General features: G+C 33.5%; 5 protein-coding genes and 2 long non-coding RNA genes across 7 annotated transcripts; 2 read left to right on the forward strand and 5 right to left on the reverse strand.

The window, feature by feature from the left end:
* Positions 1-22264: 22264 nt before the first annotated feature.
* Positions 22265-26297, reverse strand: LOC112008328 (stachyose synthase-like). The gene is made up of 4 exons (XM_065763961.1): positions 24201-26297; positions 23934-24111; positions 23484-23851; positions 22265-23090 (listed from the first exon to the last, which is right to left on the reverse strand). Exons 1-4 carry the CDS (start codon positions 25674-25676, stop codon positions 22512-22514), a joined length of 2601 nt encoding a protein of 866 aa, XP_065620033.1. The 5' UTR covers positions 25677-26297; the 3' UTR covers positions 22265-22511.
* An 11526-nt stretch (positions 26298-37823) lies between these two features.
* LOC112008330 (uncharacterized) lies at positions 37824-40610 on the reverse strand. Its single transcript, XR_002882549.2, has 4 exons — positions 40486-40610; positions 38446-38546; positions 38279-38335; positions 37824-38161 (listed from the first exon to the last, which is right to left on the reverse strand). It is a non-coding gene; the product is annotated as an uncharacterized LOC112008330 (long non-coding RNA).
* A 948-nt stretch (positions 40611-41558) lies between these two features.
* On the forward strand, positions 41559-44498 carry LOC112008339 (probable pectinesterase 29). The gene is given in 6 exon segments (XM_065763938.1): positions 41559-41790; positions 42072-42232; positions 43107-43196; positions 43198-43314; positions 43405-43616; positions 44330-44498. Coding segments are annotated over 6 exon segments (981 nt in total).
* Positions 44499-46185: 1687 nt separating this feature from the next.
* Positions 46186-48489, reverse strand: LOC112008348 (uncharacterized). Its single transcript, XR_002882551.2, has 3 exons — positions 48202-48489; positions 47378-47566; positions 46186-46712 (listed from the first exon to the last, which is right to left on the reverse strand). It is a non-coding gene; the product is annotated as an uncharacterized LOC112008348 (long non-coding RNA).
* A 15444-nt stretch (positions 48490-63933) lies between these two features.
* Positions 63934-66128, forward strand: LOC112008338 (probable pectinesterase 66). Its single transcript, XM_065763939.1, has 5 exons — positions 63934-64169; positions 64359-64518; positions 64714-64884; positions 65031-65203; positions 65960-66128. Exons 1-5 carry the CDS (start codon positions 63934-63936, stop codon positions 66126-66128), a joined length of 909 nt encoding a protein of 302 aa, XP_065620011.1.
* A 2131-nt stretch (positions 66129-68259) lies between these two features.
* Positions 68260-70427, reverse strand: LOC112008337 (glycine-rich cell wall structural protein). Its single transcript, XM_065763940.1, has 2 exons — positions 69884-70427; positions 68260-68585 (listed from the first exon to the last, which is right to left on the reverse strand). Exons 1-2 carry the CDS (start codon positions 70425-70427, stop codon positions 68260-68262), a joined length of 870 nt encoding a protein of 289 aa, XP_065620012.1.
* A 691-nt stretch (positions 70428-71118) lies between these two features.
* LOC136063487 (glycine-rich cell wall structural protein-like) lies at positions 71119-71469 on the reverse strand. Its single transcript, XM_065763941.1, has one exon. It carries the CDS (start codon positions 71467-71469, stop codon positions 71119-71121), a length of 351 nt encoding a protein of 116 aa, XP_065620013.1.
* Between the last annotated feature and the right edge of the window lie 620 nt (positions 71470-72089).

A 72089-nucleotide genomic window follows, 5' to 3' on the forward strand; every position in this document is an offset into this window, starting at 1 on the left:
AAAAGATGCTAATTGAACTATAAGACTCTAAGGCTTTTCCCATACTTCCTTAACCAAACCATTAGTAGAGAGTAGTTAAATCCAAGAATAGTAGACCTAAAGAGAAAATTCTCACAAAAGTGAATGAAAAAACACATACATGATATTGAGAAAGCATCCGTTTGAAATGAGTTCTCACTATTTTTTAAATGAAATATAGATGATCTTATCCTGGTTTAACGGTAGCTTGTGCTAAATATTTTATGAAAAAAATTTCATTATACTTAACTAGGTGGCAAAAGGGAGTTTTAACTTATGGTGTTCGCTCCTGCCAAATCTCTTATACAACTTTCTGAGACTTTACCAGCTGAGATAATTAGAACCCACAGATAGCTCTACCATCATTAATAATAATATTAATTTCTAGCTAAGATTATAATTTATAAACCAAGTCTCGTGTGCAAACGGACCATACCATGTGCCGAAGAATGAAGAAGCAGAGAGGAAGCCCTAATGAATAGTTGTGGGCCTAAGTGGCCCATAATGGTTACACACACGATTCACACTACTTTCCTTTACGTTTTCCTAGAGTCAAGGAGTGAGCCATGTTCTCCATGTGCCTGGAAATACTAATTTTAATTAGGAAACGTTTTTAGGTTTTAAATGGCTAATTTTTTTTTTTGGCTAAACAGGTTTTAAATGGCTAATTTTGTCAATGAGTTTTGTTATAAATGTTATTTTGCAGGGTGCTTTAGGAATCAATGGGGGAGGTGGCCGGTTACTACTGGTGGCAGCCAATCAGCCATCGTGGCAGATAGAAAGTATGTTTTCATGTCCACATGTACATGTGCTTGATTACGTCGTCACATGCACTTCATAAATTCTCATCCACAATCCACAATACTATCATCATTCCCTCCTTTTTCATTTCTCTTTTTTCTTTTTAGTTAATCCCTTAACATTCTTTTTTATTTTTCTTTTCACATAATCAGATTAATATCTATAATTATATATATATATATATATTAAAACTATATTAAAACTATAATTTTAATTCTTGATTTAGTTTTAATTTAATCTTTGTTGGGAATTTACACAAATTTCCAAGTATGAGAGAGGCCAAAAATAGAAAGAATGGGCCCGTTTTGTACATATGTTTAAAAACTGAAAATTTTTGTTTAAAAACATTTGTGAAAATACGTGTGGGTTGGGTGAAAAAGTGTGTGAAAATCCGTATAATATTATTTAAAAACTGAAAATGGTTATTTGAAAGCACAAACCAAATACACCCTAAATTCTTAGCCATGTGGGAAATGAAAAATAGAAAGAAAATTAACACATGCAAAGGCAATCCTACGACATAAAAAATTACTTAGATTGGCAATTTGCCTACTTTCACGGAGTTGCTAAGAATTAGTTTTCATGTTCAAATGCATCTTTGTATTATTGGGATGCATTGTATAAGGAGTATTATGAACTTCCTCTATAATCTACCTCCTTAACTTTTCAATTGCAGTAATTTCACTATTTTCAGAAAAAATATACAAGGAGTGGAGAACAATTTTTCTCTCTAAAAAACATGACAAACCCCAATATGAAGTTGCAATATTCGTATTTTACATAACAGATTCATAATGGGCTAAAAAACGCAACGTAGAAAATCAAGCCTCATAAAATATTGCATTAAAAATCGTAATGTATTCAAGTTGAATTATAATTCAAATTAAATACAAACTAGGTTTCACCTACTTAGCCTCTTTACTTTTGAAGTCTTGTTCTATGTTTACCTCTAGTTTATACCGTGTCTTTCAAACTTTTTAGTCTCATATTATTAATTTACAAAGCAATTTCCTAAAATCAATGATGGTATTGAGACATTTGCAAACCTTCATAAGTTAAATTGACACAAAATAAATGGAATTATCATTAAAGCCCTTTCATTGTGATGCAGCTTTTGCTCCATTGTCCCCATCAGCCATAATAAGAGGCCCAACAAGCCCAAAAGAAATCAAGCCAAACGTAACTAGCTAGGGCTCCGTACAAAAGGCTTCATAAGAAGAATCTCTCTCTCTTTCTCTCAAATCTCAAAGTCTATATATCTCTCTCTCTGTGTACATAGATACAGTACAGATGCACTTGCACTTGCACAAGAAGAGTCATATTTCAGGTTTGTGTGTGAATCTAATATCCGCATCCAATGACAAAAGCACCAAAACCCTTCTTTCTCATTGGATGCTGTTAGATTCACGCACAAACTCGTAATCTGTCTTTTCAATTTTTTTTCCTGTACAAAGCTATAACTGTATTCAGTTACAACAAGGCCTAGTAAAAACCACCTGAGGATTCTCTGTTCCGGTACACACTACAATACCTTAAGCCTCCTCCTCTTTTTTATTTTTTATTTTATTTTTAATAAATAATTTATTTCGTTTTACTTTCTTTTGTAGCTAATATTTATTTTAAAGTCTTACTCAAATTTGTTTTGGTTGTTGAAATTTGGCACATGATTTCTTGCTAATTAAACTAATAAATCTAAATGGTAATATATTCTTCCTATTTGCTAAAATAGATGGTGCAATTGCTCCAAGATTGTAAGTTCAAATTTTTTTGCTTAAAATTTGTATATGGTAAATCTGAAAACAATTATCAATGGACAATATGATAGTGATCTAATTATGGAAAGTTTGCTATACATGATCAAAAGAAGTGAATGATTTAATCAAATTATATCCAAAAGGCAAAGATGAAAAAGTACAAGAATAGTAATTTATTATTGTTTGTGTATGTAAGCAATTTTTTTGTGTTTGTAATATTAACCCTTTAAGAACAGGGTTTTAATATTAAATAAGTGAATGATCCCACTGTCATTTCCTTCAAGATCAAGCATTAATTTCAATGATTCATATATATTTTTTTAATCCAAAAAATTTAAAATGTGCATCTAGGCGTGCTTTTGTGCTTCTTCAAAAAGCACTTAGGGGCTTTGAGCTTTATTAATACTATTCTTACTAATTAAGAACAATAAGTCTACTTGTATACTTTTTTCCCAAAAAAAAAAAAAAAAAATCTGCAATTGTTGAGGTGGCAAGTTCTCAGTATTAGATAGTAAAGTGGTGGTGTCAACAATTTGCTATGTCAACCTTTGTGAAAACAAAATGCTCAGAACAGAATCAGAGAGCAATCAGTTACACATAGCAGAATCATAGCGAACACTATTTATTATTATTATTATTATTGGTAAGTTACACACGCACCCACTGAGTCTTGAACCCAAGACCTCATCCTCCCCTAGAACTTATAAGGGGTGGAAGTGTTAGTTGAAGAGCTCATTAGCGCAGAATTAGAGCAATACTTTATTTTTGATTAGTAAGTTACAAAAGCACCCAGTGTGTTTTGAACCCACGACTTTTCCCTTCCCATAAAACTTATTAGGTGGAGGAGATGTGGGTTGAGCTAGAGCTCATTGTCTTAGAATCAGAGCAATCATATAGTTGATAACTAAACAAGTGAATGAGCTCAATTTCAAATGGCACTTTTCCCATAAGAATGGGACTGAAGGAGAGGCTGTAGGTTTAAGATCCACAAACTAGATGGTGGATAGGTGTGTCAGTGTGTGTAAGTTCTATGTTATTTCAAAAGAAAAAACTATAAATCATTGCTAATGATCAAGCACAATTAGATGGTACGTGAGACTCACTGAACCTTTAGACAAACAATGTAGTGTGGCTTTAAAGTTGCATTATATATATATATTTGCTTACAATAAGTGGGGAGGGGATTTATTTATCAAAAAAAAAAATAAGTGGGGAGGGGATTCAAACTCAAAATCCTCCCTATTTGAAGAATCAGCTGAATTACAAGATTCATAGTCATAGAATTTCTAATATTGTTAAATACAACTTAGGTTTAGAAAGTCTTTTAGGTGTGTGGCATGCTTGTGACGTAGAATGTGCTCTTTGTCCATTATGGTTTCTTTAAGTCAATGAAATGTAGCTGAAATAGCATCTCCTCTTCTTATGGGAACAAGGTAGAGGGGTGAGGTGGGTTTTTGAATCCATTGAGTATAATACTATAATTGGCAAGAAAAAAAAAATGATGGGTTCTCGAAAATAGCCTAGATGAATAAGATTTGAAAATAGAATGGTAAAGTCATAATCAAATGTTTACAGACTTAAAAGTGAGTAAAATAGGAAATACTCTAGTATTAAAGCAAACTAGTGGATCCCAATTATCTCAATTGATGTGATAAAGAATAATATTCATGGAATGGATGACATGGGTTCAAATCCTATTCCTATGGCATCTGAAAAAAGAAAAAGACAGAAGAAGCAAACTAAACTAAACCACCAAAGTCTGAATTTTATGAATCTAGTATTTTCAGTTTACTCCAGAGTCCAGATCTTCGATATAGTCCCTTCACTTTCCTCCTCCAGAAGCTCCTCTTCCTTCAATGTCTGTTCATATTGTTGCTGATTATAATGATGTCAACAATAAGTTTCATTCTCTTCAAATGCCCTCACAAGCTTGAAGAATAACTGGTTTGTAGCTTTACTGTCGCCCATCTGAGCTTTATAGTATAACAGAATTGGATGAGCATTTGTTCTTAAATATCCTTCCACAAAAACTTTGAAATCTATAGGCGGGTCCCTAAGCATGAAAAGCATGGCCTTGCACATTTGCATTAAAACCTCCTTGTTATAACACCTACCGAAATAAGGTTTGCTATTGAAAACCAAATCTCGGATTGAAACAAGTACCTGTATTATAATGGATTGTTTTGGTTTCCACCTTTGTTCTTTATGTTCGTACCATTGATGCCAATACTTCAACAGGTTGAGGTTAACCTTCCCATTCCATTTAAGGTTTGAATTCACATCAAGGCCATAAGAATGGTAGAAGAGCTTAGGAGGCTGAGCTTGGAAACTGTATGTCAAAGAAGAACAAGACATGGGAATAAGAAGTACCTTTAGGACCTACTATCACGGCTCTCATTAGATCCTGCCTTGACTTGTAAGCTCTAACGTAAATTGAATCAGGAAGATTTGCCTCCAATGTTTTCCATTCTTTGTTGATGAAAATGTTTTCATCTGGGTAGAACTGATTGTGGAAGAACTGATGATCAGGAGGGGATTTGGAAATATTGCAAAGTTGTTGAACTTCTAAAACATCGTCTCAACCTTGTCTATTTCTTCTGCAATATCTCCATATTGCCTTGTTGATTTAAATTATTGGTCTTCCATGTGAAATTCTTTGACAGATTTTTTGGGTTTTAACAGACTGGTGCTTATGACTTTCATATAAGTGGCTACTACTTGAATACTTATGTCATTAGAGAATTTGTAGAAAAGGATTTACTTAGTATTAGAATTTGTGTAGTGTTGAGTTTCTTATCCAAAAAGATAATAGATGTAGATAACAATTTAAAGGGTTGTATTAGGAATTGCAATATTAGTGCAACTCTTCTATTTCTACTTCAGTTTGATTTAACAAGCTAGAGTTAGTAGTCATATAAAATACCTTTTATCTTTGGTCACAGGCTGGCGATGAATGAGAACAAAGACGCTAAATTCATGGGTCGAAAACTTGCATTCAGCCCGATTTTAGAGTCAGTTAGCTGTCATTATAGTTTGGCCCAAGATATTCTTGCTTAAAGGGCAAAAATGGCCAAATATTACCTTTGGCTAAAATTTTTAGCAATTTACTACTATTTTGGAAATATTTAGAGACGTACTACTTTTTTGAAACTCGAGTTCCATTAAAATAATCACCGCGTGGCACTTGCTGAGGTAAATTTTTTAATAAAAAAAGGACCACATGAAACTCGAGGGTAGTGATGAATGAGAACAAAAAACTCGAGCTCTTAAAGCACCTGTTATTTAAAAATTTGAATGTAGAATTGTAAATTTTTATTCATAATCGAGTTTGTAAAACTCAATTACTGTGTATAAGAGCATTCGCATCAGTGTATGTATAATCTTGTATAATAGAAAAAGTCCTCATTTTTACACATTTTACTTCAAAAATGCTCCACATCAGTTCTTCTATAAACGTGCAAAAATGTGTAAAATTATTCACATACTATAGTAACCGTGTATATTTACACAGTTACTGTGCTTTTCTATTTATTATTTTAATAATTTATTCTCTCTCATTGTCTCTTGGTCATACGCATCTCACGATTCTCACCTCACTCTCCCTTTCTTCATTTGATCAAATCATCCTCCATTGCTGCCGATCATCTGTTACTTGCCGTAAAAAAAAAAAAAAAAATCTGCAATTGTTGAGGTGGCAAGTTCTCAGTATTAGATAGTAAAGTGGTGGTGTCAACAATTTGCTATGTCAACCTTTGTGAAAACAAAATGCTCAGAACAGAATCAGAGAGCGATCAGTTACACATAGCAGAATCATAGCGAACACTATTTATTATTATTATTATTATTGGTAAGTTACACACGCACCCACTGAGTCTTGAACCCAAGACCTCATCCTCCCCTAGAACTTATAAGGGGTGGAAGTGTTAGTTGAAGAGCTCATTAGCGCAGAATTAGAGCAATACTTTATTTTTGATTAGTAAGTTACAAAAGCACCCAGTGTGTTTTGAACCCACGACCTTTCCCTTCCCATAAAACTTATTAGGTGGAGGAGATGTGGGTTGAGCTAGAGCTCATTGTCTTAGAATCAGAGCAATCATATAGTTGATAACTAAACAAGTGAATGAGCTCAATTTCAAATGGCACTTTTCCCATAAGAATGGGACTGAAGGAGAGGCTGTAGGTTTAAGATCCACAAACTAGATGGTGGATAGGTGTGTCAGTGTGTGTAAGTTCTATGTTATTTCAAAAGAAAAAACTATAAATCATTGCTAATGATCAAGCACAATTAGATGGTACGTGAGACTCACTGAACCTTTAGACAAACAATGTAGTGTGGCTTTAAAGTTGCATTATATATATATATTTGCTTACAATAAGTGGGGAGGGGATTTATTTATCAAAAAAAAAAATAAGTGGGGAGGGGATTCAAACTCAAAATCCTCCCTATTTGAAGAATCAGCTGAATTACAAGATTCATAGTCATAGAATTTCTAATATTGTTAAATACAACTTAGGTTTAGAAAGTCCTTTAGGTGTGTGGCATGCTTGTGACGTAGAATGTGCTCTTTGTCCATTATGGTTTCTTTAAGTCAATGAAATGTAGCTGAAATAGCATCTCCTCTTCTTATGGGAACAAGGTAGAGGGGTGAGGTGGGTTTTTGAATCCATTGAGTATAATACTATAATTGGCAAGAAAAAAAAAATGATGGGTTCTCGAAAATAGCCTAGATGAATAAGATTTGAAAATAGAATGGTAAAGTCATAATCAAATGTTTACAGACTTAAAAGTGAGTAAAATAGGAAATACTCTAGTATTAAAGCAAACTAGTGGATCCCAATTATCTCAATTGATGTGATAAAGAATAATATTCATGGAATGGATGACATGGGTTCAAATCCTATTCCTATGGCATCTGAAAATGGAAAAAGAAAGAAGAAGCAAACTAAACTAAACCACCAAAGTCTGAATTTTATGAATCTAGTATTTTCAGTTTACTCCAGAGTCCAGATCTTCGATATAGTCCCTTCACTTTCCTCCTCCAGAAGCTCCTCTTCCTTCAATGTCTGTTCATATTGTTGCTGATTATAATGATGTCAACAATAAGTTTCATTCTCTTCAAATGCCCTCACAAGCTTGAAGAATAACTGGTTTGTAGCTTTACTGTCGCCCATCTGAGCTTTATAGTATAACAGAATTGGATGAGCATTTGTTCTTAAATATCCTTCCACAAAAACTTTGAAATCTATAGGCGGGTCCCTAAGCATGAAAAGCATGGCCTTGCACATTTGCATTAAAACCTCCTTGTTATAACACCTACCGAAATAAGGTTTGCTATTGAAAACCAAATCTCGGATTGAAACAAGTACCTGTATTATAATGGATTGTTTTGGTTTCCACCTTTGTTCTTTATGTTCGTACCATTGATGCCAATACTTCAACAGGTTGAGGTTAACCTTCCCATTCCATTTAAGGTTTGAATTCACATCAAGGCCATAAGAATGGTAGAAGAGCTTAGGAGGCTGAGCTTGGAAACTGTATGTCAAAGAAGAACAAGACATGGGAATAAGAAGTACCTTTAGGACCTACTATCACGGCTCTCATTAGATCCTGCCTTGACTTGTAAGCTCTAACGTAAATTGAATCAGGAAGATTTGCCTCCAATGTTTTCCATTCTTTGTTGATGAAAATGTTTTCATCTGGGTAGAACTGATTGTGGAAGAACTGATGATCAGGAGGGGATTTGGAAATATTGCAAAGTTGTTGAACTTCTAAAACATCGTCTCAACCTTGTCTATTTCTTCTGCAATATCTCCATATTGCCTTGTTGATTTAAATTATTGGTCTTCCATGTGAAATTCTTTGACAGATTTTTTGGGTTTTAACAGACTGGTGCTTATGACTTTCATATAAGTGGCTACTACTTGAATACTTATGTCATTAGAGAATTTGTAGAAAAGGATTTACTTAGTATTAGAATTTGTGTAGTGTTGAGTTTCTTATCCAAAAAGATAATAGATGTAGATAACAATTTAAAGGGTTGTATTAGGAATTGCAATATTAGTGCAACTCTTCTATTTCTACTTCAGTTTGATTTAACAAGCTAGAGTTAGTAGTCATATAAAATACCTTTTATCTTTGGTCACAGGCTGGCGATGAATGAGAACAAAGACGCTAAATTCATGGGTCGAAAACTTGCATTCAGCCCGATTTTAGAGTCAGTTAGCTGTCATTATAGTTTGGCCCAAGATATTCTTGCTTAAAGGGCAAAAATGGCCAAATATTACCTTTGGCTAAAATTTTTAGCAATTTACTACTATTTTGGAAATATTTAGAGACGTACTACTTTTTTGAAACTCGAGTTCCATTAAAATAATCACCGCGTGGCACTTGCTGAGGTAAATTTTTTAATAAAAAAAGGACCACATGAAACTCGAGGGTAGTGATGAATGAGAACAAAAAACTCGAGCTCTTAAAGCACCTGTTATTTAAAAATTTGAATATAGAATTGTAAATTTTTATTCATAATCGAGTTTGTAAAACTCAATTACTGTGTATAAGAGCATTCGCATCAGTGTATGTATAATCTTGTATAATAGAAAAAGTCCTCATTTTTACACATTTTACTTCAAAAATGCTCCACATCAGTTCTTCTATAAACGTGCAAAAATGTGTAAAATTATTCACATACTATAGTAACCGTGTATATTTACACGGTTACTGTGCTTTTCTATTTATTATTTTAATAATTTATTCTCTCTCATTGTCTCTTGGTCATACGCATCTCACGATTCTCACCTCACTCTCCCTTTCTTCATTTGATCAAATCATCCTCCATTGCTGCCGATCATCTGTTACTTGCCGCCGATAAATCATCAAGCCACGCGATCGCCGATCATCAAACCACGCTAATCATCCATTGCCGCCATTCATCGAACCACGTCGATCATCAAACCACGCCGATCAAATCATCAAACGAAGGCCTCTCCGATCATCAAACCATGCCAATCAAATCATCAAATCGTTAGTGGGTTTCGGGTTAGGTGGGTGATCATCAAGCCACGCGATCGCCGATCATCAAACCACGCTGATCATCCATTGCCGCCATTCATCGAACCACGCCGATCACCAACCACGCCGATCAAATCATCAAATCGTCAGTGGGTTTTGTGGATTGTGTGGATTCCGGTGGGTTGTGTGGGTTTCTGCCGGTGGGTTTTGTGGGTTGTGTGGATTGTGTGGGTTTTGTTTTTTTGGGTTTCTGTTGGTGGGTTTTGTGGATTGTGTGGATTTTGTTTTTCTGGTTTTCTGCCGGTGGGTTGTGTGGATTCCGGTGTGATACCGGTGTGGATCATGGGTGTGGGTCGGTGGCTATGTGCCAAAGAAATTAATATTTTATTTGAATAAATGTGTATAATAGACAAACTGGTGTGGGTGTCTTATAAAAATAAATGTGTAAAATAGAAAAAATAGGTTTTGAATGTGTAAAATGGAAAAATTTATAAATGAGCTGATGCGAATGCTTTAACATGTTCTCTCAATAGCAATCTCATACTTTTGTAAGTCTTGTAAGGTGCAATTATAAACAATAATTGGTGAGGTTGGTGAATACTTTCCGTACGAGAATGAGTTTGTTCTAACAACTTTCTGTCCTCTCAGATTGGTTGATTGAAGCATCAAATACAAATTTCACTATAGCTATAGGTCATTAATAAATGGTTTAAGATGCTTTTGAAGCTTTTTGAGGGATCTATTTAGTGTGTAAATTCAAATACATATTTTCAGTTTTTAAATAATATTATATAATTTTTACATATTTTTTTACTCACACATATTTTTTAAAAAATTGAAAACTATTGTTTAAATACACATACCAAACAACTCCAAATGTGTTGAGATTCAATTGAAACATTTTTTCAAGCAAATGTACTATGTATGACGGTGCATGATATTTTACTTTTATAAATTGTTTACAAGGAACTCGAGTTCAACTTTTTATAATTAAAAAAATCTAACTCAACGAATGTAACGGTGGCTATTTTTATGGAGCCCGAGTTGCTAAAACTCGAGTTTACTTGAACTCGACTTTTAAAAAAGTGGTATATTGTCAATTATTTTGTAAAAAATGATAAATTGCTAATTTTATTTTACAAATACTGTATTTCGCCAATTTGACCTTCCTTAAAGGCTATATTTTATTCGGCAAAGTTAAGGGGCAAGAGAATCATAATAATAGCTATTATGCGTGTGATATGGGAAATCAAATCATAATCACTACTTGTGTGATGTATTTACTTAGCTTTGATTTTTAGGAAATTTGCATATTTCTTTAAGTGCAACGAAATGGCTCTAAATTTTACTATAATTTTGGATATAAGAATGATGGAGAAAATTTTATAATTTGGATGTATAGATCGAATAGTGGAGAAGAAGAATAAATTTGGTTACTTCTTACTCCAAATTTTTAGGGTTAGAATTTTGTTATTGGATGGACTCTATCTTAGAGAAGTCCTATAGGTAAAATTTTCTTTTGACCTACTATGTTCGCTTCTAATGATTATACTCTTTATCAAAAGACCTAGACACTAGTTGACTTTTGGTGTTCAATCTCAAAAAAAGAAAAAAAAAGTTGACTTTTGGTGTAGGCGGGTAGATCTCTTATTCAAAAAAAAAAAAAAAAAAAATCATCAGAGATTTTACTAGTTAAGCTAATTGGAACCCACAATTTTATATGTAATTTGATTTCATGTGTAATTTTTAATGTTTTGTTTTAGAAATTTAGGGTTCAAATTTCATCTTTCCAAGTATCAAATTTTCAACCAAAAAAAGGCTTTGTTTTTATGGTAAATTAATTCTTATATGATCATTGGCCAATTCTTTTACTATCATAAATTATAATAAAGGTATAAACATATTATAGAAACAATATAATATCTAATTTTCATTCTTTTTTCTTAGTATACAAGTTAAGTTAACTCGTTAAAATTCTCAATTTCGTATGTCAATTTTATATTGAGATTTATACAATTTTATATGAAAGGATGATATTCAATCAAAAGTTTTAATGTTAAAATACTTTGTATGATGTTAGTTTTCTCCTTCCTCAAATAGCGCGCACACACGCATATGTAAACATTTCGAAAAGTGATTAATTTTCTTTTATTTCATTGTCATCTTTAAAATGAGCTAAAAAAATAATTTATATTTATTGACTCACATGAAAAATTATAAAATATTTTTTTAATTCTAACTAATTATAATAACATAAACTTACATTCATGAAAATAAACCCCAAATAGGATTTTTTTTTTTTTTTTTTGGGGGGCTACTTAGAAGCTTTAAATGGTTTTCACAAAAGAAAAAGAGATGCTTTAAATGGGAAAATAGACCACTAATTTGGAAGATGTTTAAAATAAAAAAATAAAAAAAAAAGAGTGAAAATACAATTGGTTTGAGTAAAAACAACCATTGGAAAAAGTCAAAGTTCAATCAATAGCTAGTCGACGATCGGTTTGTGAATATGGGCGAAGAGAGAGAAGTTACCATTAGAAGAGTCTTTTTTTTTTTTGGTGGCCTGGAGTTTATTTGTGGTGATTTGTTGACTATGTGATAGTTCATAAAATAATTTACGCTTTTAAAAAGAATAATTTTTTTTTTCAAATTGTTTTGTTTGTTTTTTTACTGACCACATAAAATATAAATGTTTTTAGTTGAATATAAAAGAAGAAAAGGTTTTTGTCAACTTGAATTTTTCATCATACTAGACAACTGAAAAATGTGAAAAAAAAGGTTTGTGAATTGAATACTTTCAAACAGTTAGGATTGTGCATCAAACTCACAAACCCGATGAAAATGACTCAGCCCAACCCAACTTGAGATCTCAAGTTGGTTTTCGTGGATTGGTATCTTGGGTTGGAATTTTATTTTGAGCCTTGGGTCAGATCAACTTTGGGTTGAAAGTTTTTTCAATTCATCTAACCCAACTAATCCACCATATATATAAGTTTATTTTATTACCTTTACTTATTATAATTATTATTATTATTTTTTTTTAGTTTGATGAATTTTGGTATTTTGAGAATTAGTTTTAATAAATGTGGAATATAATTTAAGTATATTATATAAATTTTAATAATTTATTAAAAATATTTAAATAACTTATAAAAGTCTTTTTTTTTTTAATAAATCATAAAAAATGTATGTACAATCCACTTATCCAAACCATATCTCCAATCTGACTCATGCGGGTTTGGTTAGGTTGAGTTTTACATGTAATGGGTTGGTAACTTCTCAACATGACAAGGTAGGGTTGGGTTAAGCAAACCCTCCTGCCCATGAACAATCAAGTAATCATGACATTATTTTCATTAACCCAAAAAAAAAAAAAAAACCATGAAATTAGCAAATATAAAAGCTTGATGGGCCACAAGGCCTTTTCTAAAGCAAATAGAGTGGAAAAATTTGTGAAGGCGTGGTTGGGCCAGTTTAGGTGCCCTAATGACTAATAAAGTAATGGATCACAAGCGTTTTTTTTTGCCTTGTCCTTGCGGCGAAAGAAAGAGTAATGGCAAGGGGCCCTACCCTACGAAAGCATGCATGCTTGCGTTCATCCATGTATGTGAAATGCCTACATATGTTTAATCTATGTATGCTACACGTATCATGTCATATATCTGAATGACTTGACTTAGATGCATCTCAAAGATAATAATAGAGTCAAAAGTGCAAGGACATTCATGTTTAAAGTCTTTAATTGGGGTAGTTAAGTTAGTTTAGTTTAGTTTACCATTACAGTTGGTGGTTTAAAACATGGCCCACGTTAAATAAATAAAATTATCTTTTGCATTTTTGACCTGGTCGGTGGGAGTGAAGTGAATGTTGTTTCATTGGACCGACAAGAAGAGAAAATGGATAATGCTATAGAAATATGGTTATTGCTTAAACGCGTCTTAACAAGCAATTGACCTCACTTTCTTTGGTTTCAAATGTTGATTTAACTCATTACTTTTTGGGTAAGCCACAACTTTTTGTTTGTTTTGAAGGGTTGAAAATTAACCACATCGATTCATTTAGATTTTAAAATCCTTTAACAGTATGAAAATCCATGTCTTTTTCTGACGAAACCCAAGTGTATATTACATTTGGTTTTGTGATTGTTTGATTGTGATTGATTGTTGATTGATGATTGTTACTTCTAATTTTGGTCATTATTAAAAATTTTCAGAATTTAAAGACTTTGAGTTTGAAGTCTTCAACTTTCATAAATAGTTCATTTGAGCTCTTTCTCGACGTAAGATAATCTCATCAAGCATCATTTACAGCTGTTTCTATATATTTCCCACGGGGAAACAAGTGGCGCCACTTATGCCTTGTAAGACACTGACAAATGGCAAGAAAATACATGAATGTGTGCTGACTGTATTTTCCAAAGGTTGAATGTTAGAGGTCTTTTCTACCAAAAAAAAAAGTTAGAGATCTTGCCTAATTCTTCATTTTCACATATTTTTATGATAAGTTTTAATTAGTGCAATCTTACTTTTATATCGTTTTGTGATTTTTTTTTTTTTAATATTTAGATTTATTGTATTTCATTTCCCCCTCTCATCCGGGAGATTAAGCTCATTTTTTTTTTTTAATTTATTTTAATTTTTTCATTACAATAATTGTACTTGTAAGGGTGTGCTTCTGGTTCCTGAGTCCAAAGAATAGAAGAATTTATGCCCAAATAGCTTAACACAATAAATTTATAGAGAGTGGGCTTAAAAGTTAGGCCTTAATGGATCAGGCCATGTGCACAATAGATCAAAAGATATTAAGAAAACAAAGAAGACAAGTTTAAAGCGAGGAAATCCTTACTCGGCGAGGTCCGAGGAGAATATTCTTGTATATCATTCTTTTGGACTTGGATACAATTTCAGTTCTTGTTGCTATAGTGTGTTTTCTACAGATTTTCCAATCCTTTCTTCCTGGAGGGTCTCTTACATTATATAGCTCCCTTTAGATGATCCTGGCTCTCCATTTGTTGATCGTCCAGGCCACTACTTGAGTACTTGTCTCATCAAACACATTCTCAAGCCTCTTGTAAGTCGGGGCAGCCAAGGCAGTACTGTTCAGAAATCATCTTTACATAAATACAACCAAGAGGTTTGATGGGATGCATTAAATATGGTGGTATTCACCATCCCTTCAGTCATGTCAGGGCTAACCTCCTTCTCGAATCTTTTTCTCTATAGTATGACCTCCTTTGATAACGTGCCACTGGCGTGGCCTTATTGTCTGAGCATGTGGCCTCCTTTGCGTTGAAGAATGAAGGCCTTATAGGCTACCATCTTTTATTTATTCTAGTGGGACTTTTAGAAGCAATTGAACAACTTTGAAAATGATCCAGTTACTTTATACCACTTTCTTTTAACTTATTTTTATAATCTAAGGTTCAAACTCCCACTTTTTAAAAAAACATAAAAATTAAAAGAATTTTAGGCCCATCTTTCAAGACGAAAACAATAAAGAGAAAAGTGGAGAGAGAGTGAGTTTGATGTGAAATTACTCATTTACCCTCCCTTTATTTAATTTTACGTTTGTTGGCTCTTTTTCTTTCGTTCTTTTTATTTTTCATATCAAACGTAAATTTTTTATTTATTTTATTTTTAGTTTTTTTTACTAGATATTTTATTAGTTGTGTTAGTTTGTAAGTTTGTAGTAATTAAAAAAAATTAATTTTTATAAACTATTAAAAAAATTGTTTTTTATGTACTAGGGGCATGAGATTAAATTTATACAAACTACATTTTCTATTCTCCCACTTCTACTCAACAAACAAAAGAGTTTTTCATTTCTCAACTTTTTTGTGTCAATGGGCACTTCATTAAAAAAAAAAAAAGATGAATACAAACATAACCCGAACGAGAACTATTGAGAAGTAATAGAAGAAAAAGACCAAAAAAAAAAAAGAAAAAAAAAAAAGAAGGAAAGAATATGTGAAACACAAACCAAAGAAAAACAGTCATTGCACGGACAAAGCTGTCCAAAACATAAGACTTTTTGTCTCACTCGTTTTCACCATATTTTGGGGGATTCATTTCGGTGGGTTTGGGAAAAAACACCTGTACTCACCTGTTTTTATTTTATTTTGTTTTTGTTTTTTCATATTTTCATCTCTAATTAACACACAAAAATATCATTGGGCTTTAGTGTACATAAGATTGATTAACTTGTAAAGATATGCATATTTTTTTTAATGTCTTCATTCTAGAGTGAACAAAGAAATTACCCGGTTGGTCTTTTTTTGGTGCGGAAGTAGAGACAATTGGTGAAGTCAAAAGGTCCATTAAAAAATATTTTCTCATTAAAAAATGTTAATTAAAGATAAAAAAATAACCATTTTAATAATATTTAATTATACTTAGACTATTAGGTGAGACCGCAAGAGGCATTCATTAAAAAAAAAAAACCGCATGAGGTCTATTTTTTTATTTGTAATTAGTCCTAAAAGGCTTNAAAAGAGTTTTTCATTTCTCAACTTTTCCACTCTCTCAACCGAACATACGGAGGAAAACTATTTTTTTTTTTACCCACCCACTTTTCTACTTCCTCTCCATTTTCTATCATCCAATTTTTCCATCCTTCCAACCAAACAGATTCACTTTATTTTTATCTTTAATTGAGGTTGATATTTTGTTATGTTTTCTTCACCATGATTTTTGATCCAAGCACAATAATTCTCTGCCATTTTGTGGCATGTTTTTATGAGTACTATGTGTATTCCATACAATGTAACAGTCCGCAATTCTTGGGGATGAAAAATAGGAGAATAGAAAATAGAGTGGCAATAGAAAAGTGGGAGGATAGAAGAGATTTTATTTTTTTCTCACGGTATTTGTTGAGACTTGAGAGGGTTAAAACGTGAAGAAATGGAAATTTTTTTTGTTTGGTTGAAAAGAAAAATAAGAAGATAGAAAATGTAGATTGCATAAATTTATTTTCATGCTTCTATTAGTTAGATATATGTTTGTGTGTGTCTATATATATATAACACATTATTTTTTATTAAAAAAATTTGTGTCAATGGGCACTTCAATTGACAGTAGCCTCCGACCCCGTGTTCTGTTGGGAACTTGATCATCAAATGAATATGTCGAAGTTGCACGCTTCCACGCATTGAGGGGGGTCGTCCCCGAGGATAGCGTTGTAGGCGGACGAATGGTCAACTACGAGGAACGTCCCGTCCTTTGTGATTTGCTGTGGATAGTCGCCGGCTGTCACCGGTCAACGTAACCGCGCCCAGCGGAACACCTTTGCACCTCCAAACCAACAAGTGGGGCGTTTGTTGGAATCAGCTGTTCCCTGCTGATTTTCATCTGCTGGTATGCTGGGTAGTACAAGATGTCTGCCGAGCTACCATTGTCGACCAATACTCGATGCAAGTTGTAGTCCCCTACCCGTAAGCTGACACAACAAGCGCGTCGTCGTCGGCGGGTGACGTAGGCGTCGCGCGTCTTCTTCTGAGAACTCGATGACGGGGCTTTCCCTTCGAGCCACATTTTGCGCTGGACCCGTCAGCTGAACGTTTTGGACCATCCGAAGGTACGTCTTCCGAGCCTTTTTGGACGGCTGGTAGCGATCCCTCCTACGATCATTCGTATGTCACCAACGGGGGGTTTTGGTCGGTCGTTGTCTCGTCGGGGAGGATGTTCTGGAGGTACTGGATCCGCTCTTTCTTTGCTTACGTACTTCTGCAATTTCCCTTGGCCTTATAAGTGCCTCAATTTGCTGCTTCAAATCGTAACAGTCGGCTGTATCATGGCCGTGGTCTCGGTGAAAAGCGGCAGTACTTGTCTCTGGGGCGCCTGTTGGGATCCCCCTTCAGCTTTCCAGGGAAGGTCAGCGCCCCCTCGTCCTTTGATTTTGCATTAGGACTTGATCTATTGGGGTGGTCAGCGGGGTGAAGCTTGTGAATCTTCCTCCCGGAGGCTTGGAACGCTTTTCATCTCTTCGGTCTCCTGCTCTGGGCCTCTTTCTCCCTTGGTCTGGTCGCGCGCCTCCTCCTGCCTCTCTCTTTTCCTTGGCTTCTCTTCTCGGGCCTGCAATGCGTCCTCCGCATTCATAATACTTAGTAGCCCTGTAGAGTACTTCCGACATGGTCTTTGGGGTCGTTCTTGTATAGAGAGAAAAAACTTGCCCTTCCGCAAACCCATTGGTGAAGGCTGCTACAAGTATTGGTCGTCGGCTTCGTCAACCGATAGCGCTTCCTTATTAAAACGCGTTATGTAGGATCGTAATGTCTCGTCCTCTTTTTGCTGATACTCATTAAGCATGCCGTGGACTTCTTATACCTATGTCCGCCAATGAAGTGTGTAGTAAATTGAGCGCTTAGCTCCTTAAAGGTGCTGATAGAGTTGGGCGTCAGTCGGCTGAACCATATCCTTGCGGGGCCTTTGAGTGTTGTGGGGAAAGCCCTGCACATAATCTCATCTGCCACCCTTGAAGATGCATCAGGGTTTTGAAAGTCTCCAGGTGATCCAAAGGATCCTTCACCCCGTCATAGCTTTCTATATTCGGCAATGCGAAACTTGTGGGGCAGGGGGAAAGAGTTCACGGCCATAGTGAAGGGTGAATCGGTACGGTTGACTAGATCGTCAAGATCGCTAGAGACTCTCCCTTTGAGGGCGTTCATCATGACCTCCATCTGTTCCCTCATTCTTGCATTTCGGCGGCAATATGAGGTGGAGTCGCATCCATGAGGGATGGCATGCTCACATGCTGCCTTTCCGGCCTGCTTGCTAAAACTTACCTACTAAGTATTTTTGTTTCTGAAATGTCAAGTTAGCATCTTAGATTTCTAAAATTTAAAAGATAAGCACTATTAGTCATTTTGCTAATTTTAATTGGGAAGATCGTTATGAACAATACTTTTTTTTTTTTGATTAGACAACTAAAAAGATTTATAGAAGAAAAGAAAGAAGGAATACATCAATAAGGGTGGGGATGCTGTTGGGGTATAATATCAGAAAACTCAGCAAGAGCAGCACCAAGGGCAAAACAACCTCCAAATTTATTACATTTAGAGCAAGTAGCCAAAAAATGAGCTGCTCTATTTTCTTCTTAAGGGTACTAGCTGAACTGGATACGGGGAATATGGGATGCCAATCTGAGAGTGTTTGAAGTTAGGACTGATATTCTCCAAGGCATTGGATCGTAAGGAGAAATTTATCGGAGAATTCCTTACTTTCCATACAATACATGATCAACTACCACAAACACAAAAATGAGAAATTTATCTCTATCTTTCCAGTCCACAAAACTATGATTTAAAGGAGAAGTCACCAAATCAACTAACTAACTAGCTGACTTTAGTGGTAATTTGCTCGGCTTAAAACTCCAGTCATTATTGAACTAGCTATAAGGCTTTGACCAAATAAATAATGAAGATCCATAATGGGCACACCGGATTAAAACTTGGAGTGAACCTAGCTAGCTAGCTAGCTAGAGATTTTGCCTTTATTTAATTTGGAGAATGATCCATATATTGCATCATTTTTTGTCTTTCATGAAATTAAGAGCTATATATATATATATATATATATGCATTAATGCATGTTTAGATGAAGAGAGACAGATTTTTAACTCAATGATTTGGAGTTTTTGACTAGAACCAGTGATCCTTAATTTCCGTACCTCTACTCCTAACTAGAATTTTTCAATTTTGAATTAAGGAGAAGTGATGGAAGGTAGAGTAGAATAGAGTAAATTTAACATAAAATTAACTTATTTTTAACCAATACTACTTTACTCTTCTTCACTCTTCCTTCTTCTCCTCTCCATCTAAACAAGCCATAATTATGACAATTTAACTTTAATTATTGTGTTCCAATTTATTCCATTTAAGGAGAAATTTATCGGAGAATTCCTTACTTTCCATACAATACATGATCAACTACCACAAACACAAAAATGAGAAATTTATCTCTATCTTTCCAGTCCACAAAACTATGATTTAAAGGAGAAGTCACCAAATCAACTAACTAACTAGCTGACTTTAGTGGTAATTTGCTCGGCTTAAAACTCCAGTCATTATTGAACTAGCTATAAGGCTTTGACCAAATAAATAATGAAGATCCATAATGGGCACACCGGATTAAAACTTGGAGTGAACCTAGCTAGCTAGCTAGCTAGAGATTTTGCCTTTATTTAATTTGGAGAATGATCCATATATTGCATCATTTTTTGTCTTTCATGAAATTAAGAGCTATATATATATATATATATATATGCATTAATGCATGTTTAGATGAAGAGAGACAGATTTTTAACTCAATGATTTGGAGTTTTTGACTAGAACCAGTGATCCTTAATTTCCGTACCTCTACTCCTAACTAGAATTTTTCAATTTTGAATTAAGGAGAAGTGATGGAAGGTAGAGTAGAATAGAGTAAATTTAACATAAAATTAACTTATTTTTAACCAATACTACTTTACTCTTCTTCACTCTTCCTTCTTCTCCTCTCCATCTAAACAAGCCATAATTATGACAATTTAACTTTAATTATTGTGTTCCAATTTATTCCATTGATTCTTTATGAAGATTGTGGAATTAGTTTGACTTTGAAATTAGGCATATCTGCAGACTGGAATCCAAGAATCCTCCCATACATTTTGAAACTTTAAAAGAAGCAATTAAAAACTTTAGCAGGTAAGTTTTAACAATCATCAGTATATTCCCTTTAAATTTGTGTACGTGTTTCTGTCACTTTTGTAAATAAATAAATGCCACCGAAGCATTGCAAATGCAAACAGTGCAAGTGGTTGGCGGGGAGAGCTTCTAGGCTCTGGGCTTTAGCTCTAACAAAAGTGGCATCATTATTCATTTTGCCGCATGAAGCTTCCACGTGTAATACCTATTACTTTTCCTCAAAAAGCGGTGATATATTATATGAACCGTCCTATAAATCTACTACTTATCCAAATTTTAATACTGTATGAAGAATGAATACTGACATTTAGTTTTATCTATTCACTTTTTTAAATATATTCTTTGATAGATTTTTTTATTTTATTTTTATCTTATTTAAATATTATTTATTCTTTCATTGTTTATTCATTTTTTAACAACTATATTTTTTAATGAGAAGTGTTATGTTCACAATATTTTACGCAATACTTTCACAACAAAATTTATGTAGAAAGTTGTTATTAGTTTTAATTTGAACTCACCACTAAAATTATTTTTTTACTCACTAATATTAACTAATAACAATTTATTATTTAAAATTTATTATAAAAATATTATGGTAGCATTTCTTAATTGCCATTTTTTTATTTATTTTTTCTTTCTTAATTAAATCCATGTGTTTCTTTTTTTTTTTCTTGGTTTTTTCTCCACCACACACATATCCCACTTATCTCTATTTACTTTTCTTTTTCTTTTTCTAGTTCATTCTGGATCTCACTATCTCCAGCTCTCTCGCACTCTTTCTTTCTCAAGCTCTCTCTTTTTTTACTTTTTCTATTTCTATTTGATTCTAGATCACTCTCTAGCATGATCTTTTGACTTCTATTTTCTTTCCTCTTCAGCACACTTCCTCTTCAGCACACTTCACACACACACACACAGCCGACATGGCCTTCGTCTATCTTTTTTTTCCTTTTTTTTTTTTTTTTTTCTTGTTCTAATTCACTTTGTTGTTACAACTTCTTCATATTTTTTTTTTTTAGATTTGATTGGTGTAATTAAGTTTCTCTTATTTGTTTGTATTAATATTATATTAAGAAGGATATGATATTGTTAGTTTTATTAACACTGACTCGGCTAAGAGCAATTGGTACAAGGAAAAAAAGAAAGAGTTTCTTTTTGAGTTTTTACGAAGTATTTGGTAGTTTCTTAAACAGCTTTCATGTAATCATGTGGCATGAGCTCAACAAATGGCTTGAACTACTAATTAACCTCCCATTGACTGAGATGTGCACTGATTTCTTCTCACTGTCTGTCTTAATTTCAGAGTATTCTTGAAGTTTTATATAATTAAGCTCTATTTAGATGAACTTTTTATATATAAAAATAAAATAAAATAACTATATATAAAATAATAAATAAATAAAGAAGTTAGAAGGCAAGCACTTAGAACTATTTTGTATAAAGTGCTATTAAGTATTTTATTTTATTTCATAAATATTTGTTTTCATAATTGAATTCAAAAAAATTAATTAATGGCCAATAATAAAATATAATAATTTTTTTTATTTAAGCTACTTATTTGTCTTTTAACAAGTTTAGAGATACAAATTTTACATTTTTTTTCATAAATAATAGTAATAATAAAGGTGTGATGTATAATTAGTTTTAATAAAAAAAATATTCATAATAAATTATATGAAAATTATATATTATCATATTAAATTAAAACAGTAAAGAAAAGTATTNGCTCATGCCACATGATTACATGAAAGCTGTTTAAGAAACTACCAAATACTTCGTAAAAACTCAAAAAGAAACTCTTTCCTTTTTTTCCTTGTACCAATTGCTCTTAGCCGAGTCAGTGTTAATAAAACTAACAATATCATATCCTTCTTAATATAATATTAATACCAAACAAATAAGAGAAACTTAATTACACCAATCAAATCTAAAAAAAAAAAAATATGAAGAAGAAGAAGAAGAAGAAGAAGAAGAAAAAAAAAAGAAAAAGAAAAAAAGAAATTACACCAATCAAATCTCAATACACTTCATATTTTTGGTTCTCAATACACTTACATTAATAAAGGGATGTGAATATACATAATTCTTCCCAATGCAAACTACTAGTCCAACGTTAAATGGACAAACTTCCCAACCCAAAATAATAATAATAATAATAATAATAATAATTTATTAAATTAAATCAAATTCCAGCCACGGCACTCACCCTGATAAATTACACCCTAAAACAAATAAATTAAGATTAGCTTCAAAAGACAAAAGCGACATCAGATGTGCCACCAGTCTCTTCATCCCAAGGAAGATTCAAGCTCAGTTTTCCACTATCCACCAACCACTCAAACTCTACCTCAGCCCCATTCAAGTAGGATTTCTTTGGAGACACACTTGAGTATGCCAAGAAATCACCATCACCCTTAACTTTGATTTTAACCCTCTTCTCAGCTCCAGATTTGATGTATTCTAATTCTTGAATGGTACCACCACTGTTAAACATGTTTGTTAGCCCAATTGGAGCGAATTTGATGGTAGGGTCGACCTTCTCAACTGGCACAAAGCTGAATAGCTCAAATGAAGATGGTTGAATAGTGACTTGAATTGCATCCGATTTGGGGGTCATTAAGACCAATTCTTCAGTCTGATTGAGGTAGACTATGTACTCTTCAGACTTACCCATTTGAGCAGCTTCTATCTTCTGGTCCCATTCGATGTCAAAGACATGCACTGTACCAGACATTGGCTTGTAGCACTGAGAGTGGCCCTTTATCCTTTGCTCCTTGGGGTCCCAACCAGCCCCTTGGCAGTTGAATGCTCCAATTACTCCTCCAAACTGTATAACATAACACATTAAGTATGTTTGCCTTCGAAAAAAAAAATGATAAATATGAAACAATAAATGTAAAGACACTAACATTTTTTTCACAATTTAATTTATTGTGATTGATGTATAATAAAAGTGATTACAATAATGAACCTATCTGAAAGCGACGTTATTTCAAGTTATGTCTGAAAAATGTCACAATGAGACTTGAGTGGTTGCCAAAAACAGTTGAGATTAAGTGTCAGTGACAAGACTATTAGCTCAACATTATCCAAGCACAGGAAAAATGAAACTGACCTCTCAACTAACATATCCAAAAATATTCTTATTATTGATTAAAGATGAAATTTTCTGTACAAGTATAGATTGATCAAAGAGTACATCTCAAAGAGAAATTGATACCTTGTTGAAGTTCCAAATTTTGAGAATGGTTTTCTGATCAAATAGAGGGTTCTTGAAGAGGCAGTCTCTAGTTGGGAGAGCAAAATGTTGACACTTGGGAATGGTACCATCAGGATACACAAGCTTCTTGATTAGATCAAAGTCGTGGCCGCCTAGTGAATCACTCACATAGACAGGACCACCACAAATGGCCCTTGATCCTGCATGGAATTTGGCACACAAATGGTCTGACTGGAACATATCCCAATCGGGTTGTATGAACTGGGACATCCACATGCTGTTATAGGCACAATGAATCATATGCACCCCTTGTAGCCAATAGACTCCCATTGGATCCCCATTTGGATCTTGGAACCAGAAATCATCACCTGTAACATAAAAAAAATAGCAAAATCAACCTCCATATCATATTAAGATTTTTATATGGTTTAGTTAGTTGGACTTTCTTACCAACTCTTCCCATGGAAATTTGATTTGTCCCGAGAAAGAAGAAGTCATTGCATTGTTGCATGCTAGAGATTAGTCCATTTCCTTTGAAGTTTTTGGCAAGAGAACTTGTCAGTCCCTTAAAATAAGCCTTTGCAAGCTCCACCCGACCTCCATATTCTTCGGAAACATACTCGAGGGTCTGTATTGAAAATTAATTGATGGACTATTCAAACACATAAAAGGTTAACTAATAGAAAATAGAAAACTGGGGTTGTGTAGAAGACCTACATGAATTACATCAACTTTCACTCCTGTTATTCCAACTTCAGCAAGATAGGAATGCATCGAGTCATAGAAATCCACAGCTTGATCTGGATGAACAAGCCCAATCCCGCCTTCAACGATTTTCACCACGGCAAGATCCTCCATGGTCCCATCAAGCCCAGGAGAGAGTTTGCAGGGAGTAACCTTTGTACTGAGATGCGTTGAACCTGGCCTAACACCACCCCAAGCACCACAAAGAGCATGCCACACATAAATATCATCCAAACCTTTGAACTTTGTTCTCAAGTCCCTTATGAAAGCCTTCATTCCATAGTTTTCAGCCTTACAAGAACAGCTCCCACAACCTGGGCTCGAAACACTGCTTTCTTCTGCACCAAACATCTCATTCAACTCTTCTTTAAACTTGACAATTTTCCTTTCAAATTCAGACAAATCAGTGACTCCAGATTGAGCCGCCTTGTCACGATCTTTCTCCGCATGCTCTAGCTCTATTGCCTTTGAGATCAGCATCTTTGGCCTCTTTGGATCAAATGAAGGAGCATCAGGACCCAACAAGGAACCACCTTCGTATTTTCTAAACTTTTCACATTCATCAAGCCGGTGAAGCCTGGCAGTCATTTGAGTCCCGCCAAGAACAAGATTTTTGGTATCCTCATTCGGGTTCTCACCATCCATATTGATGCTTTGCCAGCCATCATCAATGATGACAAACCGCGGTGAGACACCACCCTCGACGAAATCATTCACTCCATGCCAAACACCAAGAGGTTCAACGGTTAAGTAGAAGGCATCCCAAGTGCACCAACCAAATTTGTCAACAAGATTAGGGACTGTTTTCTCTTCTAAGAGCCTAAATGTATTGAGATGGACCCTAATAGCACTATAGGCCTCTTTCATCAAGTTGTAGGGATTATCACACACATGCACGTAAGCAATTGCATCAAAATTAGATGCTTTCACTTGGCTAGAACCACTCTCAGCACAAATCATGACTTGTCCATCAGACCCAGGATGGAGAGCAGACCTAAAAGAGCCTTCAATTATAGGTATAACAATGACATAAGACCTTATTTCAGGGACATCTAAGAGCGCCCATTGGGTCTCCATTTGTAAATTTGACCCAGAATTTCCCACCCACATGGTAGACCACCATGTTTTGAACCTAAAGATGCTTAGAAAATCTCTACCACTAAGCCTACCCAAGGAGTTCATCAACCTATCAGATGGCTCATCCTTATTGAATCCAAGAAACCCACCCCTATGATCAAGCTTGAGGACACGCTGAAGCAAGGGAACTGGAGCATCGGAGGATTGGCAGACTGAAGTAAAGGGACTAAAAGAGACATTGGTTGGAACTTCAGTGAGCAAAGGCACACCTTTGACACTAAACTTCCCATTTGACAAATCAAAATACTTGTCCAATCTCTCCCCTTGAAGGACACTTAATTTTGAAGCAACAGGGTCGTTAGGGGGTGCCATGATTGAAGAATTTCAGAGGAAAACAGAGAAAACAGAGGAAGACAAAAACAGAGAATCCTTTGAAGAAAACTCAAAAAACACAAAGCCCAGAGAAAATTTTGGTTTTAACGTGGATGATAAGGAGCCCTAACTTGATTTATATGGGAGTAAGAGATCACCAAGTTGTTAATAAAATATAACCAACTTTGATTTTTTTTTTTTTTTTTTTGGGGTAAGTACTTAATGACTTTGATCTCCTACTATATTTCTGCACATAAAACTTGAATGAGCAAACTTTGATACGCTTTGTAGTTATGGAAAACTAGAAGAGAATCTCAAGGTAGACTTCCTAATATGTCTATACACCACAGTTGGAATATACAAATCTTTGATACACTAAACAAATAAGGAAACTTTGAAAGAGAGATTACTTAGAAGATTGCTTGGTAGAGAATGAATGCAAATTACAAGAATATAGGATGATTTGGTTTGACAAAGAGCTCAAGAAGTTGTTTGGTTGCACAGAAAAAAGTGGGAGAGCTATGCATGTATATATAGGCAGAGAAGCTGAAGTAGGTGATTGGGAAAAATGAATAAACAATAGAATCAAGGAAGCTGCTAGTGCTAAGATAAGAACTTTGGGCGGTTGTTGCGTTGTTGGTACTTGGTAATGGTTGGTCTTTTCACTCTTTTGGGCTTTTAAGTTCTTTATGTTTTATTCTCTTTTAGTGACATGAGGAACCTCCTTACAGTGACTGCATATTATCCCTCTCCTTTTTCTAATAAAAAGGAAAAAACATTAGACATTAGACATTAGTTGAAAGTTGAAACCTCCATGGTGTGCACATGCATGCCACCTTGCTATCCATGCATGCCAATTGCATGTATGTATAGAAGGATAAAAACTAGTTCACACACGTTATTATTACTACAAAACCAACTATTAAAGAGTTATATATATTTATATATATATATATATTGTTTTGGTAAAAATGATATTTGGTTTTACTTTTGAATTTATTTAAGTATTAAACAATTTAAATAAAAAAATTAGTGGCTGATATGCATGTCATGGGGTTTCTCTAAAACGTTGTAAAGAAGCGGAAAAAACATGATATTCAACGTCGCTCCTTTGGAATTGAATTTTTTTTTTATTTCCTTTTCATAAGCCACAATAATAATTATATTCCAAAATTTAGAGCATGAAAAAATCAAGTGCAGAAAATATGAGGCAATTTTCATAATCCAATTTGAAAAATATTTTATCAACTAAGGTTGATTCAAACTTATGTTAAATAAAGTTGTTTCACATCAGGACATAGTTATATTAGCATATTTGACATGATACTCACCTCTTGAAGATTTTTTTTTTTTTTGGTTGAGAAAAACCTCTTCAAGAGTTGAGTTCCAAAAAGTGGCTATTTTCTAATATAAATTTATAAAACAATGTTATTTTGTCATATAATTCAAACTTAGAAATTATTGAGAAAAATTATTTGATGACAAAGAATTTAAAATCAAAATATATTTCAAGGGCACATCCACCACGGCCACAGGCCCACAATTAATATAATGGCATTGGCTTGAACTTTTTCTTCTCTTTTTTCGACACATTGTATTTTTCTCTTTCATCCTTTAAGAGAGAGAGAGTGAGAGAGAGGATCTTTCCCTTATTTGATTTGATTGGGTGAAAAAGCTGTCACATGATGTTCTCTATGAAGTCATCACTTTTTAAGCCCCCAGTTTGAGAAGAAATGAATGGGTGAAGAGGGAGAAAATTATGTTTAATATGGATTTTCACTCGTAGAATTCTCTTTCTATCTAATTTGGAAATTTTTTTCTTGAGTAAAATGTTCTAGGGAACTTTCATTAATTTTTTCCTTTCCTATTCAAGTAAAAGCTAAGGACCGCTAAAGTTCACAGCATTCCTAAATTTCACAACTTGATAAAGGCCTTGGTAGCTGTAGGGGCCTTTTTTGTGTACTGTACGTTGGGTTGGGCTACCTTTCTATGTAATGGGCCCGAGTATTTTGAGTAAGAGAGTTGAGACCAATCCAACTATAACTCAATTTGGGCCGGCTTGTGTACAAATTAGGTCTCGTTTGCCAGGAGTGTACTTATGGCAGACAGAGCTGTTTCAAATGAGTTATAATAGACAGATATAATAACAACAAAAAAACAGAGTACACTGACTTTTTTAATGGAAAATGACCAAGTAATCCCTATTTATGATAATCATAGTGATAACAATGGCTTTTACAAAAGAAATAAAAGAGTAAGTGATAATATGAGTTAATCAAGAATAAATATCAAGTCAAGTTTGGTCTGTAGAGGCAAAGACCAAAGAGGAATAATGCCTCCTCTCAATGCAACTAATTTCCCAGGAAAAGATCTTGCCGTGGAAATTAATAATTTTGAGGGAATCAGACCTAAATGGTTAGTGCCCAAAGGAATCATTTTTTCATTACTTTTCTCTAAGAGAGTATGATTTTGAGAGGGAGAGAAGGAAATCAACCTACTAGTGCATGCCCACCGTATTAACTCTCTTTGTTTTCTGTTTTCTCTCTTATCTTTTTCTTTCCCTTGTTCTTTTCTTTCTTTCTATTCTATTTCATGATCCTCTCCTATTTTCGATCCCCTGTTCTGGGCATGGCAAGGGTCTTCTTATAGTGCCTGCTGTGACCAGATTTTACTACTTTGCCCCTTAAACGCCTTTGTTTGGTCTAGGCGTACTTGTCGACCACCAAAGTGTTTGTCTATGTGCCACTCACCCTTGCCAGACAAAGGCAGGTTTGTTTCATTCGTCAGTCTGCTGTGGCACCCTTTCCTGCCACGATGTAAGTGCTTTCCCTCTCTATCTCTCATGGCATGCACCTAACGGTTCCTTCCTCAACCTTGCTTCTTTTTGGTGGTCTGTCATCCCAGTAAGACGTACCCCCCAAAAGAGCCTTGGCAGGAGCCGCAGAATATGTCTTTTCCCTTCTCCCCACTACCGAACCATACCCCCTTACCTCTGACCCATGACCCCACCATATCCCATATTGGTTGGGTACAGGCTGGTGGTTTCTGGGCCTTACGCGTGCTTCCCTTTCATGTATGTCCAAAATTTGCCTGTTGCTCATGCGTTTGTTGTGGTTTGGAGCTTTGTTTGCACAGTATGCTGCTCTTCTTCGTCCTTTAATGTGGGCCGTTTTATAATTTACTATTCCCCTTAGGGGCTGGGCTTCATTTGACACTAGGTTTCACATTTCTTCCAGCTTATTTCTTAATTGCCATCATGTCCTGCCATATTACTTTGTCATTTCTGCTTGTATTGACTTGATCCTGCTAGGCCCTTTTTAGGCCTGCCGTGTGTTCTTTCCCATGACTATGAGTTTTCTTACTTATGGGCTCCTGTGTCTCTTTTGTTTTCCCTTGGACATCCTTGGCCCATTTGCTTGTCATGGGCTTCCTCGGCCATTTTCCCTAACTTTATGTTCCATGGGCTTTTACTAACTTCATTGGGCTTCCATAGCCCAATTACTTCATTCTTATCTTTGGGGTTTGTGGGCTTGCCATCAATCTCCTACGCTCTTTGTTTACGTTGCTTTGGGCCTACCGCGGCCGATCCTTACTTTTCCACATCGTATACTGCCCATGGGTTTGCTATTCGCTATTTCTCTCTTTCTAGGCTCTTTGAGCCCTTTTACTTTCTCAAGGCCCATTTATTTATTTTATGGACTTGTGATCCATTATTCCTGCTGTTTGGACTTAATGGTTCTTTTTTTCTATCTTTTTGCCAACTTCTTTTTGGTCTGTATTATTGGGCTTCTTTCTTTCTTTATGATTCTTCAAAAATGGCCCTCAACATTAGCTAACTAAGAATATATAAAGGGAAAGAAAGAAAGAAAGAGAAAAACGAAGTAGGTGTGCTTTGAAAATGACCAAAACTTAGATATAATACTTTATATCATGTGTCTTAGGTTTCCTTCTTAGAATTTATCCATGTGGCCGCTTAATATAAACATTAAACGGACGTTAAAACACTAAGAAAAAGACACTATGAAAATCCAACTCCTTTCTCTTACACTCCCATTGAACTTAGTGGTGGCAGCGATTTTCTTGGCGGCTGTTTTTGTGAAAAAAAATTCCCTCACCTTTGTATGATTTCCTTCACATTCTTTCTCAAAAAATTCTCTCACGTTCTCATACTTTCCTATCTAACCCACATAAAATTTTCCCTCAAAGAAAGTGGTTTTCCTTACCACATGAACATACATATTCACTTCTAATCTCTCTTTGTTCTCCGAAGCTTCATTATTTATTTCGTTAATATGTAAAATAGCTTTTGAAGCCCATCCTCCAATTGCAAAATTCACTTCTACCTCCACCAAGACTATTGAAATGGAAGCATGAAATCACTGCCGCTGTCTCTACTAGGTTCAATAGGAGCGAAAGAGACAAGTTTTTAGGTTATATCATGGGAAAATAGAGGTTTTTAACATTTGTTTTTGTTAAATAGTCAGGTGGCTAAAAGTTAAAAGAAGAACCTAAAATACACGATTTAAGATATTGTATCTATATTTTGCCCTTACATTGAATAGTTTGCGTATTTAAGTAAACTCAAAATCCCCCTTTTTGGGGAAGGAGATTCAGAAATTTAGAATTATACATAATAATTCTTTATAGGATATTGATCTTTTGCTTGATGAACAAACTTTAAAACTCTCTCTCTCTCTCTCTCAAATTTTATTGAGATCCAAAAGTCAACACAATGAGAGAAAATCCATTTTTAATCCTTGGATCTTTGCACTCCATAATAGACTCCTCCATTAAGCATGTTTTTTAGAAAGAATTTTTTTTTTTTATCTATATTTTGCCCTTACATTGAATAGTTTGCGTATTTAAGTAAACTCAAAATCCCCCTTTTTGGGGAAGGAGATTCAGAAATTTAGAATTGTACATAATAATTCTTTATAGGATATTGATCTTTTGCTTGATGAACAAACTTTAAAACTCTCTCTCTCTCTCTCTCAAATTTTATTGAGATCCAAAAGTCAACACAATGAGAGAAAATCCATTTTTAATCCTTGGATCTTTGCACTCCATAATAGACTCCTCCATTAAGCATGTTTTTTAGAAAGAATTTTTTTTTTTTGAAACTTTTCTGAAAGAATTATTTAAGTGTTTCTTATCATCTCTCTCTCTCTCTCTCTCTCTCTCTCTCTCTATATATATATATATATAGAGCGATACAATCACAACAATTTCACAAGTTCCTAAATTAATCAACCATCCTATACAAGAGTTTACTATAATTTAATAATTAATATATGGGGGGGGACAAAGTTTGGTTATAAACTTAGTTATAGCCTAAAACTACAACTTTCATTAAAAAAATTAATATGACTGCATATTTAGAAAATCTAACCGTTATATTGCATGTTTTTTATGCTCTTAACATATATGTCAAATTTTGTGCCAATTAGATGCTATTTACTATATGATCTATAAATTTATTTTTTATGTATAATTTTAAATTATAAAAACTTGCAATTTAAACAATTGATTGATGACATAGTTATTAATCTTTAATCTTTTAGAAATTTTAAAAGCGTTGAGTATATAAGAAGAAAATGTAATCCAATGATAGATTTGTCAAAATTCACATCCAATGAAAAGTTATTGAGTGAAGTTGTAGGCTTAAATTACAGCTAATTTTGTAACTAAACTTTTTCCTATATGAGGTGATAGGCTAATTTAAAAGTGTTATAAAATTATTATGAACTTTTAATATATCCTTAGGAAGACCCTAAATTGTTTCTTAAAAAAAAAATCCTAAAATATTATGAACTAAGGCAAGTGGGCCAATATGCAAAGGCTTGGCATGCAAAATAAGCCAAATTCACAAAAATGCATTTTTAGCTTATTTTTGCTATTATTCAAGAATTTTACTGTATTTTTTAGTACTATTCATAGGTTTCATTGTACTATTTTAGCTAACTTTTATCTTTATCTATAATACTTTTAGCAAAACGTTTTCAATTTTAGCAAAATAAGCGGAACCTAAACAGATTTTAAATAAAGTTATTGATTCTAATTTTTTTTTTAATAGAATCTTATTGGTTCTAAAGAGTAAATTCAGCTCTTTTTCATTTGTAAAAGGCTTTTACTATCCCCAAGTACAGGACCCCAACCACTGATTGAATTTTACTGTACAAGCATGTGAAAATGTGTATTTGTCAAATTTTCTGTAGATTAAGGCTACGTTTGTTTTGGGTGAAAACCACTTTCGGAAATGCTTTTTTGTAATTTCGGGTGTTTGGTTGCGCATGGAAAATCAATTTTCTGAAAATCCTTTTCAGTTGATCGTGAGTCAAGGGTGAAAAGGATTTCCATTTTTATTTTCACTTCAAATAACCATTTCCGGAAAACAGAGAGAAAGAGAGCACGAAGAGAGAGAGAGAGAGAGAGAGAGAGAGAGAAAGAGAGACAGAGAGCACGAACCGCCGCTCCAAGCCCAGAGCCCATCTCTGGCGACCTTCGACCCACAAACCCACGAGTTGCACCGCGCCGGCGAGACCCAGCGAGTCGCACCGCACCACGCCGTTCGAACCTAGTGGCTTGACCGCAATGATCTGACCGAATTTGATGATTTTTTTTCTTTGGTTTTGTTTCTTTTGTGGCTTTTGATTGTCGGAGTTTGCTGCTGTGGGTTGAAATGGAGTTTTAGTGGTGTGTGGTGTTGGGATTTGATTATGATTTTGAAATTTTTTTAAATAAAATTTGTTTGGATGTTGAGAAAATGTGTGAGAAAATGTGAAAAATGTGTAGGAAAATAGCATTTTCAGAATAGAACTAAACACATGAAAATATTTTCTTTTCTCGAAAATAACATTTTTGGAAAACAGGCTATTTTTCAAAAAATATTTTACGGCAACCAAACATAGCTTAAGTATAAATTGGCATGACATTATTTAATATAAATAGTTTGTCAAACGTATTAAGGAACGGCATTTGTTTTTAACTCCGGCCTAGAGGCATTGGTCAACATTTTCCCCCTCCTCTTCCCTTCTCTACTTATTTTAATCAAAAATTCAAAATTATTAATTTCTTTAATCTGTCCCTCCCAAGTTTTGTAATGGGGATGGACAAGTGAGCCCAGTTCTATATTTTTGTTAGGGTCTGGGCCTGAGGATTCACTCACTAGAGTTGGGCAGACAGTATTTTATTTTTAGGACCCAACTAGATTCTAGGCTAGGCTCGCACTAGACCATTAATGACTTCGTCTGCCCAGCCTGGACCAACAAAATTGATGTCTCCACCTTTACCATTTTCAAGCCTAGAAAAATATAGGGATGATGCTCCTCGTGATCTCCTTTTTGGACAAAACAGGATAATGCTCTTTCTCTTGTTCTTTTCGGCCATGTTGCAATAAGTGGAACAAGGATGTGAAGTGATTTCTCAATTGGATATGTGTTACCCTCTAAATTGATGGTTTTTACAAAGGAGTAACCACTTATTTTATAAAGCCTTTCATAAAAGTATCTTTATTGAATAATTTGGAAATTACATTATAAAAGAGAAAATTTTGCAAACCTTGACTTAAAGTTTGCACACCATCAATCTCTCTCTCTTTGATATAATCTTTGATCTCATTCTCATTAATCTCATTACATATATCTTCTCAACCTGACTTTTTGGTATTTTCAACTCTTAGAGTAAAAAGTGAGTGTTTGTGAGTATCTTTCTTTTTATTATAAATTTATATTACATGCTTGTTTGTAAACTTGATACTGATTGAGTGCTTTTTTTTTTTTTTTTGTTACGATGTTATTTGTGTGAATGTGTGCGTGTGTAGTATAAATATAATATAACTCTATATAATTTAATAATTAAGAAATACAGAGAATTAGTTACATGTGTATTATTATCATGTTATAATAATTTTTTGATATAAAGTTAGCGATTCAAGAAAAAAATAGTAAATATATTGATTGTTCAAACTTATCTAGCTTTTTGCTGAAAATACTGTATATAAAAGATAAAAGTTAAATAAAATAAGCAGGTGATCTATATAGAATCAGAAATAGTAGAAAAAGTAAACAACAAGCTGTCTTATAAGTGCATTCCAAATGAGCACTGGTGTATTATTTATGTATTGATAGTGTGACTGTTTGAGTCAATAATTAATCCAGTGCGAATGAGTTGAGTTTTGTCATTTTGTTTAAAATATTTTCAAAAAATATCAATTAGATAATGAAAAATGCATAAAAATAAAAATAATATACAAATTTAACAAAATAAAATGGTCACACATACCCATATTAAAAATAGATATTGACAATCAATAAATAATTATCTTATAATGATTTTAAAATATAAAAACTTGTAGAAGAAAATTATAAAAATTCATATATTTACATGTTTTTATTTTTTATTTTTTTATATGTGTGTTGATAACTCAATATATTTAAATTCATTTTTTTTATTAATTTAAGTTTTTTACGAAACCTTAAAAAAAAAAAAAAAAAAATCCTAAGACTGCCAATGCTAACATATCTAGTGAAGGAATGAGCAATAGAGTTGGCACTTTGTCAACACTAACAAACTTCCACCTAAGATCACTATAAATTAAAATGAGGCATTGAATATCCAGCACTATATGGTCCAACCGAGACAGATGAGAAGAGAACTAGAGGAGGTGGGGGAGTTCATAAAAGATATTCTTCTTATTTTATATAGTTTTAAGTTATTTTTGCTCCTATATATTTTTTACTTAGAATGTAAAGCATGATTTTCCCAAAAAAAAGAAAAAAGAATGTAAAGCATGATCAAGTCTAACATTACCTCCTTCTCCACATACAAAAAAGAAAAAAAAAAGAAAAAAAAAAGAGTCTAATATTACCTTTTTTATTCTATAACCATAAAGTATTTCGATAATCTAGCGTGTAGTCCAATTAATTTAAATCCTAGCTAGTATGATAATTTAACTAGAAAAGAAAAAGAATCTATGTCGCACCAAATAATTTTTGATACAAGATAGAAATTCTATTTTAGTATAATTTAAGTGTATATATGTGTGAAACTCTCTCTTAGATACTTGAACCTTAGTCTTTGCCCTCCATACTTCACAAGAATTTATACTTGCAGGGTAACCATTGCGCTAAGGGTGCGCGGTGGTATGTTGCATTAAGTAATTGATACACCCATGACATGACAATTCCTCACCCAGTTGAGTAGGCAGACAACATGGCAGCTAGTGTTTTTTGGGTTAGAAACTTGAACCTTAGTTCTTATCCCTCACACTCTACAAGAACTTATATTTGTAGAGTAACCACTGGCTAAGGGTGCGCAGTGGTATGTTGCATTAAGCAATTGATACACCCACGACATGACAATTCCTCACCTAGTTGAGTTGGCAACTAGTGTTTTTTGGGTTGATTTTGAAAGGGATTGTCTACAGGTTATCTTACAATAAATATTCATTCCTCATTCTTTAAAATGAGTAATAATTATTATTTTTAAAAGGGTTGTAAGATTGTAATAGTTATTTCTTAGTAGGTGTAATAATTTCTAAGATTAATATATTTCTAAATAAACAAATTTCCATATGCACATAATAATTATGAGGGAAATTCTACGGTACCCCCCAAAAAAAGAGGGGGTACGGTACCTACCAGTATGTAACTTCTATACTAGGTTACTTTTTTTTTTTTTTTTTTTTTTTTTTTTTTTTTCACATTTGACAGTTTCATCCTCACATTGTGTAGTTCCAACATCACATGTGACAGTTCTTTTATTAAATTTGGTGGTTCCCTTACTTTTTTTCTTACATTTGACGGTTTCATCGTCACATTGTGCAATTTCAACATCACATGTGACAGTTCTTTTGTCACATTTGGCAGTTCCCTTACTTTTTTCTCACATTTGACGGTTCCATCTTTATATTGTGTAGTTCCAACATCACATGTGACAGTTATTTTCTCACATTTAGTGGTTCCCTTACTTTTTTCTCATATTTGATGGTTCCATCTTCACATTGTGTAGTTTCAACATCACATGTGACTGTTATTTTCTCACATTTGGTGGTTCCTTATTTTTTTCTCACATTTGACGGTTCTATCCTTATATTGTGCAGTTCTAACATCACATGTGATAGTTCTTTTCTCACATATAGTGGGTCCTTTATTATTATTTATTTTTTTCAAATTTGATGGTTCTATTGTCATATTAAGCAGTACCAACATCACATCTGCTTTGTTTTTGTCATATGTGACAATTCTTTTGTCACATTTGGTGGTTTTTTTTTTTTTTTTTTTTTCACATTTGACGATTTCATCGTCACATTGTACAATTCTAACATCACATGTAACAGTTCTTTTGTCACATTTAGTGGGTCCTTTACTTTTTTTTTTTTTTTTTTACATTTGATAGTTTCATCTTCACATTGTGCAGTTCCAACATCACATGTGACAGTTTTTTTTTTCACATTTGATGGTTCCCTTACTTTTTTCTCATATTTAATAGTTTCATCTTTATATTGTGCAGTTCTAATATCACATGTGACCGTTCTTTTCTCACATTTGGTGGTTCCCTTACTTTTTTTCTCACATTTGACGATTCCATCCTTACAATGTGCAATTCCAACATCACATTTGACAATTCTTTTGTCACATTCAATGGTTCCTTCATTTTTTTCTCACATTCACTGGTTCCATTATCACATTGTGTAATTTTAATATCACATTTGACAGTTTTTTTTTATCACATATAGTGGTTCCTTTATTTTTTTCTCAAATTTGATGGTTCTATTGTCATATTAAACAGTACCAACATCACATCTGCTCTATTTTTGTCACTTGTGACAGTTCTTTTGTCACATTAGGCGGTTCCCTTACTTTTTTTCTCACATTTGATAGTTTCATCCTCACATTGTGCAATTTCAACATCACATTTAACAGTTTTTTTGTCACATTTAGTGGTTTCTTTATTTGTTTCTCAAATTTGATGGTTCTATTATCACATTGTGTAGTTCAATATCAAATTTGACAGTTCTTCTGTCACATATAATGATTCCTTTAATTTTTTCTCAAATTTGATGGTTCCATTCTCAAATGTTTACAGAAAATGCTATAGATTTGACACAATTTTTTGGGAACTAATATACAAAACCAATACAATTTTATATTGATAACCCTTGCATCATTACATAGTGTTGAGATTGACCATAACTTTTAATCTGAAGCTCCATTGAGTGCATGAAAGCATGATTTGGCATCCTCTTTCACTATGAAGTTCTTGAATTCCCTTATCTTGGCTAACTATGTTGTCCATAAAATGGCCATTACTTCTGTCATTAAAGGACCACTGGAACTAAACTTTTTTGTCCAAGCTTTAAGATAGACTACATTTCATCTCGAGCTACTTCTCTCTCTCTCTCTCTCTCTCTCTCTCTTAGTGAGTCTTAGAATCTCTCTCACCCTTTGCATTTGAGATATTTTAAAATATTTTGAAATTTTCAATTTCATATTTTAATAAAAAGATATTGGATTGTATAAAGAGTCTCAATCTCTCCCACTATCTTTACCTCTCCAAGTAACTCTTTCAAATGGATGGCTCAAATTGTCATTGTTCGTCAATTTTAGTGAAACACTTGATAATAATGTCCTATGAGTTCCAAAATATCATCATTGTTGTCTCAAAGCTAGAGAAATGCTGTGGATTATTTTTTTATTTGTTAATGAAATTAAAGGGCAAATGGGTCAGAGAATATTTTATCATTCTATTCCAAAAAAATATCCTCAAGCAAACCTGAGAAATCAAATCAAAAGAATATAGAAGATGATTCAATATGATTCATGAAGAAATAATAAACGAACAAAATTCATTGTGGTTGATACCACAGAAAGAGAAGGTTATCGCAACTACACTTTTATCCTAGTACAAACTACAAATGTCAAAACTCAAAATTGAAGGTTGTGTATTATCTAGATGATGTATACAGTGCTCTTGTTTGCTAATAAGATAAAGACTCACATTCACACTTATACAAAGCATTGTCATTTGAGAGGCTGAAAAAAAAAAATCCAATAGCTCTATTTTTTAGTGCTTTAAATAATTTAAAACATTGTTGTTTATTATCATTTGAAATAATTTAAAACATTGTTGTTGATTCAATATGATTCATGAAGAAATAATAAACGAACAAAAATTCATTGTGGTTGATACCACAGACAGAGAAGGTTGTCGCCCTTTACTTTTATCTTAGTACAAACTACAAATGTCAAAACTCAAAATTTAAGGTTGTGTATTATCTAGATGATGTATACAGTGCTCTTGTTTGCTAATAGATAAAGACTCACATTCACACTTATACAAAGCATTGTCATTTGAGAGGCTGAAAAAAAAAATCCAATAGCTCTATTTTTAAGTGCTTTAAATAATTTAAAACATTGTTGTTCATTATCCTTTGAAAGCACTAGCTTTGCTGCCAACTTGTATCGAAAAAATTCCAACAAGTCCTCCTACAAAATAATGAGACGTGTAATTAAAAATTATTCCACAACAACGGAACCAAATCTTAATATAATTCTCTCTTCTAAAATAGAAAAAAGAAACAAACATAAATTTATTAGGCATACCTGTATAAGTGCACCAATTTTAAATAAAGAATTCTGTAAGGAAGGAGCCACAAGAACCTGCTTCATAATGGATATCAAAAGTTGTCTTGCACAAATATTCCGTTAAGATGGATATCAAAAGTTGAGACATTATAAGAGCTTTGTATAGAAAGTGGGTTTGCACTTACATAACATGAATTTCCTTTCATCTTTGATGTAGTCTTGAATTCATAGGGTTGCTTAACTTACCATAAAGGCATGAAGTTATAATCCAGAATTTGTTTGACATCTATTAAAAAAAAAAAAAAAAATTCATTAAATTGGAATTTTCTATGTGCTAAGTTGTATGCTTGATGGTAACCAAAAAAAAAAAAAAATAACAAATAGATAGCAGTCAAGGAAAAGGCATATAGTTATAAAGACAACGAAACTACAATATCGGTCCCTGAACTCAATTATTGAAACCAAGTTCCTTGTTTTATTACAATTTCTTATTTTTGATATCTGTTATTTCTAGGAAATCTGGAGTGCCCCTAGAAGAAAATATTGTTGCATAGGGAAATAATTTGGCAAGGAAGAACTGAACACCAATGCTTTCTCATAACAATATTATCCTGAGGAGGTTTTTCAGAACCAAGAAAAAGATGGACTCTACAGTACAAATAGAAGGTGACATTTCCTTATTCCTTCAAAATCTGAAATTGGTCTCCACTAATTACTAGAGCATTAGAGAAAAGCTTCATTTTTTTTTCTTTTTTCCCATAGAGGTACTTTCTAGTTATCAGACTTCTTAATATTATATAGTTGAAAATTTTCATTTTTTGCACTCACTAGATCAGGAAATCAAAGTTCGTATGATACAGATGTTTGAGGACATATAAGTTAGTCCATCTGAATTTTGAAATATATATTAAGAAATTAAGGTGAAAACTATTGTAAAGTTCTATGTGATGTGGTTTTAGTGTTGCTTGATTCCTTGTTTTGTTGTTTAAGATGCCTATGTAGTCCCTTTATCCACTGTTTCTTTTCTAGAAATATGAAGGAAATATGAAGACATATTTCAATGAAATGATTTTTTAGCAAGATCTCTGGCAGTACATCTAATAGCTGGTTCACAACTCTTTTGATCTCTGTTAAACAAATTGCCTTTGTTTCACTAGTACGCAATCTCTAAAGCAAAATGCCAGGATAATATTTCACTTAAAAGGACAAAGATGTTGTTGGAATCCCAATGTATTTAGGTTCTCATTTATAAGTCCAAAGTTATTGCTAATTCATATAAAAATCTCATATCCTTCTATATTTTGTTTCTTGTGGATTTCAGGATTGAAAGACATGAGTTTTGGCATATTGACAATTAAAGAATTTTGGTCGCAAGTTGCAGTTTTTAAATTACTCCAACATCCATAAGAGTAATAGAAAAAGATGCTACTAAATGGCAAGCTGCAACGGGCTAACAGAAGATTAAGTTTTAATTCTTTCCCTAGCAACGTGGCTTCTTCCGTGGGTGATTTAGATCCCTATGCATTGGCCTAAACCTTCTGCATTGTGCCCCTTTGGAAGAAACTATACCACATCTTTATCTGTATTCTTATTCTTTTTATATTCAATGGAAGAGGAAGGATGGTTCCACCATCCATCCCACCTCCATTATTCAAGGATGAGAATTTGACATTGTTTTCCTGTCTTTTGAGTTATAATTTGTCCCCATTTTTTAACTTTGTATAGTTTCCACTTTCCACTGTGTTTTTTCCATTCTAATTTCTAAATCATTTATTTATGCCAACACTAGTATTATAAATCAACAAATTCTTAACAAAACTAAACCAGTGCAGTTCTGATCCTTACCAGTAGATACAAACCCACAAAAAATCAAAAGCAAATCAAACAAAACTCACAGACAAATCAGAAAAAAATCAAACAAAACCCCAAAAAATCATAAACAAATCAAACAAAATCAACAGAAAAATCATAAACAAATCAAATGAAACCTACAAAGGCACAAATAAACCTACACAATCCTATCAATATTTTGTGATTCAGATCTACAATTGATGGAAGAGACAGAATCCATGGCATGCAAATAGATCACTAGGGTTTTTCCCTAACTTCAACAAATATTGAGGAAAAGGATTAAGAATCAAAATCCCTAAATGAATGCTATAAGATATTTAGAAACTCTAGATTGTAAAGACACAGGATGACAAAAAATAGATTCAGTGATTTACCTAAGAACATCAGCAATGAAAGTTGGAGAGAAGAGACGCCGAGATGCGAGAGAAGCAGAACCGAATGTTTTTTCTTTTCTTTTTCGGTTTTATATGTTAACCTGACTGGCCGGTAACTGATATCCTATTAAAATTACATAAACGGCTAAGATTAAAAATAAGTAAATCTAATCGCTAAAACTTATGTGGGTACTGTACCCCAAAAAAGAAGGGGTAGAGAAAATCATAAAAAATAGAATAACAGAGCGATACAAACTATTTTACAAAAAATTTACAAACTGGTGAGTGATTATTGGTAAATAAAAAAAAGTGATATTAATAGTGGGTCTAAATAAAAACCAATAAGAGGTTGGTCACATCAACATTTTGTAAAAATGTTGTAAAATAGTTTGTACATGTAACATTAATATAAAAAATAACTAATCTCTTTCTCAAAATATATATATTTTTTTAAGAAATATAATTGTATAAGTTATTTCCTAAAATATATAATAAGTTGTATTCTAATGTTACTATTCACAACCAAACTTAGGTTTAGTTATTCCATTACAATGCATTTTATTCCCAATAATAAAGATTATCATTCTTGTCATAATTCCCATTTAGTATATTAAACGTGCCCTTAATAATGATTAGAGGGAGGTTAATCAACTTGTTAAGAGGAAGCGTAGTTTCATCTGTAGTTTTAGATGTTTGAGTAGAAGAATTACCTTTGAATTTGGAAATTATATTATAAAGGGACTTTATTTAGCAATAAAACTTTACTTACCTTTTTTTTCTCTTTAAAAAAAAAAAAAAAAAAAACAGTTGGTACAACCATGACCTGTCATAATAGCCTGATGCATACATTTTGCTAGTTAAAATTTGGAAATTTAAAGATAGAAAATATGAAAATTTTCCAGATAATTACCCTAAATTTGAATTCAGGATTTGATTTTAGGTCATGGCTTCTTGGAAAATACCCTGCCGTTGGTCACTATATGAATTACTGGCTTCTATTACAGTTTTGTACTTAAAAGAACATTTGTTCAAAAGTTTATACGAGTTAGGAGATCGATACTTACATGCATAAAATGCAGTTTCTGCAATTCTTTTTATGCATTACCCTTTTGTTACTATACTGCAATGTGTCTAGATCAGCTTTCTTGTGTGAACTAAATCAAGCCAACCCTTTCAAAGTTGCACTTACCAGCACTGTAGATATTGCAGGTAAAGGGCACTTCACGACTATTCAAAGCGCCGTTGATTCTATTCCTTCAGGCAACACTAAGTGGATGCGGATTCAAATTTTAGCTGGCGTATACGGTAAAAAAATTAATTAAAAAAAAACTTTAAAACCTAGCTAGTTGTTAGGAGCTTTAGTTGCTGATAAGTCAGGGATTTAGTGCTATCACAGGCAGAAAATTTAAAAGAAAAATTGATCCTGTGACACTAGTTGAAGTATAAACATATGCGCACTTGTGTGCTTGTATATATGCATAGAGTTATTAGTGTATTTGTTTGTTTTGTTGTTGTTGAAGAATTAATTATTAGTGTATTGTAGAGCTTAATTGATTTTATATCTATTTAATTATCTTATTGTGCAGAGGAAAAAGTCAGAATCACATACGATAAAACATGCATTTTCCTTGATGGAGCAGGCAGCCGGGAAACATTTATTGAATGGGATGGTCATGAAAGTACGAATACTAGCGCTACTTTCACTTCATATGCTGAAAATCTTGTAGTGAAAGGCATTGGCTTTAAGGTAATTAAGGATAACAATAGCAATAACTCTTTATTTTTGGAACAGCCTCAAAATTGTTCGGATTTGGATTTGGCTCAGTGGCGGAGTTAGAAATTCTTTTGAGAATAAATTTGTTTGTAACATGATTTAACAAATGCTATTTTCTTACATATTACAAAGTATTTACATTAAGTGTGGATATCATTAATAAAAATAAATGATTTTTAACTCCTAATCATGAAATTCAAATTTATTGTTTCTTCTAAAAGGAAAAATAATAATGTCTATATCTCTAATTTTCTAAATTAAAAATTATAAAAAATAAACAAAATTTTTATTAAAAATATTTACTTATATTTTTCTAGGATGTGCTATTATGGTATAAGAATAATTAGAGGGGAAAACAATACATTAATAATATATAAAATTTTCTATTTCAAATTTATTTGATAATAAATGTTTTTTATGGATGTCAATAACATAATATAAATGTTAGAATTATTTTTTTGTAATTAGTGACACATCACTGACATCAATTTGTAAAAGTTATATTGTAACATTTGTAATATTGTCCCTAGCATGCACCACTCTAACAATTTCACAATCTTTTTAAAAACCATTAATATGGAAAAATAAACTATTGGAGTAACATTGCCAAAGTACTTGTTTATTTATTTATAATAAATACAATAAAATTTCAGTCTATGGCCAAGACATCAATTAATATTTTATGTAAGTGGAGTTCGAATCTTTAGTCTCTTATTCAATGACCAAAGACTTTATTAGTTAAACTAATGGAAGCCAATACCAGTCCAAGTACTTGAATACATGCATGTGAAAATTATTTAGTGTTAATGTTAAATATGGTATAACCCATGTGTAAAACTCTTAATAGAACACATACAATTTGGGGCCAAAACAGAACGACCTCGTACCAGCTTTGGCAGCTGAAATACTTGGGGACAAGGCTACTTTCTACAACTGCAGCTTTTTTTGGGGTGCAAGATACGTTGTGGGATGGGGGCGGCCACCATTACTTTTACCAATGCTACATTCAAGGTGGAGCTGATTTTAAATTTGGCAATGGTCAATCATTCTATGAGGTGAAAACAAAATATTCATTTTCGTTTATATTTTAACCTAAATAAAATTATTCCATGTAATAACTGTTTCTTTGTTTTGTTTAATTTTTTGGAACCTACATCGGCTTTATAACAGCACAGGGGAAGGACTCAGCTGATGATCCTTCTGGCTTTGTGTTTAAAGATTGTGTGGTTCTTGGGGAAGGCAAAGCTTACCTTGGGAGAGCTTGGAGAGCTTTTTCCAGAGTAATTATTGCCAATTCAAAGTTATCAGATATAGTAGTCCCAGTGGGCTGGGATGCTTGGCAATTCGTGGGCCATGAGTAAGAAACTCGATCTCTCTTGATGTCCCCGTCATTGTTATTTTTCTAAATTTATCTTTTACTATAAATATATAAAATCATACCATATAAGATTTTCTAGAATTCTTAAGAGTAAGTAATAACCAAACTATGGATAAAAGTAAAAGTAACTTAAATATTAGTAAAAAGTGCAATGAGACTTACGAATATTAGCAAAAATAAGCTGAAGAGTAAAATAAGTTGACTTTTTAATTTGAAGCCAGATGCATACTAAATATCAAATTGATGATAATCAACTTTTTCAAAATAAATATATAAATTTTGAATGATGTGGTTTAATCTAATTCACTCGTTTCAAAATGAATGACCCCAATTTTAAAACAAAAATTCTGAATTTTGTTACTCTTAGAAGCCTAGACGGTCATAATCTAGACATGCACTCACATGTATTCATATAGTTCAATTTTCATAATCTAGACATGCACTCACATGTATTCATATAGTTCAATTTATATATATTTACTACAATAATTTTTAAGGGGTCTAAAACATAGTTTTGTATCTTAAATAAGGGTTTGCACTTTGATGCTATATAAGTATGATAGTATTCACCAAGAGTTTTGTAGCTCAAAACTTTTAGTTGTTTCTAACGTAGATATTTATGATACTCCCAAATTTTGATGTATCAATAAAAAAAATAAAGTTTGACAGCACTCACCATATACATGATGCAGAGATCAACTTACATACGCAGAGGTGGATAATTCTGGACCGGGAGCTGACACTTCCAAACGGGTTCCTTGGGAAAAGAAATTGAGTGAAGGTGAACTCAATCAATTTTTAAGTGTCGATAGATTCATCAACCAAGAAGGATGGATCGCTAAACTACCTACAGTCGATTGATTAAGCATTATTCTGTCTAAAGCTGTTTGTTATGTATCAATGGAAAAAATTCAATATGTAGCACAACTGGCTTTACCTTCAGCGAATTTGGTAACATATATAGTACAATAGTATTTTTTTTTAATAATATATTACAATTTAATCAATTAAAGTAAATTATACTTTACCCATTTAATATTTTATTTGGAAAAGTGATTTATGTCCAGTTTAGAATGGAAGAAACATCTATGTCTCTCTTCATAACAAAAATATTATAATAACTTAAATGTAATTTTTTTTTATACGTTTTACATGGGGGAGGAGCATTCGAGCTGTAAGAACATCTCCAGCAGCTTCTCCAAATTTTTGTACTATTTAGAGAATGAACAGTGACATTTAGCTTTTACCTACCCACTTTTTCAAATATACTTCCAACAAATTCTCTATTTCATTCTCTATCTCATTTAAATATTATTTCTTCATTCTTTTTTTATTCTTTCTTTATTCTTTTTTTAATATTTCTTTATTCTTCCTTTATTCATTCCTAACGACTATATTTTTCAAATTCCCAACAGCTATATTTTTTAAATTTCATAACATTTTCAAATTTTGCAACAATCATATTTCTCAACTATTTTATTTATCCGATCATATTTTCAAATGATCATACATTTTCAACAATCATATTTTTCCAATGATCGTACATTTTTCAATATAAATAATATTGCAATGATCATATTTTTCGATATATACAATCTTCTAATGCAAATTTTAAATGACAATAGCATCAAATCTATCGACTACTTGCAATATAAAAAAACAAATGTTCTAATACATCAAATAATAGTAGATAACAACAACTACTATCCTTAGTCAGTGGGATCACATTGCAACAAAAAAAAAAATGAGTGACTCTATATGTTCTAGTCAGTTTGATCACATTGCAACAAAATAAGTTTAAAGTGCTCTCCTAACTATACAAAACAAGAGCACCCCATGTCAAGCTAATTCCTTCGCTTTTCAAGGATTTCCATTTGGCGTTGATGAATATATTCTTGTTGCATTGGAGGCAACGCACTTACATCTATCATCATAATCTCTTTTTCCTCCTTCATATTCTCCAATCTCAATTTTTCTATTTCCCTATCCTCTTTCAATTTTTCTATTTCCAATTCCATTTTCATTTGTGCTGCTGTAAGTTTTCTATCCTCGCGATGAATTCGTGCCATCTCTTGCTCATGGTTTGCAAGACATCCTTTTTCAATAGCAGCTGTTTTCATCTCATTCATTTTTCTTCTTTCTTCCATCATGACATTTAATAAGGCTTCCATATTTGAAGATGTACCTTCTTTGCTCTTTTGTTTTTTCAATCTTTCTTTCTCAGCCTTCTTGCCTGGTGGTCTCTCCAATACATTAGGAACATGTGGGATATCTTCATCCTCTAAATCTATTGGCTCTAGAGTAGGAGATGAAGATGTTGTCTCAAGTCTCCCTCTTTTTGGTCTATGCTCTTGAATAGTACGCAACCATTTTGGCGAGTGCTTCAAAAGATTCCAACAATGTTCATATGAAAATTAAGTCTCCCTCTTTTTGGTCTATGCTCTTGAATAGTACGCAACCATTTTGGCGAGTGCTTCAAAAGATTCCAACAATGTTCATATGAAAATGTGGAACCTTGGAATGTTTGATACTGTTGTCTTGCCTTATTAAGCAGAAAAATTAACAAATATATTATAATTAATATCTTGAAATAGTTGAAATAAATTATCAAACTAGCACAAATTTTTTTTGTAAGATGTGCCTTGTCTTCCTTGGTCATACCACTTTGATTCATTGAATCAATTTGTGACAAATACCCACAAAACTTATTGTTGACCACCTATTCGTTAGAGAAGTTTGAGTACGCGTAGACTCAAAGGTCTTCCACTTGTGGTAGTAGTCTGAAATTCTTTTCCAATAAGTTCCCTTTTTTTTTGTTAGTACTTTGCACTACATCTTGGTTAACATTAAGAAATGCAGACACAAGAAGATTGTCTTCTTGGATGGAGAAGTTGGCACTGCGTTGTGATTTCTTAGCTATGGATTCAACCTCGGGTGGAGACATTTGGTTGAATACTTGAGCTTGTGGAACACTATCTTCACCACTTATATGTGAAGATTCTATCACACATTCATTATTAGGATCTTCTAAAAAATCAGTGAAAGATATAGCTCCTGGAATATGCGGATCCATCCCTAGCAAGAAAATTAATAAAGTATACTGTAAGAAACCTCTTAGACAGGTTTCACAATCTAAAAAAAATAAAACAAACACACTCAGACATATTTCACACCTTGCAGAAACCCCTCAGGTAGATTATATATTGAAACCAATGGTAAATTAGGTCCTGGTATCACTTATCTATTGGCTCAAGTACTTAATGGTTAAGCTTTCTCTAATTGAAACTTTGGACCATTATTTCCTCAAAGTTTATTCCCTACTGTCAGTGTCTTGTAAATTGAAACTTTGAACCATTGTTCACACTAATGTTAGGTATCCAACAAGAATCAAAAACAGGGGAAACAAGGATATCCACCAAGAATCAAAAACAGGGGAACAATAATGTCAAGTATCCACCAAGAATTAAAAACAAGGGAACAAACACAAACACAAATCCAAATTACGAAATAAATATCTTAAATAAGTTATGATGAAAACCTAGCAAATGAATAATCACAATATTTACACTAACAAAACTAAATAAATATTCACAATATTAAGAATAATATCTTAAATAAGTTATGATAAAAACCTAGCAAATAAATAATCACAATATTTATATACTAACAAAATTGTTAGAAGTTTTAAACCACACCCCAACAATAAATAAAACCCAAGTGCAAAATTGTAAAAGCCTTACCTAAGATGCAGATTTGTAGAGACTGTGGGGGAGAGAGAGAGATGAGAGGGTGAGCCTGTGAGTCTATAAGTGTGGCTGTCTATGAGTGAGGCTAACAGGATAACCACGGAGTGAATGGTTGACATTAATACATACTCTTCAGAGATTGAGTGGAACTTCTAGCAAAAATAAAGCACCAAAAGTTGCGAACTTGCAAGATAACAGAGAATTGTTTTGAGTGAATTTCCCATGAAAGCATAAACACACCTTTTGGATAATTTATATATGTATGAAAAAGCTTCCATATACATGTGAAATTTCTCAACAATAGCTCTTCCAACTCTAACCAATAGTTACAAATGCACCATATACATGACACACAAAACAATTAATCTTAATTTTCTTATTAGCACTGATTTATATCAAAACAGAACCCACTCAGGACTTTCATCAAACAGGTGGTGAGCGTGTTCAATTTCAGTACAAAATATTGGGAACACAAGCATAAAACAAAGAATTAGTTGCCAAGATTATTCGTATAATTTCTTCAAATACAAAAATAAACAGAGGAAACAAACAATCAACCCTATTCCCTTGAAACCCCAAAATCCAAATCAATAGCAAATAAAACACAAACCCATCATATACGGTATCCACCAAGAATCAAAAACAGGGGTACAATAAATTATAGCAAATTAGAAACCTAGAAACCCAGAAACCCAGAAATATGATATCCAGAAACAATAAATAAACATCATATACGGTATCCACCTAGAAACCCATTTTTCTAAACTCAAAAAATAGCAAATTAGAAATATGATTTCAAATGATTGAAGTTGGCATACCAGTTTGATTTAAGCTTTTGTGAGAGAAATCCAGGATTGTTAATCTTCCAGAGAGAGATCTGTGATTGTTTGCAGATCACCCTTTGTAGCAGAAAGAGAAAAAGAGGAGAGAATAATTGTTCACGGAGAGAATGAGAGAAAAAAAGAAGCCATGAAGAGAATGAAAGAAAAAAAAAAGCAATGTAGAGAAAAAAGAAGCAACGGCAATGGAGAGAATGAGAGAAAATAAAAAAGAAGAAGCAATGGAAGAGAAGGAGAGAAAAAAAAAATATGGAGGAGGAGAGAGAAAGAATTAATATAATAGTACTATTGGTAATGTTTTAATCCAACAAATTTTATAGCTAATGTACAGTAGCCCATTAGACTTGATGGGCTACTGTTTATAAGCCAAAAAAGAAATTGGTTATAAAGTAGCTACTAGAATTGTTTTTTTGGGTTTCATTCTCCATAATAGCTAATATTTTGCTTTTGCATGTATTGCTGGAGATGCTCTAAATATCTATGTTGATCATTGAAAATACAAAGATCCCATTTGATTGAAAGGTCATTGATATTTTTTTAAGTTCATAGTCATTGACAATTTAGATGTGATTTTTTTTTTTTTTTTTGAGAAGGTAATATATGGTAATTAAAAATTAGAAAGGTAAAAAAATCAAAGCTACCTTACGATTTTATTTACACCTATAAGCATGTTTAACCCGTTCATTTTTTTGAAAGAAATTAAATTTGAAAACCTTAATTATGTTTTTTTTTTCTTCTTCTCTAACCGGCAGTATTTTTAATCACCAAGCTTGTAACTCGTTTATCGATCGGGCGAAGATTTTTATGGGTATCCACCTGATAACTTATGTATCCTTCTTCCTTCATTGATGGCAAAAATCCTGTTTTTGGTCTGTATAATATATACATATATAAAATTACAAATTATAGCATCTCTCAGAAATCTAAATCAAATCATTCTTTCTTCCAAAGTGCATAATATCAAACAATTCAAATGCAAAATATGCGATACCTCCAATTTTTTTCATACATGTTACTTGGTATTACTTCAACATGTGTAGAGCTGTAGATTATATGGGATCCAACATTGCGACTACCATCATTGTTGATCAGTCAGGCAAAGGAAACTCCAAGTTATTATACATATCAACTGAGAGGATTATGGGGGTTTTATGTCAATCATGAAATTTAGGAAATGTAGTATGGAGAAGGGAATGTGGTGAAAAAGCTATGGAACTTAAGATTTTTTGGCCTCACTGAGGTAGAGAGCAGAGTGGTTGAATGTGAGCTTGGTTCCCTAAGATGAAGATCAAAATCTAGTGCTGACAAAAAAGGAAGAGGAGAGAGAGGGAGACAAAGACAGAGAGAGAGATACCAACGTTGCCAGTTGCCAATGATAGGACATTATCAATATTTAATATATTAGGGCAAATTACAACTTACTCACTTGTGGTTTTACTGAAATTTAAGTTGCTTACTTGTAGTTTGCAATTTGACACTTTACCCACCTGAAGTTTGACAAAAATTTAAGTTGTCTACCTGTGATTTGAAATTTTATGATGCAAGTGTTCTGCCGTATTCTTTTTTATCTTATTTGATTTTGTATTTTTATGTTTTTTGTGTTTTTGGAGGAGAGAGACATAAAAGTGAAGCAAAGTTACATATTTAACCTTGTTTTTAACAAAGGTGGGTTATAGAACTCTAACTGAGCTAATCTCAGGTGGGTAAAATAACAAATTTCAAACCGCAGGTGGGCAACTTAAATTTCGGCCAAACCATAGATTGGTAAGTTGTAATTTGCCCTTAATATTAAGTTACATGCAATGTTAAAGGTAATATGTCGGTGATCCACTCATTTATTAGGATTAATGACCTAAAATCCTGTTGTATTATACTATTATGTTGTGTATGACATTATGTACAACATCGTGTATTAAAATAATAAAATTTGTTTTATTGTCCAAAATTGTTAGAGATATATTAGACATATTAGCCCAATGTAATAGGCCCAAGCCTATACTTGCTATGTACTCATGTTATGATTTATTGTAACATAAGCTATTGTATTTCACTCTTATAGAATAAAGTTGTAGCCCTTAAAGGTTTCCTCCTTGGACGTAGGCCGACAAGGCTAAACCACTTAACCCTCGTATTCTCGTGTTCCTTTTCTATGCTTCCTCTTTCACATTCACATCCACTCTAGCATATACACCGTGGTATACACATCACGTTGCTAATATATTTAATATGGTATCAGAGCCAAACTTCATTCTTGGCATTAAGCAAAATATCTCTAGCTAGCAAAGAAGATTTTCACCTGAACACCACCATCAAAAACCATAGATGCTTGTCTATTGGATCTAGACTACACGACATCATGTAGCCACCATGGCTCCCTACTGTTCCCACCTGAACACCACCATCAGAAACAACAGATGCTTGTCTGTTGGATCTAGACTCCACGACATCATGTAGCCACCATGGCTCCCTGCTATGTCCAAGATCAACAACCAAGCAACTCGTGACTTACTCCTCAAATTTGTGCACATCAAGCCTTCACCTGATGAAACCAACCACACAGGCGTGCTCCATGGCCTCTCACGACCAAACCCTAGGAACTTAGTCTCCATCAGTAGCTGCATGCGCGGTCACTGGCTACGGTGAATCATCCATGCACTACTAAAGATTCTTAACTCCTAGATCGACCATTGGACACATACGTCACCATGTAGGCCTCGTCGTCTGCCGATCTACGACACCCGAGAATTTGGCCCTCAACTGACCTTATATGTGCTCTCATGTGCCTTTTAGATTTTTGGCCTCGCCTCCACGTTCTAGTGGACACTGTGCCAATGAACATTACACGCTTTAACGTCATCCGATGACGTTGTAGACACTGCATTTTGTACCCCTTACGACTCGGGCTCTCGTTCCTCAATTATGCTGAAATTCTAAAGCTCAAGATTGGTTTAGGGCCTAATCAAATTACAAATTTACTTGAGAGATGCTAAAATGGAAAATATAACTTTTTATGAGCAAATAAATCTATTTTAAAAAAATAAAAGGCCAAACAAACCCTCGGCCTATGTACGCAGGCAAAGACTTGCGTACGTAGGTCTAATGCATGCGTACGCAGACACGGACCTGTGTACGCAATTAGGGTTCTAGAAACTATGAAAGACAACTTTTTCTACATTAATTTTGAGGTTTGGAATGAATCCCACATCGTTTGTGTGAGAGACCACAAAAACTAAGGTGCTTTCAGAAAAGGGGAAAGGTATCGGCACCTTTCTTTTTCAGGATTATGTGTGGAGTCGCCACTTATTTTTTTGTTACAAAAAGAAAAAAGAAAAAGAAAAAAAAAAGACATACACATGGTACATATCTGAATAATACAACCTCTCATTTATTTGAATGACTTACAATTTGATAACATGAAATATACATGGCTTTGTTTCTTAGATTACAATCTAATAAAAAATTACAAAGCTTTGTTTCCTAAATTACAATCTAAAAAAAGGAAAATTACAAGACTTTGTTTCCTAGATTACAATCTAAAAAGGGAAAGGATAACACACTATCTACGAAGCAAAATCTAGATTCGGAGGCTAGGTTACAGAATGGGAAGGTGTTAGGCACCCATTTTGCCCAGATGAAGTCTAGTCTTTTAGACTCTAAATGATCATTTATATACCCATTCAAATGATGCATGACATTACAATGACGTATTAAAATTCCTAAATTTAAGATTAATTCATTCTTTAAGAATTCAAAATCTGCAATTTTTATTTAAGGAGAAACACAAAAATTGTTGATATTATACATTGAAGAAAACATTTTTTATTTAAAAGGTTCAGATCTATATTTAATGAAAATACAAATCAATTTTATATGTAGAAAAAATTCAGATCCGTATTTAACGAAAATACAGATAAGTTTTTATTCAGAAAAAATTTCATATCTGTATTTAATGAAAATACAGACCAATTTTTTATTCTGAAAATTTTTTAGATCTGTATTTAATAAAAATACAAACTAGTTTTTAATGTAGAAAAATTTCAGATCTGTATTTAATGAAAATACAGATCAGTTTTGTTATTATTTTGTTATTTTTTGTTTTTATAAATGTTTTTAGTAATTTATTGCAAATCTTGAAATTAAAAGGAGAACTAAATCTTAAACGTGTTAATCAACTATTAAACAACAAATTAAACATGTGAACATGCCAAAAAATATGAACAAGATTGTATCAACAATGAATAAAATCAAACATACATTCCGAAAATCTTGCAATGAACAAAACACATATATCAGATAAGAAAGAAAAGAATAAACAAAGAGTGAGAGTAAGGACCTACTTGCATGAATGTACCCTTCAATGAAAGAAATACTTTAGAAATCAAAGAAGTTTAACCTCTTTGAGATCTAAAATATGTTCACTTACAGGAAAGAAATTCTTAAAATCAAGGCTTCTAGAACATTTTTAACGTAAGGGGAGCAAAGAAGTTAGAAAAAGAAGGGCCTTGATTTTTGATGTTTTTCTCCTATTCATAGAGGTTGGATGCTTGAAAAGTAAGTTGAATAGGATCAGATACGAATTGGATTGCGTCCATATCCCTAAAAATTCGAAATAGATGTGTTTTAACTTAATTAGGGCATTTCTAGTCAGGCCTCGGAGTTGTGCCAATTAGCACTTGCCATATGCCGATCGGCACTCCAAGAGTGCCCATTTCCCCTCTCGCATGCCAAGCCCCACTTCCAATTTTGGTTCAATTTGGACTTTTTTTTAAAGGATTTTCTGAGTCGGGAATTGCACCTAGATGTGTTTTTAACTCGTATTCTAAAATTAATCCCTATTATTTTGATAATTAGGTCTTTAAAAAAATAATTATTTGATAGATAAATATTCTAAAAAGACTTAATCATCAACAATTCACTTGTTATCTGATTATCCATTTTATTCCCATGCAAGCAAGCTTATTTCTGGCAAAAGTCAACAACTAGTCACAAAATTATTTAATTAACCTTAATTGTTTAACCAATCGGAATTAATTTCAATTAATCACATGTGATCGGTTTCACCCTTATACAATGCATGCAAATCGTGAAAACTTGATCTTGTGATATCTTTCAATCCGACTGTATGATTTGGGAACCGGGCATATTGTCGCGACCGTTAGAATCTCAATATCATTTTAATGACATCCAATGAATAATTTAATGCATGTAATGCAACTGTGATTTTTGGGTATATGAAATGGTCAATTTAGTCATCTTCCAAAATTAAATTATGAGTGCAAAATCGGGTGTGCACAGAATGTCTCTCATTAACCTTGAAAAGCGAATGTCAATGTAAAATAAAGACACTGATTTTAGAAACCATGATTTAATCAAGGTTGACTTTTTAAAGATTTCCTAGCCCTAGAACCTAAAGCCTTTGGGTGTAGAACTAGTGTTTTATTGTTTTGAAAAATGAGAACTATGGACACCTAATCTACTTGATAATTGATGAACCTAGATAAAATCTTGAATGTTGATAAGGCAATCAAGAACTATATTCGCTTGATTTGGAATGAGATGACTAGGAACTATATTCGCCCAATTTGGAATTTTGTAGGTGACTGAGAACTATATTCGGCTCAATCTAGAATTCAGGAGGCAACTGAGAACTACATTCGGCTCGGTCTGGAATTCTGAAGGCAATTAAGAACTATATTCGGCTCGGTCTGGAAATTTCTACAATAGGCAAAAATTCATATTAGATCTGAATGATTAAGAACCAAATTTACTTAATAGATTTATCTTTTTTGAAGATTTGTGCTTAGGAGATTTAACCCTTTTTTTTGAAAATTTGTTCATGGAGATTTGTTTAGGAGATTTATCCATTGAAGATTGAAGTGTAAAAGATTTATCCCTTTTCGAAGATTTGTTCATAGAGATTTATCCTTTGAAGATTTATTTAGGATTGAAGGCAATTAAGAACTATATTCGGCTCGGTCTGGAAATTTCTACAATAGGCAAAAATTCATATTAGATCTGAATGATTAAGAACCAAATTTACTTAATAGATTTATCTTTTTTGAAGATTTGTGCTTAGGAGATTTAACCCTTTTTTTTGAAAATTTGTTCATGGAGATTTGTTTAGGAGATTTATCCATTGAAGATTGAAGTGTAAAAGATTTATCCCTTTTCGAAGATTTGTTCATAGAGATTTATCCTTTGAAGATTTATTTAGGAAATTTTTCCTTTTATGAAGATATGTTCATGGAGATTTATCCATTGAAAATTGAAATGTAAGAAATTTATCCATTTTCGAAAATTTGTTCACAAAGATTTGTCATTTGAAGATTTATTCAAGAGATTTTTCCTTTTATGCAGATGTGTTCATGGAGATTTATCCATTGAAGATTGAAGTGTAGGGGATTTATCCCTTTTCAAAGATTGGTTCATGAAGATTCATCAGTTGGAAATTTGAATAGGAGATTTATCCCTTGAAGATTTGTTCATGGTGATTTGTCATTTGAAGATTTGTTTAGGAGATTTTTCCTTTTGAAATTTTGAATAGGAGATTTATCCCTTGAAGATTTGTTCATAGAGATTTGTCCTTTGAAGATTTGTTCAGGGAATTTTTCCTTTCAAAATTTTGAATAGGAGATTTATCCCTTGAATATTTGTTCATGGAGATTTGTCATTTGAAGATTTGTTTAGGAGATTTTTCCTTTTAAAATTTTAAATAGGAGATTTATCCCTTGAAGATTTGTTCATGGAGATTTTTCCTTTAAAGATTTGTTTAGGAGATTTATCCTTTGAAAAGTTTGTTAGGAGATTTTTCATTTTGAAAATTTTATTTTAGGAGATTTTTCCTTTTTGAAAAATATTTTAGGAGATTTATCATTTTGAAATTTTGTTAGGAGATTTGTCCTTTGAAAATAGAAGTTCTGGAGATTTTTCCTCTTTTAATTTCTTGCAAGAAAAACAAGAGTTGATTTCTAGTTACTTAATTTGTATAACTCATGAACTACCACTCTTTGATTTTTGCATATGATGACTTTGATATGTATGGACTTATTCTTGTAAGAGCTTGATTTAGAAAAGTTTAGAGTTTACCTGATGAAGCTTTGTGGTGCAAAGATTTGAATTTACCTGACAGGTTTTGACATGGGTGATTTTACTTGAATGAGGCGTAGCTGAATGCCCCTAGTCTACAAATTGAAGCATGATTTTGAAAACCTTGGCTTTTGAGGAAAATATGATTTTTTTTTTCCCAAAATGGATGAGGCACGCCCGAATGCCACTAGTTTAGAAATGGATACATGATTTTTGAAAATCTTGATTTTTTTTCTTTTTTTGAAAATGATAGAGGCATGGCCGAATACCCCTAGTTTGTGAATTGATGCATGACTTTTGAAAACCTTGATATTTGAGAAAAATATGATTTCTTTCTTTTCTTTTTTTAAATGGATGAGGCATGACCGAATGTCCCTAGTTTAGAAATGGATGCATGAATTTTTGGAAATCTTAAATTTTTTTTTGAAAAGATGATTATGATGATCTTTTTTTTTTTTTGGGTGAAAATGAATGAGGCATGGCCGAATGCCCCTAGTTCAACAATCAATGTGAATTTTGAAAAATTTTATTTTGTAGGGACCTTCAATAAAGCAAAATTTGAGTAAAAAAAGATCAAAATCACAAAACTGGGCAAAACAATTATTAATACCGTATTTTGTCTGCCTTTGATTTGCATGCCGGACCTTGAACCATAATCTTGATCCAGTCATCAAAATAGGTTAAGAATAACGCCATTGCAAAGTTAATCAAATTCTCATTCCAACGACTATTCATGGGTTGAAATCGGAGTTAAAACGGTTGAAATATTGAGAAAACCGTGAAAAGCATGTTAGCACGCTTCCCGAGGCCATAACTTTTGGTCCAACCATTGGAGTTTTAATTTATTTAGTTTTTTGAAAACTAGACAGATAGAGCTTCCTAGGGTCACCAAGATCGCCTCAATTTGAGTCCAGGAAGACCTCTAAATGCACGTCCAAAGTCAAATTTGAAAAAGTGCATGAGGACGAAATTGCTGATGTCAGCGAAGCCCAACCCGGCACACCACAGGGTGTGTTGGGCCCTAAAAAGCGTGCCAGGGCCTATAAAAGGCTTCTAGAAGCTTAGATTGAAGGGGAGACGTTTTGGGAGCTGTTTGGGCATCTTTTTGGGCTTTTTTCTTCTCTCTTTTCTCACCATATTTTTCTTCCAAAAAACACAAAAACACATCAAAGTTTCTTGATTCTTCTCTCTTCTTTCTTCTCCAAAAATACAAGCGAGGATGCGTGGAGCTAGGGTATAGTCTCTTGGGCGCAAGCAAAAAGGGCGAGGATGCGAGCATGTGGATATAAGCCAAGCGGCTATGTTTAGTAGATTTAGGGCTCTAGCCTCTTCCATTTGGTTATGTACTCTTTTAAACTCCCTTCCTTCCTCCCTTATTTCTCTTTTAGATGGGTTGTATTAGGTATATCATGTCATATACCATTTGTCCTCATCTCTAGAGTATGGCGACCCCTATTTACTTTCCTGCTCTATATTTTGGGCCATGCTTTAGGGATGTAAGCATTTACTTTCTTACTCTATGTGCTAGCATTGTGCATGATGTATGTATATATATATACCTACTCGTTCCTCTTGGTGTGATTGTCACAATCCAATGAATCCATGTCATTTAAGGCAAAGTGATGCCTAATTTCTGCCGTGAAAGTAAGGTGACATGTTGCTGGATTTTCGCCATGGAAATTTGGTATTTTGCCCAAATGCCTTAGAAAAGTATAGATTGGGACTATACCCATTCAAAAGCCAAACCTCAAAGCCCCTTATGCATGCAAAGCTCCGAAAACCAATGCCAAAATCATGTTTTTTTTTTTTATTGCCAATCTCCGAAAATTAAGGTTTTATCAAAACAAAGAACTGTCCTTGGACAGGTAGGGTGGGGTGCCTAACACCTTCCCCACACATAACCAAATTTCCGGACTCAAGAATCAAGATTTTTTGCCATTTACATTAGATTAGGAAAAATGTCATTTTTCTTATCTTAGGATTGGTAATAAAATCAACTAGAAACAGGTGACTAATCACACCTTAGAAAAACCCAATGATTGGTGGCGACTTCACCTACCTTTGGTAATCACCTAAAATTTGGCCAAGATTCCTGCCACACCTCCAAAGGTAGACCAACCTTCCTCCCTTGAGAGAGAGAGCACCCGAAGCTTTGTGCAAACCACACCGATCATCGAAAGGGGCCACCAACAGGCCCCGCGTGCGTGGGAGCATCACCGGCAGGTGGTAGAAAGAAGGCTCGACGGTTTTCTAACCGTTCGAGGCCTGGGCGTTGACAACAATGACCGTTGGAATGATAGGCCAATCGGTAAACCAAATAGTCTTATGGGGTTGGGATTAGAATTTTAGTTCACATTGGCAAGATTGAAAGACAATCAAAAATAATAAGTGATTCATAATATATTAATCAAAATAAGCAATAAAATAAATAGGGGGAGGGAAGGAGCTTTTGTTAGAGAAGAAAAGGGTGAGAGAAGAGAGAATTTTTTTTTTTATTCTTTTCTTTTCATGGAGGAGATATGGAGAATTATTGTACGTCAACCATGGGGTTCTGTCCTTAGATATAAGGACAGTAGGGCCTTCTCAAAGATGATTGAGTTAGACCATTTTTAATGTATAATACTGAATTTTTGTTGTATTTAATTTTTTTAATCATGTCTTTTCTAATAAATAATTTAGTAAAATTCAGATGTTTTTACCATATTTGAAAATAGACATTTATTATGATTGTGTATTTATATAACTAATTGCTAACCCGTGCAATACATTGAAAAATTACTAAAACTAAGTTCTATAAAAATAGTGTGTGTGTTGTAGAATGATAAATAATTCATGAGTACTTATAGAAGTTCAAATCCCTATAAAAAACTCAAATCTCCTTAAACAGTACACCAATATGAGAAACTTGATTGCTTTTTTTTCTACCCAAGTGCAAAGTTAAAAAACAACCTCTAAACTTTGTATAACTTATTTGTACCTTCAATTAACAACCTCGAACAACTGGTAGACATCCCACATCTATGAATTAATTAGTAGCAATATGAGGAGCATATGGGTTCTGATAAGTAAAATCTATCAATAGTTCCCAAAACCATTCTTTGTTCTTAAAGGGGCCAAATATGATAAAGTAATTGGACCCAAATAAAATAGGACACGCAATTTTTTATGATCCATTAAGTTTCTTAATCAATTTTGATGCTGCATTACATGTCACTCAAACTATCAAAGTTTATATTTTAATGCATAACTCAATAGGAGATTAGGAGAAAGAGAAAAAATAAAATTTGATTAAAAAAAAAAAACCTGTAGTTGTGTTACTTAAGACATATATCATTAATTGAAAAATAGCCATCCTCATCTGCTTTGCTCCAGAATTGATAGTCCTAATAATTGGGAATTTACATGCAAAAGTAAAATTTCCTTTAAATCTGGTTCAAGCATTTCTTCAAACAGTTGAGGAGGAAATAACACATCCCTCTGATTTGTAAAAAAGGAGATCATTAAAATCGGTAGAGATTTATGGAAAGGGTCAGGGAAAAAAGTTCAAAAAGGTATAATAAAAAAAATTAGGAAAAAATGAAACACAATAAAGAACTTGAATTCAAAGAAAAGAGAAAGAAAGTGAATTTAGAGAAAGGCAAGCGTACCGCGAAGAACAATCACAAAGCCACCACATTGGCAAACAAAGAAGATCAATGGTTGAAGCTGTGGCTGTTGATTAATCTTATGATTCCTGCAAGCAATTGGATTTTATGGGTTGTTGGAGATAGAGACCAGAGTGAGAGAGAAGGTTGCAATTGAAGAGCAAAGTTTTATGTGTGTGGGTTCGTAGGATTTTCAATTTGGGGGGCTTTTCAAAGATGAAATTCTGTATTGGGGGTTTTCAAGGTTGAGCGTGTAAAATATAGTGCTGGCCATAAAGTGAAGGACTTGGTTCTTATGTATTTCTTATGAAAAAGTCAAAGTTTGTACGGAGAAAATCTTTTCTGCTCAATTCCTGAGTATTTCTTAGTGCCAAAGTTTGTGCGGAGAAAATCTTCTCAAAAAGCATACATACAAAGTAAGAAGGAAGAAGTGGTTATTATTATTATTTTTTTTTAAGAAATATATAAGTGTGCAAAATTAGTAACAACCCTCGTAAGCAGAACGGTAAAACAATAGTTTGCTATATTTGTTTGTTTTAATTAGTCAATGTTGGAAAAATTGGTTTTGCGTCTCATACAAAACCCATAGTGGAAGCAACACAAGGATTTACTTCATTCATGAGAGATAACATATAACCTTGAATTCTAGAACAAAGAGTAGAAAGCATACCTTGATGTAGTGAAATTCAAAAAACAAGAGTTGAGAATACCTTCAATCTTCATCCCAATTCTACATGGTGCCCGAGATGAGTGGTCTCTCAATCAGTTCTTAAGTACGTTGATTTTTCAAAAGAAAAGTGTATTCAAAAGATACTGCAGAGAAAAACTGTTTTCTCTTCTTTTAATCATACATACATTTTAACTACCATTGACAGTTACTTTATTTAATAAATCTTATTAAATAAAAATTGATTATTTAATTGAGTTAGCCTTTTGGGCTAGTCTAATTGGACTTTAGTGTGTGGCTTGGGATGAGACCAAAATGACTAATAAAGCTCTAGTTCCAATGGGCTTTAAACTTATCTGTCAACTCTTGACAAGTTTAAAATTATTATTAATTATATAACAAGTACCACTATAGAAATATAATTGCACTCTAGGTATTATTAATAAATTATATCTCAAGACTCTAATATAATATCATTTGACTCATTCATGAAATATCCATAATGAACAAAATTATAATTAAACTGTCACTTTGTAAATAACTATTTTATTCCTCGAGTCCCCAGTTTAATTTTTTAGTTATTCATATTTATGAAATCTAATTTCATAAAATATGAACTTTAGTAACTCTTTACTAAAGTGGCTGGCCCTGAATAAACAGTTTCATTAAACTTTTCTTAAGGGGATTTTTCGTGTCTCTATAGAAAGAGATTATGGATTCTATCTTGAGAATATGTGTTCCCTCAACACTACGTGTGGTTATCCAACATACTAAGATTTTGACCATTAAACTAGATCTCACTCTTGATATATCAAAGTAACCTACATCTCATAATCGGGTACACTATTCTCTCAAGATTGAGAGTCTATGAAATTAAAAGTCGTGAGATCAATTATTTAGATGACAGTTGTTAATTGAATAATTAATTTCATAGCAGTCCAGTTCAATATGTTTTACACACTTAAGACATATCAATATATCAACTAAAAGTCTCCACTTCCATGATCAAGAAAAACCATTTTAGTTGATGTGTTATAGTTTTCACAGATGAAACGCCCAATTTTATCACCGACTATGAACTATATTTTGAATTTACAAAGATCTTGTGATTTATAGCTTCTGTAATTAAATCACATAAATCACATACAATGCATCTCAAGGACTATGAGAATGTCTCATTAGTTCATTTATAAATAGTCTCATATAATTAAACAATTTAATTATTTATAACATGTCAATAAATTGGATTTTAGGGCACAAACCCTAACAGTCCCGTATAGAGAGGGTGTGCCCAGGGTGAAGAATCATAATGAACACCAACGGTAGCAACAAATAGTACTGAAACGGTTTGATTAAATGCCAAACAAAAAGGTATTTTTTTGTGTGTTTTTAATGATAGACGTGGCGTTAATTTATGTAGTCACTTGGCACAATATGGAATGGTTAACAAAAAGTCAAACGTTTCACTTTTATATTATTATTATATAGATTCCTTATAAAAACACAATTATTATAAATATCTACTTATATGCAAACACAATTTATCAAATTTCAAATATCTATAAAAAAAAAAAAAAATTCATATTATATTAAGTTTCTTGTGCATTGCAATTTGCATGGGTTTCTAACTAATTATATTATTAGGGGGGAGGACCACAAACATAACTGAGTTGGCCCTCCCCCAAAAATAATAATAATAATAATAATAATAATGATAGTGGATGTTTTCAGTAATTATTCTCCATACTGTCAAACAAACAAAAATATAACGCCATCCTCACACAAAAAAATAAAATAAAATAAAAAGATAATGTTTTTTTTCTTAGAATTAAAAAAGAATGTAATTGGAGTACTATACGAATTCGTGACATAAAAATTACTTTGTAATTCTACGTGCAATTTACTCTAAAAGATATTCTTCTTATTTTATATTTATTTTCAAAGGGAAAATAACTTCATTAATTCATTGCTGAAATAGAATAGAGTCAGAGTACAAAGCGGAGCATAGTTTGTGGAGGAGAATCTTATATCCAAATTGTAATATGTTTGGCATATTATCTTAGCCAAGGAGTGAGCAAAACAGAGTTGGCACTTCGTCAACACTAATGGTCCGTTTGGATAGCACTTATTGTTGCTGAAAGTTGATAAAAACTGATTGTTGCTGAAAATACTGTAGCAAAATAATTTTTAAATGTGTGAATAGTATTGTGGGACCCACTTTTAATATTAAATATTGCGTAAACAGTGCGTGAACAGTGAATTTTGTCCCCCAAAGTCAACAAGTGCGGCAAAAAAAAATTTTTTTTTTTTTTTTTTCCAATAGTAATTGACAAGGCTCTCGTAATTCATTAAGGAGAAATAGGTTTCTCTCACTGTATATCCAACACCAAAGCAAAAAAGACCCACTACAATCTAGCTAGACGGAACCTAAAATATGAAACATTCACATAATTGATGTTAATTTCAAAGAATTTCATTTCAAAGCACCAAGTTTTGGGCTGGTTTGGTGTCTGAACTTATAAAAATCTAAAACTTGACTGTTTTTTTTCTGACGTCGTACTCATGTATTGTTTGGGCCCCCAACAGACGATGCACAAGGTTGTTTAATCATTTATTATTACATATCTTTCAAAGAGAAAAACTTACAAAGGATGATTAAAATACACGCATCAATTTAATTACAAAATTCATAATATTAACAACAAAATCCAAATAATTATATATATATATATAGAGAGAGAGATGAGTTCAAGTTACACCTGGTGTAACTTCAAAAGAGTTACACCTATTTTAAACCATTGATTTCTTACCTATCTAACAGTAGAAAAAAGGCTAGTATTTATTCTTTTTCAACTCATCTCATCTAATTAATACTGGCATTTTTGTCTCTCTCTTATTTATTAAATATAAACATTTTTAAGCATCTTATAATAAAGTAAAAGTCAGCTAACTTCTCCATCTCTATCTCTCTCGTTTGTACCATTAAAGAAAAATTATCTCTCAGTTAACTCTCAAACCCAAATGCAAGAATTTATCAATGTCCATCACAAGAACATTTTCAATGATACTCAGCAATTTCAGTGAAATCGAGAGCCAATATTTGCGACTACCTCATTGACTACATGCCCATGGCCTAAATATTTAATAAATAAACAACATGGGAAAGGAAAAGGCAAGCCAAGTCACTGCCGCCTTGCCCAAGGATGGCTAGGAAGACCATGCTCAAGTTGCCTTGGCCCATAATAAGTAGGGGAAAACTTTCAATTAAAAAATATTGGGATTGATTTAGATTTTAGAAAAAAGATGGTTTTATTTTGTTGGAGAAAAATCAAACAAGGTTTGTTAGGTCAGACATAAACTAAAAAAGGAATTCTTTGGTACCCAATAAAAATCCATTTCCAGAGGCTCTAGCAAAGTTCATTTTGAAAAGTCGTTATCTTTGTTTTCTCTCCCTACCTGATACACTTAGCTAAACCTAAATAGCTTCACAATTTCCTGTTTCATCATTTCTTTAGTTTTAGATGTAATCCAGGTTTGGAGTTATCGATGATTTTGCGATTCTTTTTTATTTCCCTAAAGGTTAAGATGCTTATAAATGTAATAATACTTTTTTATCTCCCTAAATGTTAAGATACTTATAAATGTAATAAATAAGAGAGACAAAAATGCTAGTATTAATTAGATGAGATGAGTTGGAAAGCAATAAATACTAGCATTTTTTCTACCGTTAAATATGTGAGAAATCAATGGTTTAAAATAGGTGTAACTCTTTTGAAGTTACACCAGGTGTAACTTGAACCTATCTCGTTTTATATAGTCGAAGTTAATTTTGCTCCTATATATCTTTACTAAGAATGTAAAGAATAATCTAGTCTAGCATAATATCCTGCCTTTTTTATACTAGCCAGAAAATATTTCAATAATCTAACATGTAATCGATCCAATTAATTTGAATCCTAGCTAGTCTGATAATTTAACCTGAAAAGAAAAAGAAAATGAATCTACGTCGCATTTAACAATGGATACACCCATGACTTGACATAATAGCCCAGCCCATGCATAAATTTCGCCAGTTAAATTTGGTAATTTACAGACAGAAAATATGATCATTATCCAAATAATGACGATAAATTTGATTTGATTTTTTAATTGTTTTTGTATATTCCACCAAATAGGCCGTGGCCTCTTGGAAAATACACTGCCGTTGGTCTCTATATAAATTATGGCTTCTATTAGAGTTTTGTACTAAAAGAATGAGTATTTGTTTAAATTAAATTAAGCTTATACTAGCAAGGAGATACTCACATGCATAAAATGCAGTCTGTCCAATTATTTTCATGCATTACCCTTTTGTTACTATACTGCAATGTGTCTATATCAGCTTTCTTGTGTGAACTAAATGAAGCCAACCCCTTCAAAGTTGCATTTACCACCACTGTAGATGTTGCGGGCCGTCACGGGAACTTCACGACCATTCAAAGCGCCATTGATTCTATTCCTTCAGGCAACACTAAGTGGATACGGATTCAAATATTTGCTGGCGTATACAGGTTAAAAAAAAAAAAAAAAAACACTTTAAAAGCTAGTTGAGGCATAAATAAATGCGCAACTTGTATATTTATGTAGAGTTGTTAGTGTATTTGTTTTTTCTTTTCTTTTTTATGAATGAGTTCTTAGTGTATTGTAGAGCTTATTAATTGATTATGAGGTTTTGTCTATTTAATTATCTTATTGTGCAGAGAAAAAGTCACAATCACATACGATAAAACATGTATTTTCCTTGATGGAGCAGGCCGCCATGTTACGTTTATTGAATGGGGTGATCATAAACTTATGAATTCTAGCTCTACTTTCACTTCAGTTGCTGAAAATCTTGTGGTCAGAGGCATTGGATTTAAGGTAAGGATTCTGATAGCAATAACTTTTGGTGTAGGTAGGGTTCAAAACCTTTCGATCTTTTATTCAACGACTAAAAACTTTATTAGTTAAATTAATTAAGACTCAAGCTAGCCCAAGTACTTGAATAAATGCATGTGCAAATTATTTAGTATTAATGTTAAATATGGTATAACCCATGTGTGAAACTCTTAACAGAACACATACAATATTGGTCTGTATAGCCCAAAACTGAAACGCTCGAGACCAGCTTTGGCAGCTGAAATACTAGGGGACAAAGCTGCTTTCTACAACTGCAGCATTTCGGGATGCAAGATACCTTGTGGGATGCCGCAGGCCGCCATTACTTTTACCAATGCTACATCCAAGGTGGAATTGATTTTATATTTGGCAATGGCCAATCTTTCTTTGAGGTGAAAGCAAAATAATTCATTTTCGTTTATATTTTAACCTAAACAAAATTATTCGATCATGTAATAACTGTTTTTTTTTTTTTTTTTTGGTTGGATATGTAGCAAAGTGTTGTACATTATTCATTGGGAACATATGGTGATGGAACCTACGTCGGCCATATAACAGCACAGGGAAGGGACTCAGCTGATGATCATTCTGGCTTTGTGTTTAAAGATTGTGAGATTCTTGGGAAGGAAAAGCTTACCTTGGGAGAGCTTGGAGAGCTTTTTCCAGAGTAATTATTGCCAATTCAAAGTTATCAGATGTAGTAGTCCCGCAGGGCTGGGATGCTTGGTTCAACGTGGGCCATGAGTATGAAATTCAATCTCTCGGAAACATTGATGTCCACATCATTATTTTTGTCTACGTTTATTTTTATTATCAGGGCCGGCCCAAGACCTAAGCTACTTAGGCTAGGACTTAGGCCCACCACACCAAAAAAAAAAAAAAAAAAACAATTACCCCTAGGAAAAAGGGCCCCTCTGGAATCATACCATATAAGATTTTCTAGATTTTTAAGGAGAAATAAAGAGACTATAGAATTTTTAAAATATTTTAAAATGTGCTAATTAAATTTGCCACCTCATCAAAAGATTCTATAAATATCAAAATGATGATAATCAACTTCTTTTTTATTTTTTTTAAAAAAAAAATGTTGAATGACATGGTTTAATCAAATTTATTTATTTCAAAATAAATAACCCCAATTTAAAATAATATGAATTTTGTAACTCTAAGAAGTCTAGAGGGTCATAACCTAGACATGCACTCACACATATTCATATCTTTGCAATTTATATACATTTCCTAAAAGAATTTTTATGGGATTTGAAAAATAGCTTATGTATGATAGTAGAAAGTAATAGCCTTGTAACTCAAAACTTCTTGTTCTTTTCAACGAAAATATCTAAGATGCAAATCCTCTCACCCTAATTATTGATATATCAATAAAAAATAATGTTTAACAATACTCTCCATATACAAAATGCAGAGTTCAATTTACATACGTGGAGGTGAATAATACTGGACCAGGAGCTGACACTTCTCATCGTGTTCCTTGGCTAAAGAAATTGAGTGCGGCTGATCTCGATCAATTTTTAAGTGTTGATAGATTCATCAACCATGAAGGATGGATTGCCAATCTGCCTACAATCGTTTGATTAAGCATTTTTTTTTTTTTTTTACCAAAGTTGTTTGTTATGTATCAAAGGAAAAAATTCAATATGTAGCCATCGTAGTTGGCTTTAATTTTAGTGAATTTGTTAATATAATACAATAGTATTTTTTTAATAATATATTACAATTTAATCATTTAAAGTAAAATATATCTTACCCATTTAATTTTTATTTGGAAAAGTGGTTGATGTCTAGTTTAAAATGGAAGAAGCCTTTGTGTCTCTCTTCTTAACAAAAACATTATAATAAACTAAATGTTTTTTTTTTTTTTTTTTAATTTTAAGGCAGGGAGGAGGATTCTAGCAGTTAATATCTCTTCTTGATCCAAGCCAGCCCCCCTGGAGAATAAGATCCAGAATTGCTAAGATGCATAATCTGCTAGCTTTTTCTAATGTCTTTGTCTCTTGGAGCCCTAGGATGGCCAATATGGCTGCTCTTTTTTGGCTCTTTTGATTTAGGTGGTTGTCCCCCTTGTTTTTGTTTCTGTTGTAAGGGGTGAAGCATGTTGCTACTGCTTGTAGTTGTGGTTGTTCTTCATTTATGAAAGTTTTAATATTCATAAAGAAATCCCATAATATATGGTTTTTTTTAGAATGTAATATACGGTAATTAAAACTTAGACAGGTAAAAAATCAAAGCTGCCTTTCTATTTAATTTACACCTATGAGCATTTTAACCCATTCATTTTTCTAATAGAAATTGGAAAACTGTGATTATGTTTTTTTTCTTCTCTAATCGGTAGTATTTTTAATCAACGGGTGTGTTTATCGATCAAGCCAAGATTTTTATTTCCCCCAGATAACGTATATATCTCTAATTGATGACAAAAATCTTGTTTTTGGTCTATATATACATATATAAAATTATAAATCATAGCATCTCTCAGAAATCTAAAACAAACCATTCTTTCTTCCAAAGTGTATAATATCAAACAATTCACATGCAAAAAATGTAATATATCCAATTTTTTTCATACATTTGTTATTACTTTACTTCAACGTGTAGAGCTGTAGATTATATTGGATCCAAATACCATCATCATTGTTGATTAGTCAGGCAAAGGAAACTTCAAGTTAATATATATATATATATATAAACTGGGAAAATTATGGGGTTTCATATCAAAGATGAAATTTAGGAAATGTAGTATGAAGTCTATGGACTATGGAAAAGGGAATGTGGTGAAAGATATGAAACTTTAAAAAATTGTCCCACTGAGGCAGAGAAGCAACTAGATCGAATGTGAGCTTAGTTCACTAAAACGACGACCGAAACCTAGTGGTTACAGAAAAGGAAGGGGAGAGAGGGGGGAGACGGAAAAACACACACAGAGAGAGAGAGAGAGAGAGAGAGAGAGATACCCATGTTGCCATTCACATGGTTATTTAAGCGACATAATAAGCCAATGATTTGGTATTGACTGTCAATTAGGATCAGCTTCTTTTTTCTTTTTTAAAAGAGTTTCAACTTATAACGTTCACTTCAAATAATAACTTTTTATCATCAAATTAAGATACTAATCAATTTTTACTGTAGGCTAACTATACCAGTTGGACTAACTGGAACTCACAGCACACATCAGTTTCTAATATTAAGTTACGTGCAATGTTGATTTCAAGAGAAATACTATATAAACAACATTTTCACAGTATTTTCTCAATAAATTCAACGTGATAGGTTGTTATTAGTTGTTATAAGTGGACAAAAAAGTAATTTAAGTTGTGAATTTAAATTAGAACCAATAATAATTTATCACATATAATTTGTTGTGAAAATGTAATGAACTTAGCACTTCTCTAATTTCAAATGTAAAATGTTAGTGATCCACCCGTTAATATAAATTGGTTTGTGAATGATGTTGAAAACAAAGTCAAAACTAAAAAAAATATATTTAAAAAAAAAAGTAAAGTGGTACAATTTAAATTTCTTAGAACCAAAATGAAACCATCTAATAATTCTGAAAATCAATTTTATTTTCTTTTTCATCTTCTCATTATTATCATGGTCTCCACATCATTGAAAACAAACATTTTATTGTCTAGTGAAGTCATATTTATGGGCATGCATGCATGTCCTGTGCCGTACGGTTACAATGATTCTAAAAGATTTGGAATTTTAGAATATACCACCATCGGCAACCCCTCCACCAACACCACCACTTGCTCCTACTCCAAAGCTGGTCCGTCCACCTACACCACCATTAGCACCTCCTCCAATGCCGACACCACCACCTGCACCTCTTATGATGCCACTGTTTTTGCCTCCACCAACAACTTCAGGCACAACACCAACTATGCCTCCGCTTGCACTACTGCCTGAACCTCCTCCGATGCTGCCGTTTGTGCTTCCACCAACAACTCCAGGCACAACACCAACTACGCCTCCACTTGCACCACTATTTGGGCCTCCTCCGATGCCACCTTTTGTGCCTCCACCAACCCCTGACACAACACCAGCTATAGGGATGGCAATTTTTGCCTGACCCGCGGGTACCCGACCCTAATGGGCCGGGTTTTACCCGGTCCGATTAGGAATAGGGTCGGGTATGGGTTTTAAAAAAAACCGAAGCAGATCCGGGTCAGGTCCGGGTTTTATTAAAAAAACCCAGACCCGACCCGAGACCCAGCCCGATTAAAAACCCAGTTTCCTAAAATCTAACCTAACTCATTCCTCATTTCTTCAGTTCACTCTTCAGCAGCCGCTGCAGCCTTCAGTCCTTCACTCATTTCAGCTCACTCAGTCCCACACTCCTCCCTCCCTCACGCCTCAGTCCGACAGTCCCTCTCCCTCATTTCAGCTCACTCCCACACTCCTCCCTCCCTCATGCCTCAGTCTGACCCTCCCTTAGTTCGACCCTCCCTCTCCCTCAGCTCAGTCTGACGGTCACTGAGTCAGTCACGCCTCAGTCACTGAGTCAGTCACGGACTCCGACCCTCCCACACTCCCTCAGTCACTGAGTCAGTTGGGTGCTAGCATTACTATATTTTTTCCGTCGCACGTTTCGTCATGGATAGCCATTGGAAACTTGCGTAGTATTCGCTCAACCATTTCTATGATTTCGTTTTTCGCTGCAGACAGTATGGGTGGCTGTATATGATCCTTCGACTTCGAAACATTACTATCAGAATTTATAAAACTTAAGTCTTCATCTTCATCATATCTAGTTAGCCAAGGGTCCCTCCCTCCGTTGAAGTAGTGCTCTACGCTTATAGGTTTGATACAAAGTTTCATGATCTTATTGGACAATCTGTGCGTCTCTTTTATCTTCTTTATTTCCCCTGATTCTCAAAACCACATAACATAATATATATTAAGAGCAACCAAATATATTAGTTCACTTATGTCAATCTGGCCTAAGTTGTTTTAATTAGCTTTTGGCCTCTGTTTCTACTCCTTTTCCTGTGTTATTGACATACAAATTTCTCTTCCAAAAAAAAAAAAAAAAACTGGGCTTAAATTTTTTTTTTTTTGGTTGGGCTATGAATTGGGCCCAATTCCTAAACGGGTCTCTTCCAAAAAAAAAAAAAAAAACTGGGCTTAAATTTTTTTTTTTTTGGTTGGGCTATGAATTGGGCCCAATTCCTAAACGGGGCCCGCGGGACCCGGTTGGGGCGGGTCTGGGCCCAGGAAAAAACCCGGTATCCTAAACGGGCCAGGTTCGGGTCACGGATCTTGCCCCGCGGGTCGAGTCCGGGTATGAAAAAACCCGGCCCGAACCCGACCCGTTGCCATTCCTAACCAGCTACGTCTCTGCTTGCACCACCACCTAGACCTCTTCCAATGCCACTATTTGCACCTCCACCAATAATTCTAGGCACTGCGCCTACTACATTTCCGCTTGCACCACCGCCTGTGCCTCCTCCGATGCCACCATTTGCGCCTCCACCATCAACTCCAGGCACAGCACCAACTACTGCTCCGCTTGCACCACTGGTTAGGCCTCCTCTGATGCCACCGTTTGTGCCTCCACCAACAACTCCAGGCACAGCACTTGCTACGCCTCCGCTTGCACCGCCGCTTGGGCCTCCTTTGATGCCACTATTTGCTCTTCCACCAATAACTCTAGGAACAACACCAACTACTCCTCTGCTTGCACCCGCTTTTAGGCCCTCTCTGATGTTGTGAAGCACCGACGCGGCTCTAGAGGAGCCGCACCCGAGTCGGATTCGATCGGACGCGGCAACGTGGCAGGGACGCCGCTGACTGCGAGTCCGTGCTGCGTCCTGCCACGTGGCATCGCCGATTCGCGCCGACGTGGTGCGAATCGGGCCGACTCGAGCCATATCGGCCGATTCGGCCGAACTTGAAATTTTCGGTTCAATACCAAATTTTCGGTGCAAGCTGAAATTAAAAATAAAAAATAAAAAAAATAAACGGTTCGAAATGTACCGTTTGAACTTAACCTAAAAATCCCTCAGACTCTCACGCACTCTCACTTGTCCAAAATACTCCTTCTCACTCTGTCCCTCATCTCTCTTTCTCCGTGCTCTCTGCAGCTCTGCCTCTAGCCTTTCCCTCTCTGCCGTGTTCACTCCTTCAAGTGTGCTCTCTCTTCTCTTTGCTTCCCTTTTAGTCTCTGTTTTCTACTATTTCTCTCTTCTCTGTGCTGTGTTTGCTGTGTTTGTGTGCTTGTTTTTCGGTTCTTGTGGGAGTTAAAGGCTTTTGTAGTTGCCGGTTGTAATTTTAATTGTAGATTGGTGATAATGTTCTGCTTTGTACTGGTATTGTTGCAATGAATAAAACGATGGTGGGATTTGTGTGTATTGTTATTCTACTTATAAATTATGTAAAAAACAAGTGCATTTTCTTAATTTTTCTGTAACTTTTATTTTAGGCTTGTAGGGTGAGGACTTCAAGTTTTGTTATTATTATTATTAATATGGCTGCTCTTAAATTTGGTATATTTTATATAATGTGAAAAAGTATGCTTAGCAATATATTAAAAATATAAATAAAAATATTTTTAATAATTTTTTAATTGCCGAGTCCCGCCGCACCCGCACCCACCTTTTTCAAAAATTGCTGAGTCCCGCACTCGCACCCACACCCGCACCCGAGTCCCGAAACGCACCCGTGCTTCCTAGCTCCGGTGTCGCCGTTTGCGCCTCCCCCAACAACTCTAGGCACAGCACCAGCTACACCTCCGCTTGCACCACCACTAGGGCCTCCTCCGATGCCACCTTTTACTCCTCCACCAACAACTCCAGGTACACCACCAGCTACACCACCACTTGCACTACCACCATTTGTGCCTCCTGCAACAACTCCATTTACATCACCACTTACATGTTTTCGCACTTCTGATATCTCCACTATTATTGTCATCACTATCAAATGTCAAACCAAACACACCAACCCTTCCTAAAAACTTACCCATCTTTCTGTCAAAATGAATTCAAGTTGCAAATACTATGGAAAATTAAATATTTGAATTGCTTGGAACACTTGTTTAGTAGGATTCCTATTTATAGAAAAATATTTGGAGTTAGGAACTAAGACAGCATTAATTAATGTAAAGTTGAAAGCAACCTGAAATTTCTACATGTTTTGGACATGAGTTGCTTGATTGTCACGGCAAGTCCAACCCGTAATTACTAGTGTCTAGCTAATCACTAAATAAATGGTGCCCGCTATTAGAGATTGATATTCTAGCGACCTTGTCACAGTTAGGCATCACTCATCTAGTGAGATCATCAGTTGAAAAACACTAAAGATACTCACAATTTTAATACGTAATCTCTAAAGGATCCGCCACTTTTTGAAGCATCATCCTCACTTGTCCCTTCAACTTGTTAATTTTCCCTGTGTACACTTCTTCCTACATCACAATTTTATCATTAACATAACCCCAATGAATCAATGATCAGTTTCGGCAATAATTCAAAAGCACTAGAAAATCTAACAATGAAAACAAATTATATATTAATTATGTACCACGTATTCAC

The sequence above is a fragment of the Quercus suber genome, unplaced genomic scaffold (assembly GCF_002906115.3).
Source record: "Quercus suber isolate HL8 unplaced genomic scaffold, Cork oak 2.0 scaffold_534, whole genome shotgun sequence".
NCBI lineage: Eukaryota > Viridiplantae > Streptophyta > Magnoliopsida > Fagales > Fagaceae > Quercus > Quercus suber.

Excerpts from the sequence above, each read along its gene's own strand:
- LOC136063487 (XM_065763941.1), bottom strand. The coding sequence starts at position 71,469 with ATGACAATAATAGTGGAGATATCAGAAGTGCGAAAACATGTAAGTGGT.
- LOC112008328 (XM_065763961.1), bottom strand. The coding sequence starts at position 25,676 with ATGGCACCCCCTAACGACCCTGTTGCTTCAAAATTAAGTGTCCTTCAA. Across the intron at positions 23,852-23,933 it reads AATTTCCATGGGAAGAGTTG|GTGATGATTTCTGGTTCCAA; the intron begins GTAAGAAAGTCC and ends TTTATGTTACAG. Across the intron at positions 23,091-23,483 it reads AAATTTGGAACTTCAACAAG|TTTGGAGGAGTAATTGGAGC; the intron begins GTATCAATTTCT and ends TATGTTATACAG.
- LOC112008337 (XM_065763940.1), bottom strand. The coding sequence starts at position 70,427 with ATGGCTCGAGTCGGCCCGATTCGCACCACGTCGGCGCGAATCGGCGAT. Across the intron at positions 68,586-69,883 it reads TGCAAGCAGAGACGTAGCTG|GGGTTGGTGGAGGCACAAAA; the intron begins GTTAGGAATGGC and ends GTGTTGTGTCAG.
- LOC112008338 (XM_065763939.1), top strand. The coding sequence starts at position 63,934 with ATGCAGTCTGTCCAATTATTTTCATGCATTACCCTTTTGTTACTATAC. Across the intron at positions 64,519-64,713 it reads TCAGAGGCATTGGATTTAAG|AACACATACAATATTGGTCT; the intron begins GTAAGGATTCTG and ends AACTCTTAACAG. Across the intron at positions 64,885-65,030 it reads TTACCAATGCTACATCCAAG|CAAAGTGTTGTACATTATTC; the intron begins GTGGAATTGATT and ends TTGGATATGTAG.